Source organism: Malus sylvestris, chromosome 15 (assembly GCF_916048215.2).
Source record: "Malus sylvestris chromosome 15, drMalSylv7.2, whole genome shotgun sequence".
Classification (NCBI taxonomy): Eukaryota; Viridiplantae; Streptophyta; class Magnoliopsida; order Rosales; family Rosaceae; genus Malus; species Malus sylvestris.
In genome coordinates this window covers 21,874,472-21,946,560 of record NC_062274.1, presented here as the reverse complement: position 1 = coordinate 21,946,560, position 72,089 = coordinate 21,874,472, and the positions used below count along the sequence as shown (strand labels likewise).

The following is a 72,089-nucleotide window of genomic DNA, read 5'->3' as shown; positions in this document are numbered from 1 at the left end:
ACACCAGTTTCAATATGTATGATATATTTAGGTGGACATGGATTATCACCAGTAAAGAGATCCAGTAAATCATACCCACGCAAAACTGACTGAAACTGAAAATTCCACTTAACAAAATTATCATCTTGCAACTTCACAGTGAGCGTTCCCAAAAGATTTTCGATCTTCACAGATTCTATGGTATTTTCAGACATATTGACAATCAAGATTTCAAGAATTTATCAACCAAGATTTCATATATGATAAACAAACAAGATCAATTCAAGCGATCCTCTTTGGCAATTGGCCTTTAACAGAGGAAATATACTTGACTACTACAAAATGCACTTGCTCCGGCAATCGGCCTTTAAGGAGAGAGTATACAAATCAAGAAGAAAAATGGCAATCGGCCTTTGTGAACATTCATTACAACGGACAAACTTCAATGGGCTATCGGCCTTGTAAAGCAATGAAAGGAACAAAAAAGAAACTCACTGAGACAAAATAGCAAACACCTGGCATGCACTGCTCTTCCTGGCCCAAGAAAACTCCATTGACAAGCATGTAAACCTTTCCCAAGAACCAACGCTTCTCATAGATCAACAATCTTCCAGAGACACTACAGCGGAAACCAAACGATCACCCATGGCGATAATACCATATTAACACTACACTATGAATCGAAGAAGAAGAACAGAATAGTATCAAGTTGTAAGAAGCAGAGAGAGAGAGAGAGAGAGATAGAGAGAGAGAGAGAGAGAAATAGAGAATGAATAAGGATTTGTATATTTCAGAAATGGAATCAATACAAGTCTTAGAGAGAAGCTTTCTATTTATACATGCTCATATCTGTCTTAGTAAGTTTCTAACAAACTAATAACCACCTTATAGCTTCCTACAATCCCAACTAACTATCTAACTGACAGATTAGCTGATATGGATAACACCTTGCTGATGTGGATTGCTGATGTGGTATGTTGCTTATGTGTATATCATTCAACAATATTGGCATTCTGCTTTTGGCTTGAGGAGGCTTTGACAAATTTGCAGAAGGAAAACCTAAAGGAACATTGCTTGTTTTGCACCTTAATCCATCCACCTTCTTTGCAGGTATGCCACGTTTCTTCAATTTATGAATTTTATCTCTACAATTCAATCTAAAATATTGGCCAATATTTGAAGATGAACAGTTGGCTAATTATCCTCCTATTTGGAAAAAAAAGAGAGATAATTATCCTTCTAAACTGAGCGGTTATAATTTAAACACGTTGAAAAAAAAAGTGGCGTTCAAATTTGAAAATGCAATTAGAAGTTGCCAATTGGTTTTATTAATCGTCTTCACTCTCACGTCGTTAATTTTACTTTCCCTATTTCACCCACCTTTCACATATCTAATATGGAATTAAATTATCTCAATTTGTTCATTTATTTTGTATTGTTGCATTGGTCAGATTGTGAGTTTCAATTTTGATTATCTTAATGTGTTATAGGTGTGCTATGGTAATTTAAAAAAAATTATTTGTTTTCATTCTCAGGATATTTACAAGAATACCCACAAAAAATGAACAAGGAACTACCTGTTGATAAGATCCCAAACAGACGTATCTCTATTTTTACACCTAGTTGGGAGATATCTGTTGGAGTAAAAACTACTGATCTAAGCCAACTGATTCTCAAAGAGTGGAAAAAGAAGAAGCATGAGCAATATGTATTCTAAATTCTTTATTAAATTTGTTACAAGAAATCTAACATTATATATACTTTTAATATATAGGTGGTGCATGAAAAAAGCTATAGAAGAATTAAGACCTTCAACAACTCCTCACATCATACGTAACTCTTCTCCTATTTTCATACGGAAGTATACTATAAATTAAATTTTCATTCAATTTTCAAATAGAAATAAAATTGCATTTTTATTAGTTTTACAAGCATCACACCCGTCTCAAAGTACAAAGGTTGAAGTACAAGATTAAGGTAACATTTCTTACTATTTAATTTTGTAAACATGATTACAATTTGTTACCTCAAACTTGACAAATTATTTATCTTTCAGTATTCTAAAAGTAACTGGAGTAAAAGTATTGCTATGGGAAAATTGTCAAAGTTAAAGGTATTTAGGTTAAATTGCTTACAACCTTTATATTTTGGATTGTGCATTATTCCTATCTTAATCAGTTAGATTTCTTATTTTATTATCATTGCTTGCAGATTAATCATGAAAATCTAAAGCATCAAGTGCAAGCAAATGGGTGACAAGCATGGTTTTGATTTCACACGTAGATGCTATATATACATATGTATATATTGTCCATATTTTGCTTTGCTTCATATATTAGGAGTTCATCCATAGCTAGCCTATAACTTTGACTGAAAACTTATGAATTTGAAAGTTTTGATTTAAGGATATTAAATGTTATCAGCATGTATTTAGAAATGAAATTACATGTCATATTTTCAGATTTTTTGAATAGTTTATGTTTTCCCATTTTATCTTCGTTGTTGTTTTAAAGGAAAAATAGTCAAAAATTGTATGAGAGATTACTCACATCTGTGCAAATTGAATGCTAAATTCTTCAACTAACATGAAAATAAATCATAGTAAACGAAAATGAAATCCACCATTTTTAATCCCTTATTGACTAAGGTTGGGGATGAACATTAATCATCCCATTTTTAATCCACCATTTTTAATCCGTTACCGTAACTGCTCTCCATTTAGGAGAGAGATATTAAACAAAAAATTAAAAAAACATTTATTAGAAAAAAAGGAAAAAATAAAATAAAAACAAAAGAACAAGAACATATCTCCTCCATTTTAGGAGGAGGTCTTAATATCTAACAAAATGGTGATGGGATGGGATGATTGGGAGAGTACAATCCCAGGCTTACCATACAATGGAGAGTATAATAAGAAATTGTTGTGATGGACACACACCCATAATTTATAAAATAATCACATAAGAAATATAAGAATATCTAAAACAACATGCGCCCGTGATGCAAAAATACCTCTCGATCATTATGTACAGTTCACCTTTATGTACAAATTCTTTATTGTCAATGTAGTTGTATGTTGAAAGATATGCTCTATAACGCTAATCAAGATATATGAATATCTAAAGCAACACATCTTTGAGGCGCGTAGCGCCTGTGATGCAAAAAATGCATCTCGCATAGGCGTGAGTGCGTGTGGAGAGGCTAGTGACACTAATCATATCAATAAATAATACCTGTTTGCAGGTGGCACGTTAAGGGAAGCAAACTTCAGGTTTATTTGGAATTTTATGTAGAAGTGTTAAAAGTAAATTTTGACAATTAAAACTATAAGGATTTCAACTATGTTTGGTAGAATAACTTAGAACTGATATTAGATTGTAAAATTACTTTTAAATGAGTACATTCTCCAAATAATTTTTCAATAGGCACTTGATTTTTAATGAAACTACACATGCATGCATGCTTATTGTAAAGTGATAGTTCTGTTAGCATAAACATAAAACCATGAACAAGTAATATGAATTATTGTGATCAAAACACAAATCATTGTTCATAAACCAATGTATAGAGAAGTACAATACCTGTAGATGAACTCGAAGAAGCAACCATGTCCGATTTCCTGCAATGAGTTTGCAGTGCACCTTCTCATCTCTTCAGTAATCGATTTTTCTCTTAACTAATAATAGGTCTTAATCTAGAATAAAGCATATCAACTGTGAGAGCAAAGGCCAATATATATACACTACATAATCCTTGCCAAATTCTATAAGGATTCCCCTATGAGAATCCATATAGAAAACTAATTCCTTCCAAAATAGCAGTTCAGTATAATATGGATTACAAATCCATTCCTAATAAGACTTCCCATTCAATCTCTAATCCTATAACCAAGTTCACAGATTCATACTTATGCTCATATTCTTACATTCTCCCACTTGAGCAAGTATGAACCAAATAAACTAGTTCGATTAAGATTATAATAAGGTGATCACCAAGCCTCTTGAGTAACATCATAAACAATTTATCTGTACATCTCAAAACACAGTGTCTAAAAGCTTACTATCACAACCAACATGTAACTGATGCCTTCAGATTACTTATGTTCAATTTGTATGTATAACATTATGATCAAATTGACATTAGTGAACCTAAATATACACTCCCATAATTTCTCAACTTAATTTTGAAACAATTAAGTCTAACACTGACCGTAAAACCGTCAACTTGTAATTCGTTCCAACATAATGAATTATTAGCAAATGAATTCGAACAACTGTTCGAGTCAAATCACAAAGATTCTCAAAGCATCAAACTGAATTCAAAACCATATATATATGTCAGACCAATCAATTACAAAATTGAATCTCTAAATGCAATAAAACTTAGCTAACAATTTCACTAATTGATAATTATACTAGCTAAACATAAACTTAACTTTAGAGAAGAACATTACTGCTACACCAACTCTTCGAACTTCATAGTAGCAACACTTCTCAAACTTTATTATCGCAATTGTCTTCAATGCAACAATTGCACTTTCTAAAACAGAATAACAAACTACTCCCATTGATCAAAAGATTCGAGCATACCCATCCTAGAGATTTGTACCCTGAATATACCAACTAGCAAAGCTTTAGCTAAAGGGTCAGCAACCATTAGACTTGTACTGATATGCTGCACATCAATGTTTCATTGCTTGACTTTTTCTCTTACCTTCAGAAACTTAACATTCATCAACCTTGAAGCAGAAGTTCTCTTGTTGTTTTTTTGCAAAGAAAACTGCATAATTATTATCACAATACATCTTTAAAGGCTTCGGTATTGATCTCATAATCTTTAATTCTGCCACAAAATTCTTTAACCAAACTCCCTGCTTCATTCCTTCAAAACATGCCACAAATTCTGCCTCCATAGTAGAAGTTGCAATGATAGTTTTCTTAGCACTCTTCCAAGACACTGCACCTCAACCAAACAAAAAAATATATCCACTAGTTGATTTTCTATCATCTAAATCACTTGCCAAATCAGAATCGGTGTACCTTTTCATTTCAAGTTCTTATTCTCTAGCATACACAAGCGTATAACCTTTAGTTTGTTGCAGATACCTTAGAACTTTCTTGGTAGCACTATAGTGACCTTCTCCTGGTTTAGATTGAAATCTTCCCAAAATTGCTTCTATGTATGCAATGTTAGGCTTTTTTCAAACATTTGCATACATTAAGCTTCCAACTAGTGATGCATAAGCTTCCAACTAGTGATGCATATGGCTTTTCAAACATCTTTTTTCACTTCAAAATCAGTTTTAGGACATTGTTGTTTTGATAAATGATCCCCTTTGTTCACTACTACATGACAACCATTACAGTTTTCCATGTTGAACCTGGTCAGAATTCTTTCAATATATCCTTTATGTGAGAGTCCCAACAATTTTCTATTTCTATCTCTAGCAATCTCAATTCCCAAGACAAAATGTGCTTCACCAAGGTCTTTCATTTCAAAATTTGCACTAAGTAATGTCTTTGTCTCTTTTAACAACTGAATGCAAGAACTAGCCAGTAGTATATCATCAAAATACATGACTAAGATTATAAACTTTGTCTCATTAAACTTGAGATAGATTAAACTGTAAGTACCATTATCTGGAAGCTTGCTTGAGACCATATAATGACTTCTTTAATTTACAGACCATTTCTCCTTCCCCCTTTCAATAAATCCAGGGGGTTGAACCATGTAAATATCTTCTTGAAGTTCACTATTGAGGAAGGTTGTTTTTACATCCATTTAATGTAACTCGAGATCAAAGTGTGTAGTTATTGCCACAATAAGTCTCAATGAATCTTTGGAAGACACAGGTGAAAATGTATCATTATAGTCAATTCCTTATTTCTAAGTAAACCATTTAGCAACCAGTTGAGCTTTATACCTTTTAATTTGTCCATGTGCATCCCTCTTAGTTTTATACACCCATTTGCACCCTATAGGCTTTAAATCAGACCTTGGCACCACTAACAACTAAACCTGATTTTTGCACCCTATAGGCTTTAAATCAGACCTTGGCACCATTAACAACCAAACCTTATTCTTGTACATTGATTACAACTCATCATTCATAGCATTGTTCCAAAAAATTGATTGTGAACTATTCATGGCCTATGAATAAGTTGTCGAATGTCACGCCCCAATCCTAAGATACCCCTGAAATCGACACGTGATCGTAGATTGTAGAGGAATGCCAGGAAATACAAACTAAAATACTGAACTAAAAATAACAATAATCACACCTTTTGAAGGAAAGTATAGGGGTAAACTAACACTCCAAGCTCCCTGAACTCTGTCTGCTACCCCAAAACTCCTCGTATCTACTAAAACATGCACAATTGCCCCTACACCATGAATACATGTTTGGGAGGGCTTGCATAATCATGAAGACCAACTATTTTTCACCAATATTGATATCCGTTGAGTTCAATTTCTCTGCAGCATCAGTCATTTTCATGATGTGATCCCTGATTGAACCAAAATTATCAATTTTGTAAGTTGTCAACATTGACATGTATTGGCTGATCTCTGCTTTCTATGATTATTTGAACTTCATCTCAATGGCCTTTAAATAATCAACTGGTAGTTCATGTTTCTTAATGCCTCCACGAACTATATCAGTCATGCCACTTTCCAGGATTGAAAGTGCCACTTTATTGGCTCTTGTCCATCTTTCATGATCAATCTTCTCAGCTCCTGTACTTTGATCCAAAATTATTGGCTTTGGAGTATCAATGACAATATCATACTCATTTATTGTAAGTAGCAAGCCAATTTCTCTCCTCCATTTCTTGTAGTCAATCCCTCCAGCGAGAATTGGGATACTTGCTAAGTTTGAAGTCTTCAAGGATATTGTAGATACTGCAGATGAAATCACAAACATGAACCAGTTAGGTTTCTGATTTCTTTTTGCAGTTTGCACATCACAACTCACATCAATAATTCATACATATAGACTTAACAACATTTAGTTGATAAGCATCCATAAAAAAACTAACCTATCAAGAACTCAGCAAACTCACTATGGGATATGCAACAATAGACAACTAATAGACGTCTCATGCATAGTAACCATTATCCATTGTTCAACAGAAACATAAAACTGCATTAGAATTTCACAAGATAAATGTAGACTCAAACATGATTGAGCATTCATGGTCTAGGATTACTGATTAATAATTTCAGTTAGATTGAATCTACATTGATTTTGTTATCGGAATTTTAACTTTAAAAATCTAACAGAAAACTTCGACTCAATCTATGCATCAAAATATTAAGCAGATAAAGCAATGCAAATTATCAAACACACCTTATGCAGATCCAATTTGAAATAGCGCAGCGAAAATAATCATCCAAATCGATCATATTAGTTTAGAGGTTGAGGAAATCATAACCCAGGAGTATGATTTGATGAATGTTGTTTCTAATCGAAAAGCCCTAATTTGGAAAGAAAACCCTTACCAATGGGTTTGCAGAAAATCCAACAGTAAAATCCTTTTAAAAACCAACAGTAATATTTTAAACATGTTTTATCGTTATTTGTGAAACCTCATACCATAACCCGTGTTTGATTCCCTAATGCCGCAACAAAGGGTATATTTTCTTAAATATTATTTATGCTTTTGAACCTATTGATTTTAATTTCAGAACTCATAAACTTATAATCAAGGCTCTATTACCACATGTTAGTGTAAACATAAAACCAGGAACAAGTAATATGAATTACTGTGATCAAAACACAAACCATAGTTCATAAACCAAAGTTCATAAACCAATGTATAGAGAAATACAATACCTGTAGATGAACTCGAAGAAGTAGCCATGTCCGATTTCTGTAATGAGTTTACAATGCACCTTCTCCTCTTTTCAGTAATCAATTTTGCTCTTAACTAATAATAGGTCATAGTCCAGAATAGAGCATATCAACTATGAGAGAAGATTTTACTATATACATAACATAATCCTTGCCAAATTCTATAAGGATTCCCTTTATTAGAATCCATATAGAAAACTAATTCCTTAAAAAATAGCAGTTCAGTATAATATGGATTACAAATCCATTCCCAATAAGACTTCCCATTCAATCTCTAATCCTATAACCAAGTTCATAGATTCATACTTATGCTCATATTCTTACAAGTTCTAGTATTATTTATGTTTCTCAATCATCTAATTTTGATCTTTCTTGGCCTCTTCATACGCAATGGTCTATTTGTTTGGACCGCATTCTGAAAATGACTTTCTACGCTTCTCACATATATCACGAAGGAAATTTTGTTGTGGAAATTTTTTCTAACAAGGGCTTGTCTTCTCTAACTTTAACATGGTACGATTTTCCTTTGCCGGCGGCTTGTGCTGCTTTGTTTTCGGACTCTGTTGGCTTGCTTTAGTTGCCTGCTACTGCTTCTCAAATTAATGTGCATCCCGGTATCTAGGTTTGTCTCACTTTCTTCTTTTTTTCCTAACTTTGTTGTGTTGTTCGACTTGTTTTGCAAGTTTAGACCTTTAGGTTTGGTTCTAGAGGGGTTAGGTTTCATGTCTCCTCCCTCTTTTCTTTGTATCTTTCTTGTTTTCGTTTCTAGAAGGGTAAGGTTTATATCCCCTGTCTTTTTCGTGTATTCTTTTTTGTTGTCTCGTTTTATGATGGTAAGGTTTATGTCCCCCTTGACTAGGTGTAACTTTTTTTTGTTATTAATAAAAATTTCCTTGTACTGTCGAGGTTTACCAAAAAAAAAACTTATGGTAAAAACAGTATGTTAAAAATACTTGTGAGTATAATGTTTTCTACAAAAATAGAACAAATGCTAGTTACCTTCGCATTTACTTTTTCCTACATACCTTCCCCTTCAATTATTTGAGATGCGGACTCCACTAGGACAAAAACTCAGTAATTAATATTTAGAAAAACCAAACTTATCGTTCCACCAGTACCCTTAATTTAAAGAGTAATGCTAGGCATACTAAATTTATAGTCTAAATTTGCAAACTAAATGATGTATCACCGGTAAGAAATAAGCATGTTAATTAACACTTAAATAATAATCTAATCATCAACTTCCATTTAGTTTAAAAAATTTAGTCTACAAATTTAGTCGCCCTATCATTACCCTAATTTAAAATTAACAATCAATTTTTCTTTGAGCCATTTTGGTTTAAACATCATTCGTAAAAACAAATTCAAGGAAAAATACCATATTTGTAACTTAGGTACCAATCAATTCAAAATAATTATAAAATTGTCACTTTATCCTTCTATTTTATCCGACTGACAAACTTTTTCGGCGGCCTAAAAAATAATTTCAAAAATGTTTTCAATTATGTTTGAAACCTAAACCTCCATGTGCAAAACAACCACTTGTACCACAACACCAACAAACCATTCGTAACGTATATTGTGTTGTTAAATATTTATTTGGTTCACAGTCATGTTACTGTCCAATAATGTCACATCCCGGCCTAGGCCCCCACCACATTCCTGAGCACGATATTGTCTGCTTTGGGCCTCGACCACGCCCTCACGGTTTTGTTTCTAGGAACTCACACGAGAACTTCCTAGTGGGTCACCCATCATAGGATTGCTCTCGCGCGAACTCGCTTAACTTCGACGTTCTGATGGAACCCGAAGCTAGTGAGCTCCCAAAAGGCCTCGTGCTAGGTAAAGATGAGAATATACATATAAGGCTTACATGATCCACTCTCCTGGACGATGTGGGATGTTACAAATAATGACTTACAAAAAATCATGCACATGCCAAAATTTCTTAATTTTAAATGTATATACTAGGGGTGGGCAAACTAGCCTAAACTCGCGAGTCAGGGTGAGTACGGGGCTAGTCTAAATATTTTGAAGAAGCAACAAAGCGTGGTAGGTTAATGAAGTTGGCGGGCAGGGTGGGTCCAAATACATAAACAAACAGGCCCCGACCTGGTAATCTCATACGGGCCCTTCTTCTCTGTATATCTCTTGTGGATTCTTCTACTCCATATATCTCATGCCGATCCTTCGCATTCTTTCACAATGGATCATTCTTCTCCTTAAGATTAACCCAGTCAAAAATCTCGTTACTAAATTTACAAACAAAAGACATGACATTTCTAGATCTACCAAATCAGATCCAAATTCCACAACTTTTCACTTCATTTTCACATTTGACTGACCTGTTGATAGGATAACATAGGATAATAAAGGCATTTGACTGACCTATTGTAGGGCACACAAAGAGCTTGTTCAGTTTCACGTTTGGCAAAACCCATTAATTAAAACCAAAAGTCAATCTTAAGCATCTTGATTCGATTTCGACATCGAATTAGACTCATCAAATGCGAAATCGACTCAAGGAGAAAGAATTGTGTCTTTGGTCTTCTATGGAAGCAAAGTAGGCTACTCTATGTGAATGTGAATTTACGATGTCAGACTGGAAAAATTGTCTTAAAAGTAAAGCCCGATTAAAAAGGGGGAGATATTTGAGAGAGAGAAGAAGAATGTAGACTTAGGAACCATGGATGAAGATTGCAGACCCTGATTGAAATAGTTTCAGTATTAAGCTGAATAATTAAAAAAAAATAAACCTATAGGAACTAGCCCATTTCAAAAGGGCCAGGTTAGGTCTTGTTCCATTTTTAAAATAACACAATTAGCCACCCCACCCAGTTTTATTTGCAAACTGGTCCGGTTCAGTCCCTCCAATTTTGGACAGAGGCCGACCTTTGCCCACCCATGGTATATGCATGTGAAAAGCAATGATCAACGTTTAATAATGATAATTTAGATGCTCAATAAAAAAGAAAACATACTTGTGGCAAGCAATTGGAACCTGAAATTTACATGCATGAGTGAATTTTAAATTATGTTGAGTATGACTTCAATGACACTAGCTGGATCTGACCTTAATGACTCCGATGAGATCTGAAATCAACATTGTCGACAAGATCTAAGACCACTATTGCCCTCAACCTCAACTCCAAACCACGACATTCAAAGTGAGAACTCCACCAATACTTACCTAGAATCAGACCACACGGGGCAAGCATCGTTTCCCATCATATCACTCGTCGATAAGATAAAAGTGCCAAATTCCCACTGGACTCAGCAAAGTCTACAATCCCAACGATGCCTTTGTGAATCTACATTCCAACCCCAGTCCACCCATTTTTCCATGATCTAGATCCATAACTAAGGAAATACAATTTAAGGACGGGGTGGGGTGGGGAAGACCAGGAGAGTCACTAAAATTGAAGATTGGAGACTAAAAAAAATGTAGAATTGATTTCATTTAATAAGTGGCATTGTTGTAGTCCTTGGATGCATTTGAACGGCTCATGATAAATTCCTTATATATTATGCACTAAAAAGATGAAAATTTAGAAAACTAATTAAAATTTGGACCCTATATAGAATTATAGCTACCTTTTATAATTTGTAATAACTATAACCAAAAGTTAATATGAAAGTACTAATACACGAAGTCCCCACTTGCAATTATTAGCTATGGTTCCAATGAGGAAGAATTATGAGTTCAAAGTAAATCGATCGACTAAAAATTGTTTGGAAGTTAGATGTGTAGAGATAATTGCAAGTGGCGACTTCGTATCAACTATCAAATTTGAACTCATAATTTTAAAGGTATATTAATACTTTCGCATCAATTTTTTGTTATAATTATCATAAACTTGATGGTACAAACTACTTGACCTGGAATTTTCAAATGCAACTTCTTCTTGAAAGGCATGGTGTCATGGGATTTGTTGATGTTCATCTCCTTGCCCTCCTCGATTGCTCACACTTGCATCTAGCTTTTAGAAGTAAATTTAGGCAATTCTTCTTCCTTGGTTGAAGGTGATGAATTAAAGATTTTGAAGATGCATGATCGTGCGTTAATGCAATTAATACAGCTACTTTCTCATCTCTGGCTGTTTCCTATATGATTGGGAGTATCAGTGCTTGTCATATGTGGACAAGATTGAAGGAACAATTCTCTACAGTTACTCGTACAAGTATTTTTCAACTTAAATTCGATATTCATAATATCAAGAAGGGATCTGATTCGATTACAACATACCTGCAACAAATTAAAGAGGCTCGGGAATACTTGGCTGCTGCTGGTGTGATGTTTGAGGATGATGACATTGTTATCCTTACTCTCAATGGTCGTTTTTCTGATTTTTTCACTATCAGGTCTATAATTCGAGGTAGGGACAATGTGATTCCAATCTAGAATTTGAGGGCTCAATTACTTGCTGAAGAAGGAATGATTGACAATGTTCAAGCTCCAACATTCCAAACTGCAATGGTGGCTGGTGCAAATAGAGGTCAATCCAAAGGGTCTTCCAATTTTGGGTCTCAATCTCAAGGTTCATCTTCTTGGGGTTCTTATAATAATCAAGGGAGTTCATCTGCATATAAGCCTTTCTTTAACAAGAATAAAGGCAGGGGTAAATTTCAATATGAATTAAGATTTGGAAATAAGCCATTCTATAACAATACAGCTCCTGGAATTCTTGGCACTTCACTACCAAGACAACAATTTTACAACAATTCCTCTATGGCACCTTGTTAGATTTGTGGTAATATGGTCATCTTGCAGACACTTGCAAATTCATGAATGTTTATTAATCTGTGAATGATTGCTACCAGATATGTAGGAAGAAAAATCACAGTGCTCAAATCTATCACTTTAGTAATGTCAACATCCAAAATAACACTGCACCAATGACTGCAATGCATGTCTGTGCGTCTGCACCACCTATGGAGTCTTAATCACCACAAGTTTGGCTCATAGACTCTAGAGCAACAAGCCACATGACAGCTGATTTGAATAATTTGTCCCTAGTTACACCTTTTTCATCAAATAAGATGATTTAAACAGCAAGTGAAGAAGGTTTGTATGTATCTCACAAGGGTTCTTCCATATTGCAAACTCCATTTCATAATCTGAAATTAAATTCTATTCTAGATGTCCCTAAAATATCACAGAAGTTGCTCTGATAACAATTGTTGGCTGATATTTGATGCATTTTGCTTTTGAATTCAAGACAAAGCCACAATGAGAATTATGTTCAAAGGTCTCTGCAAGAATGGATTATATCCTATCCCAATTCCCTCCAGTCATTCAAAGAAAGCTTTACAACCTGCATCATATATAGGGAAACATGTAACCTCCAGTCTTTGACATCACAAATTAGGTCATCCTTCCAATCTTGTTGTTTCTCAAATGCTTAAAAAGCCAAATGTTTTCATAGCTTCTGATACATTACCTAGTTTGTGCTCAACCTATTTGGGGGGTAAACTCATCAAATTACCATTTCAGAATGTTGAAAGTAGGTATGTTACACCATTTGATGTAATGCATAATGATGTATGGGGCCCTTCTCCTTGTCTGTCTATTGAAGGGCTTAAATTCTATGTAACCTTTATAGATGAATGTACTAGATTATGTTGGATTTTTTTAATTGTTAATAAAGCTGATGTTTGTAATACATTCATTAAGTTCTATAAGTTTGTGTTAACTCAATTTTCATTTTTAATAAAGACATTGCAGAATGATGGTGGGGGTGAATATTAGGGAAACAGTTTCAAGCCTTTCTTATAGACAAGAGTATTAAGCACCAATTAGCATGCCCCAATACACCAAAACAAAATAGCCTGGCAGAGAGGAAACATAGCCACATTATTGAGACAACCATAACCCTATAGCAAACAGCTCATTTTATCAGCAAATTTTTGGCCTTTTGCAGTTCAAACCTCAATATACCTTATAAATAGAATGCCTCCTCAAACCTTGAATCAAAAATCACCATTTGAAGCATTATATGGATATGCACTTGATTTACACCACTTAAAGATCTTTGGATGCTCTTGTTACCCTCTATTAAAACCTTTAAACACATCAAAGCTACAACCTAGAACCACAAATGCATTTTTTTGGGGATATGCATCAAAATACAAAAGTTATATATGTTATGATTTGCTAAAAAGAGGGTTTATATATCTAGGCATGTAATATTTGATGAAGGAGAGTTTCCATATCATACATTAAGTTTGCAAATCATTAACCTAGAAATTCACCATCACTCATAATATCAAATACATCAGCTCCAGTAACAAATTTGGAAAATGTCTTGGTTATACCTCAGCTTAGTATCTCCATTACTTCAACCTTTAGTGAGTCTAGTTTATCAAACATTGAGGGTTCATCTCCTACTTCATATGTATCTGTGTCATCTATACCAGTATCATCACCTTGTCAATGCCATCCCAATCCATTATTGCAAATGATCAGAATGTCTCATATTCAAAACTGCGGTTCCTAAATTCCAACCTGAGAGCCTTCAAGTCATCTTACCAATTCCTCCACTGAATTTGCATCCAATGCAAACTAGATCAATGAATGGCATCATCAAGAGAATGGCATGGTTAACTACTGTTCATAAGAATGGAGGTATTGATTTGACTACTATGGAACCTGCAACTTACAAATCTGCACTGAAAAGTTCAGTTTAGGTTAAAGCAATGAAAAAAGAGTTTTATGCATTACACTCTCAGGGTACATGAAGCTTAGTGCCTCTGCCACATCACAAAAATCTTGTTGGATGTAAATGGTTGTTTAAAATCAAGAAAAATGCAGATGGGTCAGTTGGGAGATATAATGCTAGGCTTGTTGCAAAAGGGTTCAGTCAAAGAGGAAGGAATTGATTATGGAGAAACGTTTAGTCCAGTTGTTAAACCAATAACTGTTAGACTTGTATTAGCATTGGTAGCTCACTATTGATGGTCATTAAGGTAGCTAGATGTAAAGAATACATTCTTGCATGGCATATTGCAAGAAGAAGTCTACATGTCACAACCTCCTGTTTATTTTTTATTTTTTATTTTTTTTATTCTCATCACTCAGATTATGTGTGCAAGTTACACAAATCATTATCTGGCTCCCCAGGGGCTTGTAATGAGAAATTTACAAGCTTTCTCCCGTCTCCATTATTTTTTGGGAATATAGGTTATATCTAGAACTGGCATCCATGTCGTGTTTTCCATGTTCGTGTCATTTTCGTGTCATACCCGATATCTTAACGGGTCGTGTCGAGTAACACCCATTAAAATAAATGGGTAAAATGACCCAACCCGAAATCTACCCAATAATATTAACAGGTAATATGACCCGACCCGTTACCCGTTACCTGTTAAGGAAAATATATTTTAAACCAATAAATAATCAAATGAAAAACATAATACTAAATAAGTATATACATATCATATTGTCACATCCAAAACATAAAACACATTTTTCTTTTAAGTATACTTTCACTTACCTAAAGTCTTTAATAGTTTTTTAATTAATGTAGAAGTGTTAAAAAATATAGAAAATATATATAAACGCTTGTAATGACAAGCTTTACAACTTTCATGAAGAGCTTAACTTCGAAATTCGCCACTATAATCATATAATAGATCAAAATTTAACCATTGATTGTTGTTTATATTTACACTTCATTGTTCTCATCAAATTTTGTTTTTTTCAGATTTTCTTTTTTGAAAACTTGATCTATTAGAGGATGCAGAAAGATGAACGGTTTGGATCGTTGATATTATATTCAGAGTTTTACGGTTGGTGAAAATATTGCTTGATGTTTATAAAGTTTCTACAAACTATATGACATGGACTCATATTTCAGTTAACCGTAAATATCGAAACGTGATATAAAAAATCTGGTAAGAAGAATAAAGCGTAAATGGCAATCAACGGTTAAATATAAATTTAAGGTTTATGAATTATAGTGTTGGATTTCGAAGGTGACCCCTTCATGAAAGTTGTAAAGTTTGTCACTATGAGTGATTGTATATTTTTTTTACATTTTTTTACACTTCTACAATAATTATTATTAATTTTTCCCTCAAATAAAAAACATTATTCATGAAGGTTTGGAGGATTTTAAAAATTTAAACGATAATGTAAGTGTAACTATTATCTACTCGTGGATGAATAATGATGAATCACGAGTGTTTATATATTCTTTCACATTTTTCATACTTGTATGTATGTCTTCTTAATTCTTGCCTATACAAATACTATATTAGTTTATTTTAATTTTGGACAACAACATATTAAGTAAAATTTATCCTAGTAATGATAATAAGTAACTCTCATAATAAAAATAAATAATGACTAAAACTTTTTTTTAAACTTATATAGAATAATAATACAAAACTATATATTTAATATAGAATATATTGTATATATTAATATGGCTATTGTATTTTATAATAAATCTTTTAGTAATTAGACTTATTATCAAAATATTTTTTTTCTTAACGGGTCGAAACGGGTTACCCACGTGTTATCCGCGTGTATACCCGTTATTAACGGGTCACCCGATAATGACCCGTTAAGTTATCGTGTTGACCCGAAACCCGTTATTTTCGTTTCATTTTCGTATCGTGTCACCGTGTCGTGTCAGAAACTGCCGGGTCTAGTTATATCTCAACCTTATGGCTTATTTGTCTTAAGCAAGGTATGTAGGGGATCTTCTTGCCAAGACAGAAATGGAAGATTCAAAATCGTGTGCTACACCATGATTGCCTTATAATAGATTGGTTATTAATGATGAGAAACCCTATAATAATCCAGACTTATATAGAAGTATAGTTGGGGCATTGCAGTACCTAACATTTTGTAAGAACACATACTTTTAGAATATATATATTGATTATTTCAGGGGTAACGCATGTGTGTGTGTATATATATGTATATACTTTTATGGGTTGAACTACATGTTTATATATTTATTTATTACATACAATGTACAACTTATTTTCTAGCTTTTGTTTGCTGAGCACGAGTTTGGTGTTTATAGGTAAGCCGTATTGGTACACGTGGAAATCTACAAGCTTGAGCTGGAGGACAATGTTTTCATGTGCTTTGTAGATATATGACTAAGCTTTTTAAAGCTAACCATGAGTTGAGAACAATAAAGCTGGAGGTGGGATTGAAATTGCATACAATGGACAAGTGTACTCATGACGTTTTAGCATGAGCTGTTGATATAAGGACTTTGGTTACTCAATTGGAGCCAAAGCTATCATTTGCCGCCCATTTGATCCAATCAGAGGACTCTTTTAGCCGCCATATTTCTAGTATAAATAGGAGCCGCTCCTCTTGTTTTAGGGAGGACCGCAACATGCAATGTGGGCAGGGATAGATACAGAATGAAATGGAAAATATGAGGAGTATGTTGTGCATGCAATAAGAGTTCATGTAGAGATTATATATATATATTGAGAGAGAGAGAGAGAGAGAGAGAGAGAGAGAGAGAAATGGAAAATATGAGGAGTATGTTGTGCATGCAATAACAGTTCATGTAGAGATTATATGTATATATATAGAGAGAGAGAGAGAGAGGGAGAGGGAGAGGGAGAGGGAGAGAGAGGGAGAGAGGGAGAGAGGGAGAGAGAGAGAGAGAATAAAAGAGTGTAGAAGAAATATGTGGTGATTTAGGCGTGATCAAGGAGTTTGCTTAAGTACGTGGAGCTTAGCTGGGATAGTAGGGACGTGAATCTTCATTTTAGCTTTGGAATCTAGGTAGAGGAAATAAACAAGACCTTTACGGAAATTGATTTTATTAAATTTCGTGAAGTGTTATAATATTCTTGATCCTTTTTGTTTGATTAATGTGGTTGGATATTAATTGGTAATTGCCTCAGTTATGTGTTTACTTGTTATTGGTTATGGAATTATTGCTAGAATGTTATTTGTTGAGAATATACTGTAATACATGTCAAAGATGAAATGACATTATTTGTGCATCACTCGTGTTGTGATATGTGGTTGAACTTCAATGTTAAGATTGGAATTCGGGAAATGAGGGTAGTTGGAAAGGATCTTTTGTGTAGTTAAATCTATTCATTGTGAAACCAGTTCCAGGCGAGCTCGGTGTACACATTAGAATAGGATATCAACAAGATAAATTGTCGATGTGGGTGATTTGGGCTGGAGATCAATGAATTAGATAAGATGACTAGCAAAAGGGGCTTATGAACTTGGGATATTGTATGAGGGTTAGTTTCTATAATAGAATATTCGAACCACCACTACAGTGGTAAAATGCATGGTATGGGACGTGCAGGTCCACATGTTTTATTGTATAAATTAACGGGTGACACACCCCGACCGAGGTCAAGGCATGATGGCCGTCACGTGAGAGTGACGTAGCCATGTGCACAGTGTGAAAGCGATAAAGATAGCAATTATACGAATAATTAAAAACTACATTACTAGATTGCACTTCTAAGCAGAAGTGATAGGAGTTAAGTACAACAGTAACACTCCTAGTCAGAGCATAAGGTCTATGTGCAGTCAAGTAGGACAAGTACTAGTTATACAGTACCAGAAATGTCCTACTATAATATGGATAAGTCAGAACTGCCGACGTCCTCTAGCCACCAACAGCAAGCTTACTTAAAATTTGGAGGGGTGCAAAACAGAAAAATGTGAGTGGGCAAAAACAAATGTTTTACAAAATCATTTCATTTATCAACATAACTAACCCCTCGCTGTAAAACACGTAAAATTTTCCCAGAATCAAGATATAAGCATATACATATATATCTGAAATCAGAACTATTCAATTCATGCTTCACATAAATATATATTCATAAGTATGCCATGCCAAAATATAACAAGTAAACAATCTAAGTAAGAATGATTTCATAAAAGTATAATATGTTAGCCGGAACCCCTGTGGTAGTCTGTACGGCTGAATTCATAGCTCAAACACAATCTAGCTGGAGTCACTACTATGACCTATACGGCAATATACTGCACATAAGTCAGAACCACTAAAAGAAAAGGTCTGTACGACAAGATTGGGTGTAATATAATTATGCTTAATTTACTCTCTCAATGCTAGTTGTGCGATAATACGTTAGTCACCTATGAGTCGGAACCACCTATAGTGGTCTGTACGACAAGACTGTGCACCTAAATTGGATCCAATGTGAGCATATGGTGCGGGATGTGACATAATATACAGGCCTGTGTTAGCTCTCTCTCTGGCTAAATCGCAATCACCCTGGTGCAGGTTATGAGCTCAATGTTTATCAATGCATTTATAATCATTCTATTCACATCTCATATAGCCAACCAAACATGTTCATCACACTACTCGATTCTTCAAATAAACTTATATCTCATTTAACTCATGTCATATATTGTACGGCTACACCTAACATTTCGTTAGGCTACCTACGTACCCTAAACAGGGATCAAGCCGTTCGTAGTTCACATCTACCAAACATAACTTACCTGTACTTACCTATGCCTCCACAGCACCACAATTATATATATATATATATATATATATATATATATATATATATATATATGCAACCATGAAATGCATATTCAGAATATAAAGGCATTTGGCATATTATTTCAAAGCATACATTCATTTAAAACACATTTCTGGGAAATATATCAAGTATATAATTATATACTGAAAGCAAAAGCCCACTCACTGATAAGTCGAAGGGTCGTAGCCCCCGAGTCGCCCGTGGATACGCTTCTCCTCGGGATAAGTCTCACCTATATGCGAATTAACTATAAAAACGTTATTTTAAAGTACATAAGCAAAACTAGCTAATACCTTCTCATACATTGCTCAAAATGGGTATATGAATATACCATAATGATCTACATAACCTCAGGATCATCCCAAAATTTTTAGAAATTTTTTTCGAAGCCTCACGCGTCGCCACACGCCGGCCAAGGCATGGCCAGACGTGCGGTTACGCGCAGGCCATGCGCCACGCGTGTGGTCTCTTACCTTGGGTTCGCCGGGGTTCTTCGCCGACACCGCTGCAACTCGTCGAAAAAACTGGGCATTTTCAAATCGATATATCTTCGTCATTTCTTCACCAAATTTCATGAAATAAAAGCCAAAATGAACCAAACCTTACCACTTTCAAGCCTTAAAACTCACGGCATTTCACCGAAGAAAGCTCGATAATCCGACTAAAAAGTGAAACTCTATTCTACTGCTCCCCGATGTCCAAAATACCTCAACGTTGCACTCCGAGCATCGTGAGGACGTTCTAAAGCTCACTATGGTCCTGAAATTCAAAGAAAACCTTTCGTTTAAAAGTTGATGAATAGTGACCATCTTGGAGATTCGATTTTTCCAGGGTTTTCTCATGTTAAACTTCAACCAAAATCATACCAAATGACTACGGAAAGAGACTAGATACCTTTCTGAACCTTAAAATGGCGTGAAACCTCGACGATCGAATCGGTGCTACTGTGCTTCGACAGAGCCCTCGTGGTTTTTGGGTTTTTCGAAGATAATTCAACCAACTAAGGGTATGGTTGGGTTCGTACTCTTGCAAGGAATGTAATGGTGGTCCTGGGAGCTTGATCTGTGAAGGAATGAAGGTCAACGGACTGCGTCCATACGATTTGCAAAGAGAGAGGGAGAGTTCGAATGGAGGAGAGAGAGAGTGAGTCTGAGAGAACACAGGAGATAGAGAGAAGTGATGTGGATGGGTGTGTGTGGTCCAAATACAACTAATCTCAAACTAAGGGAAACTTAGTTCCAATTGGTTCCAATTATTTAGGACATAACATAATTGGCCCAATTTCTTAACCCAAAACACAAACACACCCACGCTCAAGGGCATTTTCATCTTTTCACAACCCTTTCCGGGACGGGTTATGACAACGGGGGTAGCCGAAGAGGTTGCATCGCATTCATGCATTGTTATCAATAATGATTTTATATTTTGCTATATGATTTCATGACACTTAATTTAGTATGGTCAATTTAATGTGGTAAGGTTATGTCTCTACTGAGCTGTTAAAGCTTATCCCTCTATTGTTATGCAGGTTTATGAACTAGACATTTAAGAGGATAGGCAGGATGAGATTGAATTAGATTGAAGTAGAGAAAGTTTATTCATCTATTTACTGTAGGTTGTAAAGAATTCTTGATTTGTTTAAGTATATGAGTTATATTTATAAGAGGAATTATTTTCCATCCCATTTCAATTTCCTTTTATTTTTTTAGTTTTTAACTCACGTTTCAGATTTGGTTCGAGTTTTTATTACCAACCCCGGGTTCGGGGCGTGACACATTTACTAGACCTAATATTGCATTTGCAATGCATCAGGTATGTCGATTCATGCAAAATCCAATGGAATCACATTTCACTGCAGTAAAAAGCATTCTTCGATATTTGAAAGGCACAATTAACTTAAAAGTCGATCATATCAAATGTGACTTAGATGTGAGAGCCTTTTCTGATGCAAATTGGGCTAGTGATCCCATTGTTAGAAGATCAACAATAAGATTTGTGGTGTTCTTAGGTTCTAATCCTATATCATGGTATAGAAGCTGAGTATCGAGCCTTGTCATCCACCACTGCTGAATTAGACTGGATAAAATAGTTGCTATCATTTTTGCAAGTTTCGATTCCCTATCAACCCGTTCTTTATTGTGATAACATGTCAGCCATTGCCTTGACTTGTAATCCTGTATTATACCATGAAACAAAGCATATCGAGGTGGACATTCATTTTGTTAGAGAAAGAGTAGCTAAAAAGCTGTTATAGGTTCAATTTGTTCATTCTGTAAAACAATATGCAGATATATTGACAAAAGGATTATCTGCACCTTTCTACCAAACTCACTGTCACAATCTCAGTCTTGGATTTCCCACCACTGAGCATGAGGGGGGATGTTGAGGATAGTAATCCAATGACTATAGAGTGTACCACTTGTCAAAGATCATCTGAGTTAGTTAGGGAATGTTGTTAGAGTTGGTCATTATGACTTGCTGTGTAAGAAATGAATATATTGCAGCTGTATAAAAGCATGCTTGTACTGTCATAACAGTTTAATGCAAATACATTCTTCTTAGCTAAATCTATCTCTCTATCTCTTCTTTCTTCTCTCTCTAGCACCTGATACACAATGGTTTACAGGTATAAGATTGTGGTGCTTAAAAAAAAAACAACTTATCAAATGTGTTTGGTAAAACAAAAAAACAAGTGATTTATAAAAAAATAAAAATAAAAAATAAAAAAAACAACTATCAATGATGGTAGAAAAGCATAGAAAAGCAAAAGCATGATCTACCATGCTTCTAAAAAAAAGTTTTTTTTTTTCCCATAGCATAGTAATCAATGCTCACTTAATGAAACTTTCAAATGACAAGTATACCCCCCATGTGTTTCACAAAATTACAATCTTTGCCCTTACATTATTGTCTTTGACAATTATTGGATTACATTAAAACATCGTTTGACAACTCGAACTATATTGACTATTTCAGTCGAATATGATAAATAATCATCAAATAGTATTAACTAAATTAGTCGGGAATTTGGTGTTTTATCAGATAAATCTATGCATCGGATAATACAGGACTACAATAAATTTCTAAAAAAAATCACCGAATAATTGATGTTAAAATGGAAAAAATGAAGAAAACCAAAGAAAAAAAAGAATTACTCCTCATTGCACCGACATAATTAAAAAACAAAACATAAAAATAGAAGGAAAGGAACCCCTCTCTCAGTCGTGTTATCCTTTCCTCATCATATTTCCCACGCATCAAATCTCACTCTCTCTGCTGCCACTTCCTCATTTCTTCGATTAATCTCCCAAACCCACATGGATTCACCAACCAAAATAATTAAATTGAAGATACAAATTGATGAAGAAATGAAAATTTCTAAGAAATAGATTGACCAACCAATTTCATAAGAGACGGAGCAAACAGAGAGATCAGAGAGAGGGAGCGGAGAAAAAGGACGAAGAAAACGAAGTATAGCAGATGGAATTCGAGAGGAAGAAGAAGAACAAAGAACAGCAGATGGAGTTCGTTATGGATATAGGAGAGAACAGAGAAGGCACAGATCCATTTGATAGCGAAGAGACAACGCGATTAAATTTTCCTCGGCTTTTGAGTTTTGAACCCGCTAAATTATCCTTAGCTTTTGGAGGGTATTATTTAGCATGTGTGAGCCGGACTAAAAAGTGCGCCCATGATATTTAATCAGCCGGCTATTTAATTCAAAACTACACCAAACACCTGTCTCACACTATTATTCCTATCCGAAGTCTAATACGGCGTACCAAACGAGACTTAAATGACATAATTTTTAATCATTTAACATATTAAAAAAAATTTACATAAAAATTTACTAAACACTCATGCATTACTTTTTTTTTATTGAAAGCACTTTTACAACAACAAAAAAAAGTTTACCAAACACTCAACAACTTTATTTTACAACTGTTTATTCTCACAGCACAACAAAAGCAGTTTTTTTTATTTTTTTTATTTTTATTTTTTTTAACACAGCAATACCAAACTAGTCCTAAAATACTTCACTCCAAACATAGGCCTCGTTTGGCAGCTCGGATTGTACTGACTATTTCTGTCGGATAGGATAAATAGCCACAGGATAATACTGACTAAATTAGTCGGGCGTTTGGTGTAGTATCAGATTAATGACCGTATTATTTATACTGTGTTTGGTATTATACCGGATAGGAGGAATCAAACTTAAAATAAAAATTAAAAAAAAACCGAAATCATCTCTTTTGTTCCCAGATCTCTCCGCCACACCCCCCCCCCAAACTCCCTCCCTCTCTATCCCTTCTTCTTCTTCCCCGTCTGCTCAACTAAACCCCACCACAAATGCAGCAACAAGAAATCCAGCAAAGCCCAATTCTCATCATTTTTTTCCCAATCCTTCTCTTTTTTTTGTTTAGCTACAAATCAACCCAGCAAAAGTAGAATGGTTATGAAGAATATGACCCAAAGGAGGTAGATGGGTTCTTTAGCAATTGAAAATTTATAAAATCAATTGCAATAATTTGAGAGAAAAACAACAATATGATTCAATTTGATTGAAAAATAAAAGTTGGAAGAGAAATAGGAGGGTAGAATAGAGAGAGAAGAAGAAAAATTGCAAGAAAAATAGGATGAGGGCGGAATAGGGAGGAGGAAGAAGAATCTCATATTCAAAAGTGGAGGAAGAACCTTGGTTCAGAGGAGAGAGCAAGCGATGTGAGAGGAGTAGAGCAAGCGGCAAGAGGAACTCTTTGTAATTTGAAGCACTTTGCTTCTCCCATTCGAGTTTCGTCAGTCCATCGCGATTGTCCTCTTAAACCATTCGCGGTGATCAGAGAAGGAGGAGGAGGATGAGAAGTTGTAGGAGGGCGGAACAAAGGAGGAGGAGGAGTTGCAGGAGGGTGGAACAGAGAATGAGAAAAACCTGGGATTCAAATTAGAGGGCAAGCGATGCGGGATGGAGAGAGCGAGAGAGGCGTGTTTCTACCCGACTAAATAATATCAAAGTTTTGGGCAGTATAACTAAGGGGGTATCAACCGGATAAAGGAGGTGGGGTCGGATTATTTAATCCAAACGAACACCAAACACCCTACTCCGTATTATTAGTACTATCTAGTGCCTTATCTAGTGTGCTAAACAGGGCCATATGCTATAGGTTTTAGCGTTTCATGATAAGACCACTCGTTTAAAAAAATAAAATAAAATAAAATAAACCTTAAAAAACTAGTAGTTATGGACTTGAAAGTAATATCATCGAGGAAAATTACTTATTTGCAACTATATAATATTTATCTTTGTATGTATTTCTAATCACTTGTGTGGATAATTTGTTATGTTTTACAAAATGGCCATAGATGCAATTAATGTCAGTAACATTTCTTTCTATTTTTATTATCTTTTTCGCAAACTTATAGATGTTAAAGCATAAGATACTTCACTCATATATATATGCCAAAAATTAGGGTTTCTTGATCAAAGTATTGTCTAAATAAACGAGTTTATTTTTAAAGGAATCATCTTTGAGAAGAAGAGAACTTCGAAAACCATGTTTTTTGGAAGACTTCAAAGGATTAAACTAGGGTTGATACGTCATTCCATATGAGAAGAATGTAATTTACTTATAACCGTTATAATATCTTTTGTTGTGTACATCCATGTCTCACGTATTACAAAATCACGTTATGTAGTATATTACATGATGAAATATTCACGAAGAGAAGTATATATACTGAACTCACTGAAGTTGAAATGTTAGCCAAGATATTTTAATCTACGTATTTATTTACTAGAAAACTTCATTTTAATCCCTAAAAAAGATTGCTTTTTCAATAATACCGTATGTAAGATTAAAAACTAAAAATAGTCCTCCATGTCAGATTATAGTATTCCATGTCACATTTAATCATTTTTTAATAAATTTATTGCATTTTTAGTTTCCCTATTTACCCTTATTACTCTTTAAAACCAATTAGAGAAACAAATATATAATTAATTTTTCAAGAATGCTTAATTAACTAGATCCATAATTAACATGTTTGTTATAACATAAATCTCCATGTGTTATTCCAATCAAAGAACCCAGAAAACTCAAAAACCATGATCAAACAAAAAAAGCCATAAAACTTACAAACCAAAAATCTTGTTGTATTCGGAAGAAAGGAGAAAAATGGGCTTTTAGATGCCAAATTGAAGGTGAATCCAGAGATAAATGAAAAAAAAATACAAATTGAGAAAATAGAATGTGAAATCACAACTTAATTGACCGTACCAAATTAATCAGACATACACTATATAGTACCTAACCGACCATACCGAATGGATAAGACCTAATTGATAGTACCTAAATGATTAAGGTACATTCATATAGGTACTATGATTTAGGTGCATTCATATAGGTACCATGATTTAGGTGCATTCATATAGGTACCATGATTTAGGTGCATTCATATAGGTACCATGGTTTAGGTGCATTCATATAAGTACCATGGTTTAGGTGCATTTGACTTGGTACTATGATTTATGTGCATTCGACTAGGTTATATGATTTAAGCACATTAGGACATGGTTTAAGTGCATTCGATTATGTAAAATATATGATTTGGCTATTTATATTTCCTCTATGCTTTGAATGGTGATAATGAATAATTTGAATTAGGTATTTGTTAATTCTTGTAACGTATCACTAATATTTTTTTGAATTATGTTTATCATTTTAGAAAGTCAAACAATAATCAATGCCAAAAAATATGGAGCAAATTACAATCAAATATTTAATAGGGGTATTATAGGAACCCAAAAAACGCATTAAATATTTCAAAACAAGAAAATATAAATTTTAATATTTATGCTGACATGGAAATTTAGTCAAAGGACTATAATGAATATATAATCTAACATAAGGTTTTAATTGAATTTCAATCTTTATCAAGGATTAAAATGGAGAAACCCCTTTATTTACTCCCGAAATATTGCAATGACAAAGATTGACGAGCTAACACAAACAAGCACATATATAGCGTGGAATAATAATACCAGACATTATGTAAATTTATGCAATGTGGTAAAAGCTTAAGTCCTTGATAAAATGCGATCGTCATTTCGAAGTGACAAGGGAAAGTCATGTTTAACATTCTTAATGTCAATACCCAACCATTAAGAAGGTTAAGGTCCCCCGTATAACACGCTGACCACAGTGGTAGGCGGGGCAGTTGATCCAAAAGCCAAACAACCTTGTACCTGAGCCCCAAAAACATGAATACATAAGAAAAAAGTCCTCCAACCATACTTTATGATATCCTTTTTCGGCTTCACACTACAAACAATAGGAGGAGAGAGGAATAGGCTATAGTAACTAGCAAATTGATTCATAATATATTTTTCAAGCACACTTTGAGTTTATGAAGAGAGAAGAAATATAAATTGAAGGAATTTTAACAACTTAATACAAGAAGCATGATGAAAGAATATAGGGCTCCTTTGTAGAAAAGTAATTTTTTAATGTACTTGGAATATCGTTACAACGAAACGTGATATGTTATTACTATTTTATTCAAATTATAACACTTGAATTTATAAATTAGGTTCACATCCATCTTTATGTTACTCCATTGATTAAAATCCTATTCATTTTCAATTTTTGATCAAGGTCCTTGGGTATTAATAACATCATTAATTATTTGAATAATATTTTTTTTAAATATATTCCTTTAGTGTTAAATGTTAGAATTAGTATATTTATATTTATGGCTAAATTTTGTATCATATATTTTTATTTTTAGTTTGTACCTATTTTTAATTTGTACCAATTTTTTTTTTCATTTTTAATTTGTACCCATATATTAGTTTCTTTTTGTGCCCATATTTTTTAAAGTTTTATTTGTGTTTGTACCCATGTGTAAACCGTCATGTGACATTGTATATTTAATCAATGATAGAGAAATTACATATGGTATATTTATGTTTTATGCCAAAACTTTGTATCATATATTTATATTTTTAGTTTGTACCCATTTTTAATTTGCAACAATTTTTTTAAATTTTTAGTATTTTATTTTTAGTTTTTTTTTGTACCCATGTATTAATTTCTTTTAGCGCCTATATTTTTAAAAAATTCATTTGTACTCATAATTTTTTAATCTTTTATCTGTACCCTAATTTATTTATAATGTGCCCATTCTTCTTTATTAATGTACCAATTTGTTATATGTGCAATATACCCATTTTTTCGTAAAATGTACCAATTTTTTTAACACTATGGATACATTCTTTTGCCATTTATTATTTCTTATTTTTACATAGTTTTTGTCCATTTATTCAATCAAAATGTTTGAATTTTTTTATTGTAACCGTTTCTAATAGTATTATAATAAGGGGTTTTAAATTTATAGGATTATAAATCTCATAAAATATCAAACAATTAATGTCAAAACTATAAAAATATAACTATTAATTGTAATATAATGAGGTGTACAAAGTCAAGGGACTTTGATCAAACTTTGAATACCATTAAGGTTTTATTCAAAGAATGTTAAGGATTAGGAACCGCATCCAAAATATCCCAAATATAAATCCATATCCCACACAAACCATTGACCAAAAAGAATCCCACACAAATGAACAAAGCCAAAGTAAAGACGGTGTAATATTAATAAACTCATACATGAAGTGTTAATTATCACACTCTTCAAATAATAATTTTTACAAGTATTATAATCGAAATCGTTGTTTTCCTACGTAGAACCAATGTAAATTTATAAGTACAGAACAATTCAATTATTTTAGTATCAATCAACTTTTTAATGACGAACAGTTTATTTGTTAATACATAAATGATTGCATTTGAAATAACTTAATTACATCTTAATGGACAAAAAAGCACACTCATGAATTAAGTCGATGCAAGTATATTGTGCCTAAAATATTTACTTGTGAGATTAAATTGTATAACACATAACCCAAGTTTTGATTAAACATTCGACCAAAGAAAAAGAAAAAGTTTTTATTAAACAAGTTTAATTTGTACTCGAGAAGGAAAATGAGATTTCGTGTAAGAAACCTGGACCGGTATATCTGGTTTTAAGATTCATCCAATGTCAGTGGGGCAGCTTAACCTTTGAGCCGTCCTCATTCATTCACCTACAAAATCTATGAATTTTTAACTGTTTCTAAAGAGAGAAATTTCCAAAGTTTCCAAAACTTGGAGAAGTTTTACGTTCCATAACAAGTTATAACAACCCAACACCAACCCTCGTTTCCTAGCGAGTTTTTAAACCCCTCCATGCGACCCAATTTTCAAACTCATATGCTTTTGGGAGTTTAAGATCACTCAGACAAGTCATTTTTTTCATTCAGGACTAAAACAAACAGATGGTGAACCTAGTGGCACTTCAGCAACCCTTGCTGCATGGCCTTATGAAAATGGCCGGGGTCCGACCTTACGCGGTCCAGATCGAACCGTGCACGGTTATGAATTTCTGGGTCCCGAACGAGACCCTCAACAAACCCAAGAAGGGGGAAAAACCCGCTATGGTGTCGGGTCCAACAAAGCCCGTGGTGGTCCTCATCCATGGGTTCGCGGCCGAGGGGATAGTGACGTGGCAGTTCCAGGTTGGTGCTTTGACCAAAAAATACTCCGTCTATGTCCCCGACCTCCTCTTCTTCGGCGGCTCCTCCACCGACAACCCCGACCGGTCGCCGACGTTCCAGGCGGAGTGTGTGGCCGCGGGGTTGAGGAAGCTAGGGGTGGAGAGGTGCGCGGTGGTTGGGTTTAGTTACGGCGGGATGGTGGCGTTTAAGTTGGCCGAGCTGTACCCGGACCTGGTGGAGTCCATGGTAGTATCCGGATCGATCTTGGCCATGACTTGCTCAGTCAGCGATGCAACGATGGAGAGGCTCGGGTTTTCGTCGTCGTCGGAGCTTCTACTGCCAAGCTCGGTGAAGGGGCTCAAGGCTCTGCTGTCTGTTGCTGCTCATAAGAAGCTGTATTTTCCTGATCGGCTTCACAAGGACTTCCTTGAGGTATTGAATTTTTACTTATCGTTTTAAAAAATAAAAAATAAAAAAAAAATAAAAAAAACTAAAAAATGAATAGGAACCCATACTCAAATATTTTTTTTTAAATTGTTCATTGTCAATTTATAGAATTTCGTGTTTATAATCAGAATCGTTCATATTATAAATCACCCTATAAAGATCGTCTCTACAAAATATTAATTAAAACTAAGATCGTTTAGTCATCAAATTATTTAAAAAAAATGAATGATATTGGTAAAAGCATTATGAACCATTTATGTATTTTATATAATAGATTGACTAAACGACTTTAGTTTTAATTTATTTTTTGCAAAGATGATCTTACAGTGTGATTCATAATATGAATAGTTCTGATCATAAGCACAAATTTTTGTAATTAAAACATTAAAAAATTTGAGTAAGAATTCCTACGTATTTTTGAATAACCAAGTATTGTTCTTTAAAAAAATAGTTATCATCCAGATGCGATCTTTAGATTTAACGTTTTATCGAGGGACAAGGATTGTATGCCCTCCCACTTCCGGTGCCCTCCCGTGCCCTCCTGTTTCTGTGGTTACGGTTAAACCACGTCAACATTTTATATTACTATTCATTTTTGTCTTATTATCTCTATAAAAAATAATATAAAATGTTGACGTGGTTTAACCGTGATTACATAAAATAGGAAAACACGGAAGGCATCGAAAATAAGAGAGCAGACAATCTTGTCCTTTATCGAGAGTAGTTGAAATATTTAAAACTTCATAAATAAATAGGAGGTGGGACAAATTAAAGATTATAATTGACACTGGAATGGATAACCATGCAACTAGTAGAATGCAAACTTTTTCTTCCATGCAACCATGCACCAATAAAGATTTTTTTTTTCTTCGAATTTAATATGTGTTTGGACCCACTTTTTCGTCATCTGCTTATGTGTTGTAGGCCATTGGATAGAGTAGCTGTTAAAATAATTTTTAGTTATTATTAAATAGATAAGTTGTGATTTTTAATGATAATTATCTATTAAAAGTTTATAGGAATTATTTTGACATTTGTCTGGGCAAAATATATGGGATAAAAACAATTTAAAGGTATGGAATAGTATAATTATTTTGTTGGTAGATGGGAAGTTGTGATATCATAAGTCAAGGAGCGGTACAAAAAACACTCAACTCACTGGCTTGAACGATGACTAATCTGATAAGTTGTATTCTATGTTGAAAGTTAGGCTTTATCCTATGGACTTGGATTGTCTGCCCTCTTAGTTATGGTGCCCTTCCATGCCCTCCTATTTTGTGCGGTCACGGTTAAGCCACATCAATATTTTATATTAATTTTTTAATAAGATAATAAGACAAAAAATAATAAAAATATAAAATATTGACGTGGCTTAACCGTGACCGCACAAAATAGGAGGGCATGGAAGGGCACCACAACTAGGAGGGCAGACAATCCAAGTCCTTATCCTATGATGGAAGAATCCCTGGTAGTCAGACCAAAAGATAAGGTAGTGGTCATGCCACTTAGAACATCTCCGACCTTTAGAGATAAAACTTAAAAATTTAAGTCAAAAATTTTTAAATCATAAGTCAGAAACCGTTTTTCTCTTCCAATCCTGTGTCTTAAATTTTTAGCAAGTAATGATTAAATAATGATTTTAGCCTAATTTTTTGTTTTTGGTAACTTTTTTTTTTTAAATAAAGTTTATGTAGATTATCTTAATTTATTTTTATGAACATTGTAGTCTAAAAATATTTAAATTCCGATAAATAATTAAAAATCATACAAATACATAGGTATTTATAAAGTTTTAAGTTAAATTTGATTTAAATTATTTTAGACGTTAGATTTAATTTTGGGCTGTCAAATCTTTTTTTTTACTATTAGATTTAAGGAGTAATTAGGTTTTCATCCTTATTTTTACTACTCTATTGATTAAAACCTTATTACTTTTCAATTTTTGATCAAGGTCCTTTGTATTAATAATATCATTAATTATTTCAATAATAAAATATTTTTTATTTCTAAATATATTCATTTAATATTAAAAATGTTACAATTAGTATATTTATATTTATGGCTAAATTTTTTATCATATATTTTTATTTTTAGTTTGTACCCATTTTTAATTTGCAACCCTTTTTTAATTTGTACCAATTTTCCTTTAAATTTTAATTTGTACCCATATATTAATTTCTTTTTGTGCCCATATTTTTTAAAGTTTTATTTGTATTGTACCCATATTTTTTTATTTATTTGTACCCATTTTTATTTTTGCTAAATGTACCCATTTTGAAGAATGTACCCATGTTTTGATACAATAATTTTTTGGTTATTTTTTATGAATGTACCCATGTTTACACACACACACACAATAGTATATTTATATTTTAATATTTTTAATCCCACAAATTATGTTTTTTATTTAAAATATCATTACTATAAACAACTATAAATTTTAATTTTTAATTTTAAAAATATAGTAACGTACATAGAAATAAATTATCAATTAATTTTAGGGACTTGGATCAAAAATTGAAAACCAACAAAGTTTTAGTCAAAGATTATTCATAACTAGGGACCGCATCCAAAGTCTCCCTAGATTTAATCTCATTTGATCATAGCCGATAGATTATAAGTAAAAAACAAAAAAATGTTTGAACTATGACAATTTGGTGAGTCAAGAATAATTTAAGCCAGACTTAAATCATAGGGGAAATCTAGCCCAGAGATATATTTTCTTCCTATGACTTATTTTAGCATATGGTTGGAGATGGTTTGGGGGAGGTTTTAAAGTTTATATTGTAAGCTTTATCCCATGGGTTGGAGATAGTCTTAGTACTACGATCTAGTGATATTCCTCTTCACTTGTAAGTGAGAAGTCTTAGGTTCAGTTCTCGCCAAAGATGAATTTGAATCACATTATTGCTAGCCTATTGTGAGGCTAAGCCCACACTCTTTCTCCTTACTGTAGATAATGTCAATTGGTTGAACTTACGAGATCATGATCATGATCTCTAAGTAGGGTTACAAAATGATTGGTTAACATTCAAGTCACCTTAGTAGAGAATTAGAGATTTAGTCAACATATCAAAATAATATTTCACGAGTTAGTATTGCAACTAGACTCTATACAATGATCAAGCCTTCAAGTAACATGGTACTCTTTAAATACAAGCTCGTTTGTAATGTAGAAGGACCTTCAACTCAACACATAAATCAACCATTTGCGCGAACTTTCTCATTCTTTTTTGAGAAAACCACTAATTGTTTACTAATTGTCAGCACAAATATTGTTAGCTAGGCAAATCTGGGTTGAAGGACAACATACGAGTATTGCCTGGTTAGACAAAGTTTTCCACAAGCAACTATCAAAGGCGACAGTTTGGCTAGACAGCGCCGGAGTTGTAGAATCAATTCAGTAAAGGAGTCTCAATTTCTTGGTTAAACGACGAGTTTCTCAAGTTCGACCAGTTAACGGTCTTAAGTCTCCACCGACGAAGAGTATTTCATTCTCTCGGTGAACAAAGATCACTTCATTAGCTTTCTCGACGAAATGAAGTGTTTTATGATTGGATATTCTCAAGTCATAGGCAGAGACACTCATTTCCTTTGAGTATCTTTGACTTTATAGTTTGGTACCAATTTTGCGGACCTATATTCTTGCCAATATTGTCAAGGCCGTTGAACCGGTGCAAAAGTCTAGAACTTCATAGCAATTTGCATAACCTTGCCTCCAGATTATAAAACTCAAGGCCGAGAGTGTTTCTTCTTCGAAATAAGTCTCTCAATTTAGAAGTCAGAAGCATTTCACCTCCTCCATTGCATTCAAGACATTCGCCTGACCGAGCTCGGTGGTGAGTTGGCACGTCCACATCAGCAATCAACCACCAAATGACGTAGTTACCTCCTTAGTTACTTCGGCATGCACGCCACGTAGGATGTGTAATTTTCAGGGTCAACATTTTGGTATTCCCGATTAGATCAAGTGCTAAAAATTGCGAAGTTCAGATGATGTTTCAGTATCCCAATTCAACTTCAACCGACTGGACGAGATTCAACCTCAACTAGAGAAACATATTCAAAAGAATGAGGAACATTAAAAGGAAAAAGAGGTGAAAAAGATTATTGATGCACATGAAGGGATGAGAAAATCCTTCTCCCACATGTTAAAAGTAAATGCCCATATCACCTTCCAAGAGTAATGGGTAAAAAAAGATAGAGCCTAGTTTAATAATGGCTAGATGAGGACCACTTTCCTTTCGTTCTTGGATACAATTACAAGCATTGTTCTAAAAATTCCCACTTAAGCACTAGGTGGTAAGTGGTAGGTGGCTGGCCACTGCCCCGATTAATCCCTAGGCATTTGAAAATTAGGAAAGGGCACTTAGAACTGCTTAAGTGCCCGTCTAGCCCGTCCAGACCCGCCTAATCACACGCTTAGGTCGCGATTCTTACTTAGACGATGTTGATGTACAAAATCAGTGAGGACTTTGGTACAACAGAAAGTGTTAAGTTTGTAATCTTCGCTAGATTGCTTCGGTCACTAGTGTGGATAAGTATGCAAATTGATAGAGATAGGGAAGCAAACACAAAATGTACATCATTCACCCAGATTGGCTACGTCCGCGAAGTAGAGGAGTTCTCATTAATTGTGAAGGGTTTACACAAGTACATATGTTCAAGCTCTCATTTAGTGAGTACTAGTGAATGATTTAGTACAAATGACATTAGGAAATATTGTGGGAGAATGATCTCCTTTTATAGAAGAGTTTCTAGCTTTGTTCTGACATTGACACGTGTCGTGTTGTGATTGGCTTCTGATGTTGACACGTGTCGTGTTGTGATTGGTTTATGTTGACACGTGTCGTGTTGTGATTGGCTTCTGATGTTGACACGTGTCGTGTTGTGATTGTCTTCTGATGTAGACACGTGTCGCACTGTGATTGGCCTCCTGGTTGGAGGGAAACTTTTCTGGGTCTTTGACGGTATAACGTTGACCAATGCTCAGTAGTTTTGGGATTGGTCAAGTATGGTACAAACAGATGAAAAATAGAAACTTTCATTTTGTATTTTTTTATCAATAAATTGTAAGAGACTTGTTGAATACTTAGATGAACACACATTATATGTTTGTTCCTCATGTTTTTATTAGTTCTAATACTTTATAATCTATATGTCATTCTAGTTTGAGTTTATGTACCTAATGAAATTATGTATTTTAAAGTATAAGTAGATACTTATTTATTCGATATACAAAAAAATTACTTAAATCTATCTAGGCCCCCACCTAGCTGCATAGGCGCTAAGCCCCAACCTACCACCCGACTAGCACCCAATGTCTTATAGAACCTTGGATACAAGTCAATTTCATTTAAAGTACGGTTAGTCTGAAAGGCCGAGGGTGCGGGAATTCTCACTCTGGCCCCAATCAAGCATCGCCCTATGAGGATTATCAATTTAGCCGAAGAAGAAGTTAGGGCACCTAATCATTTGGTTAAGTGTAAGAAGTTGGTTGGCCTAGAAGAAAAAGTTCAAGTTTCGGAGCCAAACATAAAAATTAATTAAGAAGATGATTTGTCAGAACAATGTTTCACTGACAAACAAGACCGAATGGCAAAGTGATTATGCTCAGGGCATAATAACTTGATTATTTGCTCGCCGAAAAACAAAAATGTTTGAGAAAATTTCTTTACGCAAGGAAAAGATCCGTCTCGGAATCAAACATCGCTAACCTCCTTCCCTTATGGTTATGCATTTCTTTTAATTTTTGCACAAAAAATTAAAAATAATGGCATGCATGGTCAACGCAAAGGATTGTTCATATTTGTTTAGAAGCATCAGCAATTAAAGTAGGTGGAGAATTTGAAAAGTGGTGTGGCTGCATACGTGTTGTAGTAGAAGGATGATACCTCGTGGAGATGGTATTTGCTGAGCATATATAATATTTTCTTAACAGTTGAATCAGTTTCGAAGTTCAGATATGCTACGGTGCCGAATTAAAATTAGCGTGCCTCACTTTTTCATCAGAGGTGCTACATATATGATATATAATACATTATATAATATATATATATATATATATATGTGTGTGTGTGTGTGTATGAATGTTGATTATCCAAGTGGTTTGTAACACATTAGGAAGAAAATATCATCAATAACACTATGCGGTTTAGGAAGCAAATTCTTTGAACCATTTGCTGAAATATTTTGGTACATCCAAATTTATAGGTGATGTTCACCCACAGGAAGGAAAGGGCAGAACTCCTTGAAGCTTTAGTCATTGATACCAAGGACCCAACCATCCCCAAATTCCCACAGGTTATTTTGGCCAATTTTAGTTTGTTTATGTATTAATTCTTAATTAAATCTTTCTCTTTGATTAATTTTATTCCAATTATTCTATTAATTTTTATGTCTCTTTCATATGTTTGCAGAGAATACATCTGTTATGGGGTGAAAATGATCAGATATTCAACCAGGAGCTTGCCCACAACATGAAAGAGTAGGTTTAATTACATTGACAATAATATTTATCTGCTAATTAATTAAAATTAACTTATTGGAGAAAAATTATTTTTATTGACGGATGTTAAACTTATGCCAAAATATGAATTATTTATTGACGTAAACTGTATTTCCTATTGATTTGGTAAGGTGTTTATTTATATGCAGGCAATTAGGAGAAAATGCAACATTTGAAGGCATAAAGAAGGCAGGCCACTTGGTTCATTTGGAACGGCCCTGTGTTTACAACAGGTGTCTCAAGCGATTTCTTGCTTCCCTGCAGCACGAAGAATATGGAGCCCCAAAAAAGGGACAATGATTTCTCACTCCTACTTGCTTCCCTGCAGCATGAAGAAGATGGAGCCCAGAAAAAAGAGAGTGATTTCTCACTCCTACTATATATTTTTATTAGTTTATCTACTATTTTCTGCATGAATCAATTCACTGCTTAGTGTACAAGTAATGTGGAAGGCTATCTTAGAGTTGAGTTCTGCCATCTGGTTAAACTTATGATACAATTTGAATATATTTTCTTATGGGCCACTTCATACTTACCACTAGAATTAGTCGATCAGGTGAAATATATATATATATATATATATATATCCATTTAAGGGAACTTTCACTTGAGAAGTTTGTCCGCCATTTTTTTGTTTGGTAATCATTTCGTTATTAGTTAAATTTTAACATGTAAGAAAAATACATGGAAAAAACAAAAAAACCTTTCAAGAGGATTTACCGATAGGGCATTTTCTGTCACTACAATATCGGGATTTTGCCCTCCATTTATAAATGAACAGTATAATGTTCGACTCACATTGATGATTAAGTTAATTATCAATTAGGCCTTAGTAGTCCATTATTGTTTTAGAGGTGAACACCCAGTTCCCAAGATAGGTCCAAGCTCAATACTTTTTTTTAGTACAACGATATATTTCACACTAAGAGAATGGGAAATTCAGCTAAGCCACACAATGGACAAATTCGCCATCCACGAGATTTGAATCTCAAACCTCTCACTTACAATTGAAGAGGAATACCATCAGACCGTAGTACTGAATGACATCCAAACTCAATATTATATCAACAATATCTGTGAAAGATCAGTAACATATCAACAACAACCACTTGATTTAGAATTTGACACACATTGTAGTCTCCTCAGCTAGATTAATCCAACGGTTAAACACTTTTCCTCCGTTCAAACCCCACTCATTGTATTAGGGATGGGCAAACGGGTAAAGGAATTGCGGGTCGGGGTGGGTAATATAGGTTCGGGGTAGGTATGGGCCGATTCCAAATGTTTTAGAAAGTAAATGGGGCGGGGCTGGGCGAGCCGAGTCCTAAACCCTAGAAAAACGGGGCCCCGGACCGACCCGTTTCTAATTATGATTAACGGTCGAGATTGAATGATAACCTATCATCCAATATGAACCATTAGTTTCTACCCTAGTCATCTCGAGTCTAGGTTTTTAGAATTAGTCTCACTCCTACCTCTCCACCATCCGTCACTCCCTCGACTCCATCGACTCCGACAACATCCCAGAAAACCCAGCCTATCACCGCCGCGATGACCAACACAATGACACCACCCATCCAGCCATCCTCCTTGACAACATCCCAGGACCCAGATAACCCAGGTTCCAGAACCTTAATTCTCTCTTCTTCGACAGCACCACTACCATTACGACCACTATCACCCCATCACTGCCATCGAGGACACTGTTACCAGCCTAGATTATTTTACTTGGCCAGCTACTGTAAGTCTTATTCTCCAAAAATTGAACTATTATCAGTTTATTTAGGTTGTATGTCGAGTGAAGAGGGCTACCCAGTTGAGGAATATGCTCTAATTAGGGTTTTTTGTGCTTTTCTGCAAGCTTAATTAGTTTGTTATTGTATCGGTTTGGTTTTTTGGATCTGAAATTTTGAATTTCTTTCTTTGGTTAATTTCATTGAGTAAATATTTCAGCTTTGCAATTTCTGTTGTTTAGGATTTTGTTATTTTACTTTAATCTTGGTATTTGGAAGTGTTTATACCATATTTAGGGCCTCCGTATTTAGACATCGTATAAATACTCGGGGGACTCAAATGTAATTATGCAATAAGGGAAGGGGCAAATATGTAATAAGTGAGGAGTCCTTATTCTATAAAAGGACTCCTCATCCTCACAATTAGGAAGAGGCCAATTCCTAGGCCTGAGATCCCCTCTCTCACCCTCAGAAGTTCTCACCCTCTCCCTCTCTATTCCCTCAAATAAATACATAATCACTGTGGACGTAGCCCAAACCTTGGGGTGAATCACGATATATCTTGTGTCATTTACATTTCATGCAAATTCACGGTCGGATTTACGTTGCTCCAAGACCTCCGGTTTTGTGCATCAACAGGAAGTGTTAAATGAAAGTGGAAATGCATAGGTGCCTCAGATTTCTGTATTATCCTTTTGAAATTAGGATTCTCTTATTCTTTTTTGATGCATGTGGAAATGTGAGTTTGATGTGATGCTTCATTTTTTCTGCAAATAGATTGGGAAAACTGTAAAATTTGCACACTGCACTAGTAGTGAATTTGTGCAAATTTTAGGTGTTTTTTTTTCACACAAAAAAAAAACCCCAAAGGACTAGTGGACCCGGCCCGAACCAACCCATTTTAACCAGGCCGGGTTAGGTCCGGTTCCAATATTAAAAAATGTTGTCCCCAGCCCTACATTGTACAACTTTAAAAATTCCTAACCCACTCTATAATAGCAGGCCTAGACCGGGTCAAAGCTTATTGGACAGAAAAGCCCAATATATCAAAATGGACCAGGGGCCCTACACTTACCCGCCAACGCGCGGTTACGAAACCCAGGTTTTTGCTAAAGTCGTTTCTTAGAACAGCTGCGCAGAGCATCACCGATTCACCGGCACCGCTATCATCGCCGCCGTAATAGCTAAGCGATCGAAACCTCAAATACAAACGCAAGTTTCCCAAAACCCCTCCATCTCCTCCAAAATCTCATTCCGGCCCCGCAAAATCATAAAAATCTCCAAGCCCTCTCTCTCCTCCTCCTCCTCCTCCTCCTCCTCCTCATTCCCCGCGCTCCCCAAATCCTAATCCCACTAACCTCCCAAACCGAAATCAACCTCGCCCTTCAACACTTACGGAGCTCCGACCCGCTTCTAACGGCCCTGATCGACTCTATACCCTGCCGTCCTTCGATCCCAACCGTCCACCATTCATATCCCTCGCAAGAAGCATTATTTACCAGCAGCTCGCCACCAAAGCCGCTCAATCGATCTAAACGCGGTTCGTTTCGCTCTGCGGCGGCGGCCTCGGTGGTCGCCGACGTCGTTTTGTCGCTCTCTGCCCAGAAGCTCCGGACAATCGGCGTCTCGGGCCGAAAAGCTTCGTATCTTCACGACCTGGCCGAGAAGTACAGCGATGGGACTTTGGCCGATTCGTCAATTCACGAAATGGACGACGAGGCTCTGCTCACAATGCTGACTCTGGTGAAGGGAATTTGGGTTTGGTCGGTCCACATGTTCATGATTTTCTAGCTTCGCCGGCCGGACGTGCTGCCGGTCGACGATCTCGGCGATCTCGGCGTGAGGAAAGGAATGAAGTTGTTGTATGGGTTGAAGGAGTTGCCGAAACCGTTGGAGATGGAGGACCTGTGTGAGAAATGGAAACCTTATAGGTCTGTTGGGTCTTGGTACATGTGGAGGTACATGGAGGCCAAGGGGGTCTTGTAGCAGCAATTGAGGAGGCTTTGCTCATATGGTTTTCGAATTCCGGGTAATCGCCCTTTTCCTCTGAATTTCGTAATCTATTGCATTGTTATTGAATCACTTTGTAGTTTGTGTATATTTGTTGTAGGATTGAATTTCTGTTATAGTTCACTGGTTTCTTGGACTGAAAGTCTGAAACTTGAAATCATGTTGCTCTGTAATCTATTGGTTGTGTAATGAAAAGGTGATGTTTCAGTATTTGCTTGTGAAAGATTGAGATGGAAGATTTAGTTCTCTTTGGAAGTTGTCCAAATGTAGCATCACTTGGAGGTGTGATGTCATGTTTGATAATTGAATGACGAGTGACGACTAATGATTTGTTGGGATTTATTAGCATCATAAATGAAACACCACTTGTGGATTATGTCTATGTTTATGCTGCCGTGCCGATCTTAAGTTCTCATGCTACCATCTCAATCATATGGCCAATAAGGGGATCTTCAGTTCCTTGATTTGTTATGTTGATATAAACGTTTCTTTCTTTCTTTCTGGACTGGAGCTCGAGTCTTGAGATAGACCCCAATTATTTAGATTCCGTGTTGTGTGTAGCGCGCTTAATAGTTTTGAGTTGATTACATTATTCATTGTATAACTAAACTTTCTTTGGGTTTGAGCTATATACCTGCTGGTATCTTAGCTTCTAACCAAGAGTTTAGTATAAGAGTTACTAGTTAGCTAGCACGTTTAGGTCTCAAGAGTAAATGGGTGTGGGAGGTGAAATGACCTTTAGTTATGCTCAGAGATGGTGTTCTCCAATAAAAAGGTATTCCGTACCATGTATATGTTTTATGTGTTCTCATGTACTTGCAATTTTGAATGATACCGCACAAACTAGATATTCAGTTTAGATTACTTATGAAAATTTGCTAGTACTTGAAGCGTTGGTGACCTAGTCTATACAGTATAAACTTTTTCAGTTAAGATACGTAGTCACTGTATGTTAACATCATCCTTTTGCTGCAGTAGCATGCTTGGTTAAGGTGAATAAAGGACTCTGTCGATCTTTTGTATTCAATTGGTACATTAAGCTTTGTTTGAAGTTGTTTCTTGCACTGTCCATTTCCCATAAAGGACTCCGTAGCTTGCCCTTGATGGTTGATAGTGCTCTTAATCTTTTTGTATTGAGTATTGAATTGACTAGGATCAAGTGTATTTGAGTGCCACTACATAGAAAGCTAACCAAATCAAACGAATTACTGTCTGGTTGTTTCAGCCCAAGATTTGTAGTGTCAAAGCCGAATCAAATCTCTCCAACTGGTTCGGTTTGCCCTGTTTCTTGAGTACCTACAGGTACTCAGTGTCATTACATATTTGGACTAGTGGATTCAATCCAACAGTCTGCGGTTGCTCAATTTTAGCCGTTGGATCAAATCTAAACGGTCCAATATGTGTGAGCACTGAGTGCCTCTAGGTCCTCTACCAAAGTCCAAACTAACTACTAAGATATTATCATCGAACGTATATGTATAATATGTTTGTGTTTAAGTACTTCTTGAGCACGTACACAGTCATGTTGCTTGTTTTTCTTCACAAACTTGTATTCAGAAACCATGCATGCATATGAATAAAATTGTGCAAGAATTGTAATTCTTTTTTGGGTTAAACTCTGTTACTACCCTTATGTTTCATGGTTTTCAACATTTAATACATTAAATTTTTTTTCATCTCAGAATCATACCTAAAGTGTTAATTTTGGGACAGTCTCATACATCTGTTGGTCAAATTGTTAGTTCTCCCGTTAAGTGATGATGTGGTGCCCAAGTGGACAATGACTGGGCGCCATGTGTCATTAAAAAATATTAAAATAATTAATTAAATAAAAGTTAAAAAACAAAAACAAAAAAAAAAAAAAAACCATCCCTCCCCCCCCCCCCCACCCAGAAGAAGAAGGAGGAAGAAGAAGAAGAGAAAAAAAAAAGAAAAAAAAAAGAAAAACCGAATCTGCAACCCAGAAGAAGAAGAAGAAGAAAGAAGAAGAAGAAGAAGAAGAAGAAGAAGAAGAAAGAAGAAGAAAAGAAAAGAAAAATCGAACCTGCAACCCAGAAGAAGAACCTTCTGGGTACGCGTTCGCGGTCGCGGGGGGACGAACTAGGTTTGGGCTGCTTTTTTTTTTCTTTTTTTTTTCCTTCTTCTTCCTTCTCCTTCTTCTTCTTCTGGGTTGCAGATTCGGTTTGTTTTTTTTTTCTTTCTTCTTCTTCTTCTGGGTTGCATATTCGTTTTTTTTTTCTTCTTCTGGGTTGCAGATTCGGTTTTTTTTTACTTCCTCTTCTTGTCCTTCTTCCTTCTTCTTCTTCTTCTTCTTCTTCCTCCTTCTTCTGGGTTGCAGATTCGTTTTTTTTTTTCTTCTTCTTATCCTTCTTCCTTCTTCTTTTTCTTCTTCTTCTTCTGGGTTGTAGATTCGTTTTTTTTTCTTTTTCTTCTTCTTCTGGTTTGGGGGGAGGGATGTTTTTTTTTTGTTTTGTTTTGTTTTTTTTAACTTTTATTTAATTAATTATTTTAATATTTTTTAATGACATGTGGCGCCCAGTCATTGTCCATCTGGGCGTCACGTCATCACTTAACGGGAGAACTAATAGTTTGACTAACGGATGTATGAGACTGTCCCAAAATTAACACTTTAGGTATGACTCTGGGATGAAAAAAACTTGATGTACTAAATGTTGAAAATCACGAAACATGATAGTAGTAAACATAGTTTAACCCTTCTTTTTTTGTCAGTAAGGGAAAAAGGAAAATTGAAAGTGTACGAAGCCAAAGATAAGCATATTTATATGTTCCTAATAATAGAGAGAGAAGAAACATCATATGTTGACAAAATTTATATGCCCAAATTATCCATCCAAAAAACGAAAATATTATTCTTACTATATATTTGTACCATCTTTCTCTAATAAAGATACGACTCACATGTATGGGTGAGTTCTACATGTATTAGAGAGATGATACAAATAGATAATAAGTGTAATAAGTGTAGTGTTACTCTTCAGAAAATTGTTCAAAGCATATATATATAGTTATAATTATAATTGTGATTGCTCCATATAAGTTGTGTATGGTGGTTTCAAAACATGTTTAAGCACACAAGTCAATATTCAACTATAGGTTACTATACTAATCCCACATAGGGACACATGACAATTGACATGACAAGTGAATAGCTATTGCAGTAGTTGTTGAATTTAATTCCTCTTAATTGATCTTGTTTATCGATAGTCTCTGGTGTTATGCAAACTCATATGATGATGCTATGCTAATATATGAACAATAAAGTAAACACGCCACACACAAACATAAAGAATTTAGTGAGGTTGCACTATAAAGAATAACAACTTGGATACAAGAACTTGTTGAAAACCCTTATGCGAATACCTAAAACCTTGCTATAGATCTCTCTATCACTCTTGGCTCTCTACCCTTGTATTTTCTTTGTTGTTCAAGTTAATAATCAGCACCAAACAAGCCTATTTATAGTAAATAGATGAAGGTTACATGTGTCAACAATAGCTACTAGACATTATTGGTATAGACAATAGACTTGTAATTATTCCTCTAGCTAACCATCATTACTTTACTTTATAGCTAGCCATCATTATTTTGTTTTATAGCTAGTCATCATTACTTTGCTTTGCTTTCCTTTTCTCCTTATTTTCCTCTTCGGTGTTTTCCTCATGTAATCATCATTTGGCTTGTACACTTGTTAGGACTAGTTTTTGGCCATCTATAAGAGAGGACTTTCCTCTTGTAAACAAATAATAATGGAGTATATTTCAATTTCTGAGATGGTATCAGAGCAGTCGATCATGACTAACTCTTGAACCTCAAAAACAGAAAAAAGCTTTCGCTATATCATATCTCAATCATCATATCAGTTTTATTTTTATTTCAACTTCACTGATCTTAAGCCTATACAATGGCTAGTGATGATGAAGTATCAGACCCACCAATTCAGTCCTTCACACCAGGTGAATCAAACTCCACCACACAAGTGGTCATCATTCAAAATGATAATTCCAATTTCTCTGCAGGAATTAAACTTGATGAGAAAAACTATTCTCTATGGCATCAAGTCATAGAGATGAAAATTGTTGGTCGAGAAAAACATAGGCATCTTTCCGGTGATACCAAGTAGCCTACAATTACAGACCCACTGTATAACAAGTGGCGAGCTGAAAATTGCCAAGTCAAAAGTTGGTTATTTGATGTTATGACACCTAATCAGATGAAGCGGTTCATCCGTTATGACACAGCCATACAGGTATGGGATGCCATAAAAAAGACTTACTCAGATGGCTCTGATGAAGCCAAAATTTATGATCTTCATAAAATGTCATTTACCATGAAGCAAAATGGAGCTCCTATTGCTAACTATTATAGCAATCTCACCGAAATTTTTCAAGAACTTGATCAACTTAGTCCTACTAACATGAAGGACCCAGATGATATCTCATCAATGCAGCAAGAAATTGAGCGACTTCGAGTCTATATTTTTCTTGCAGGACTAGACAACAAGTTTGATCAAATTTGTGGTGAGATTTTGAGAATGGAGCCCAAACTTGGTCTTGAATGAGCATACTCTCATGTTAAACGTGAAAGCAATCGACAAGGAACCATGTCAAAAAGTGCCACCATGCCTGAAGCTACTGTGCTCTTTACCACAAATTCTCGATCTTCACAAGGACCTCGACTTCAAAATATAAACTCCTCAACAGCTGATTGATTTCGTAATTGACCACCTATGCAGTGCACCAAATGCAGATTGAAAAATCATACTATTCAAGGCTGTTATGAGATTATTGGCTATCTAGAAGGATGGGTTCACAAAGGACGAAAGAAGGAATCCAGCAGAGCATTATTCACCACCTCTGAGTCTTCTCAAGATGTTAGCTCATTTGACCATGTCCCAAAAACCTTGAACACCTCAGGCATATCTAATTCTATATCCGCTAATACTTGTAATAGATCGTGGATTATTGATACAGGTGCCACATATCACATGACATCTGATGCTAACATTCTTCACTCACTAAAAACAACCAACCAGACATTCATTACCAATGCCAATGGTTCAATCTCTCCGGTTACTGTAGAAGGCTCTCTTTCACTAACTTTTTCACTCAATCTTGATCATGTCCTAGTTGTACCATCCTTAGATTATGATCTTTTATCTGTTTCTCAAATTATTGATTCCCTTAATTGTTCTGTTTCCTTTTGGCCACTATATTGTTTTTTCCAGGATCTGCTCACCAAGGCCGTGATTGGTTGTGGTACTAGAAGGGGCAAACTATATTATTTGGACTTAATGGAAGAATGCAGCAATAGATTGAGTCAAGTGCATCATGTAAGCAGAGACGAATTAACCCGAATGAAGAAGATTTGGTTATGGCACAAGCAATTAGGACATCCCTCATTTGGTTATCTTAAACTTTTATTCCCTGAACTTTTTCCCCAATTCAAAGAATCTAATTTCCATTGTGAAATTTGTATTTTGGCCAAAAGTCATCGTGTTTCCTATCCATTAAGATTAAATAAAAGTTCTGTGCCATTCATGGTCGTTCATTCTGACGTTTGGGGTCCTGCCAGAATTCTTACCACTTATAGATTTAGATGGTTTGTGACATTTATAAATGACTGTACTAGAATGACATAGGTGTTTCCAATGAAGCACAAGAGTGAAGTTCCTACCAAGTTCAATATTTTTCATCAATATGTTGCAACTCAGTTTGACAAGAAAATTCAGACACTCAGGTCTGATAATGGAGGAGAATATGTCAATCATGCTTTGCATAACTATTTGCAAGAGCATGGTATTGTTCATCAAACCACATGTGCCTATACACCTCAACAAAACGGTGTAGCAGAGAGGAAGAATCGACATCTCTTAGAAGTGGTTCGTGCATTTTTATATGGTGCCAACATGCATCATAAGTTTTGGGGGGAGGCACTGTGTTCTGCAACATATCTCATAAATCGAACACCATCCAATACTCTCCAATATCAAACACCATTCCAAACACTTAACCACATTCTCACCATTCCATCTATCCCAAACTTAGAACCACGTGTCTTTGGTTGTGTGGCTTATGTACAAGTTTATCCATATCAACGGGGGAAGTTTGATCCATGTGCCCTCTGGTGTGTATTCTTGGGTTATTCTGATACAAAAAAGGGATACAAATGTTTTCATCCTCCTACCCAAACTCTATACATCACTGCAAATGTCCAGTTTCAAGAAGGAGAAGCATATTTTTCAAAGGGAGACATTGAGTATCCCCTTCAGGAGGAGAATAATATGTTTGAAGAGGATACCCAAGACATTAGCAACATTAAAATTGTTGCAGAAATTTCGGAAACTGAGATAAATGTTGATAAGTCGGCAGACGACTGTAATCAAACAATACATGCAGAAACAGAATAATCGACTCCAACATCAAACACAGAAGTACATCCAGCAACGTTAAGTCCAGATGGCTTAGGATTGCCTTCTTCGACAGTACCACATGATCAATCAGCCCCTGAACACAATCAATAGGTAACTGATCAATCTAATTCTATTGAGATCGTACTTGAGTCAAGTTAAATTGAGTCCACTAATTATCAACTTCCCCTTCGAAAATCTCGAGGGATTCCTAAACAGTTATATGATCCTGATCCTAGAGCCAAGGTTAAATACCCAATTGCTAACCATGTGTCCCTCCATAGGCTATCTACATCATGTGAGGCATTTGTAAATCAATTATCCACTGTAACTATTCCTTGTAGTGTAGAGGATGCTATGAAAGATCCTAGGTGGACTCGTGCAATGAATGAAGAAATGGAGGCACTCCAGAAAAATTCCACTTGGGAGTTAACTAACCTACCCAAGGGGAAGAATTCAGTTGGTTGCAGGTGGATATACACAGTAAAATTCAATGCAGATGGCACTATTGAGTGATACAAAGCAAGATTAGTGGCAAAAGGCTACACGCAGACATATGACATTGACTACGGAGAGACTTTTGCCCCTATAGCTAAGATAAGCACTATTCATGTACTCTTATCCCTAGCAGCAAACCTTGACTGGCCTTTGCAACAATTCGATGTCAAAAATGCTTTCCTGCATGGAGATTTAGAAGAAGAAGTTTATATGGAGCTTCCCTTATGATGCAAGTTGGATCCCAATCAGACCAACAACGTTTGTAAACTAAAAAAGTCGTTGTATGGTTTAAAGCAATCGCCGAGAGCTTGGTTTGGGAGATTTACCAAATCGATGAAATTTTTCAGATACAAGCAAAACAACTCAGATCATACTCTTTTCTTAAAGCATAAGAAAGGTAAAATCACTGCTCCTATTGTATATGTGGATGACATGGTGGTTACAGGAAATGATCCAGAAGAGAAGGCAGCACTACAAAAGTATCTAGCAAGTGAATTTGAGATGAAAGATCTCGATGCTTTAAAGTATTTCTTGGGCATTGAGGTGGCCCGCTAACAACAAGGAATATTTCTATCACAACGGAAATATGTTCTTGATATTTTGACGGAAACTGGGATGTTAGTGTGCAAACCAGCAGATACCCTAATTGAGCTTAATCACAAACTTGGTGAATATCCTGATCAGATACATACCAACAAAGAGAGATCAACGAATTGTTGGTAAGCTAATATATCTTGCACATACTAGACTAGATATAACATATGCAGTTAGATCATACTCTTTTCTTAAAGCATAAGAAAGGTAAAATCACTGCTCTTATTGTATATGTGGATGATATGGTGGTTACAGGAAATGATCCAGAAGAGAAGGTAGCACTACAAAAGTATCTAGCAAGTGAATTTGAGATGAAAGATCTCAGTGCTTTAAAGTATTTCTTGGGCATTGAGGTGGCCCGCTCACAACAAGGAATATTTCTATCACAATGGAAATATGTTCTTGATATTTTGACGGAAACTGGGATGCTAGCATGCAAACCAGCAGATACCTCAATTGAGCTGAATCACAAACTTAGTGAATATCCTGATCAGATACCTACCAACAAAGAGAGATATCAATGAATTGTTGGTAAGCTAATATATCTTGCACATACTAGACCAGATATAGCATATGCAATCAGCATGGTAAGCCAGTTTATGCATGCACCAAGTGAAACACACATGGATGCTGTAAACCGTATCTTGAGGTATTTAAAGTTAGCTCCTGGGAAAGGATTAATGCTTTCAAAACATGATCATCTAGACGTTAAAGGCTACACTGATGTTGATTGGGCTGGTGATGTAACTAACAGACGATCAACATCAGGATACTTTGTTATTGTTGGAGGAAATCTTGTCTCTTAGCATAGTAAGAAACAAAAGGTTGTTGCTACATCAAGTGCTGAAGCAGAATATCGGAGCATGGCACATGGAGTATGTGAACTGCTTTGGGTGAAGAATTTACTGAGAGATTTGGGATTTAGGCCCAAGCATGCTATGCGTCTACATTGTGACAACAAGGCTGCAATTGACATTGCTCACAATCCGGTTCAACATGATCAAACCAAACATGTGGAGGTGGATAGACATTTTATTAAAGAAAAAATTGAGGCAAGACTTATTGAAGTTCCATTCATTAAATCTGAAGATCAATTAGCAGACATGCTCACCAAAGCAGTCACAAGTTCAGTATTTCACAACTCACTAAGCAAATTGGGCATTCATGACATATACGCACCAACTTGAGGGGAGTGTTAACAATAGCTGCTAGACATTATTGGTATAGACAATAAACTTGTAATTATTCCTCTAGCTAGCCATCATTACTTTACTTTATAGCTAGCCATCATTACTTTGTTTTATAGCTAGCCATCATTACTTTGCTTCGCTTTCTTTTTCTCCTTATTTTCCTCTTCGGTGTTTTCCTCATGTAATCATCATTTGGTTTGTCCACTTGTTAGGACTAGTTTTTGGCCCTCTATAAGAGAGGACTTCCCTCTTGTAAACAAATAATAATGGAGTATATTTCAATTTCTGAGAACATGTCATACAAGTATAGGGTTCTTAAATCCTTTTAGAGTAGGGAAAACTCACTTATTTCCTAATCCTAAACTGATTGGGATTACAAAGAGAGACCTATTTCCTAATTCTTATGGGAAATAACATGTGCACATTTCTTTTGTCATTTCCCAACACCATTTGAAAATCTAAACCTATTTTGCCTTGATATTTTGACGAGACAAAATCACAGTATTAGTAAATAATCATACTTTGGTAAGTTCCATTCAAATAAACTGTTAACTAAGAGTATATTTGATGAATTTCTTTACCTCTTTTTCTTTTCTTGTTTCCATTGAAAATAATAGAGCCTTCAACATATCCTAATTTTTACAAGAAGATGCCTCTTTTGTTTGCTTGTTTTATTATCTGAGTTAAGTGATGAGAGAGCAAAAATATAATAGATATGAAATCCGCCACAGGCCAGTTATTATGTATATGAGTTAGCTGTTCATACATGGAAATATTACAACGACAATCTTGTTAAAAATTAAATTAAATTAAAGAAATGTGGGTTATTGGTTTAGGTGGGAATTAGGGTATTGACTATTGAGAAAGTGCAGAAGTACTGGAATAGCACCACTGCAAATTAGGGAAGGCTAATAAGCATATAGTTGACCAATATAGTGCCTTGTTAAAATGAATGAAATAAGAAAAAAACAAGTAGGTTAGTGAACGTGATTGGTGGGCTTCGTATACACCAGTCAACACCTTTCGTTAGATAAGTAGATTTCCAGCCGCGTAAACACCAAGAACAAAACAATTATAAAGTAATATCACCGTGACAGTGTGATCATCAAATTTATAAAAAATAAAAAGGAATTTTAACGAAAAGCACCCGGTATTGTTCACTTTAACGAAAAATCACATTTTTACACTAAAAAGTCAATCCTGGTACTATTCACTTTACCCTTTATTTTGTCCTTATCATTAAAACTCAAAGTTTTCAAGCTCTTTTCATTAGTTTTCCTAAAATAAAAAGAGTCTTGAAAACTATAAAATAGGCATCAGGATTTACCATCACCATTCTGAGCCACAATTACAGACACAATACAAGATCATTGATACTAGTAACTCTGAATTTCACAGTGAAGCTAAGGTCGTGTTCCACCTAAGTTCTTGTTCGGAACTACACTCACACGATAAAATGTGCATGCGCGAAGATGACATGACTAATTAAAATCCGTATATTCAATATTGTTAGGGTTGTGCTTTCCACACACATATTTTTACTTCTCACACATTCATTTCAATTTTTTATTGTTGGATCAAATGAATTGAAGAAGATTATGGTAAAAAATTAACAATGATGTGAGATTTAAAAATAAGTGTGTGAATAACACTATGTATTATTACAAATTTGCTTGTGTCGACCACTTTACCTAGATCCTACAAATTTCTTAAGCTTGCAAAAAAGCCCCATCCGTACAATTTGCTATCTTTATTCTTGGCACCTTTGGTGTCCCATGTCCGTCCAAATTGCATAGGACCCTCCTTGGCCTCACCTTCCAAAACCATAAAGCAAAAATTACAAAAATCAAAATAGACCAATAACCACAAAGCACTGCCATCATTTGAATTTCATAGGGTTATAGGAGGATATACAGTCGGTCGCTGATGCGAAAGTCGTTATGGATTGTTAATGCATATATATCATGGACTACCCAAGCATCAACGATAGGAATCAACAGAGGCACGCGTACATGACCGACATTGATATGTAGAATTACACTCGGAGCCTTCAAATTAGTAAAAAACCATGAACTCCAGTGGTAATGGTAAATATTTTCTACAAATTTTGACTCTTACTCTCATAGCATTGTTTCTCTTTGAGTCCAAAAGTTATGTAAAATATATACACGTTATTGGGCTCAGAATATTGACTTTTACTACTATTTTCTTCCCCTCAATGAGAGGAAAATCCGAAAATGCAAACTGCTCAGGCTTCAATATGTGGTCCTGAATCTGATCATATATATGGAAGCAGAAGAAGCATCTTTCTTTTTACTGGTCTATTATTTCCCATCAATGTCACTTCAGAATCTACTTTTGGCTAATAGCATTGGAAGTATCACATATTTTAAACAAACCCAACTGAGAAACTGGTTGATTAGGGATGAAAATTAATAAAAAAAGAATAGACGGCAACTTAACAGACTGTACCCTAGAAAAATGTTTGACATCACAAACAACCACCTCAAAACGAAACCATTGAAATCTCTTTGGCTAATTAGAACAGAGGAATGCTAACGATCATTTTGTACGCAAACATGAATAGCTTTTTATAGTTGATGCACGCAAAGTTCATATCAAATTTATACTCAGGCGCGCATAAGCAATTGAGTTGAGTTTATGAATTTCAAAACCTCACTCAACCTTGACCTCTCACCTATGAAATACCAGATTGAATAAACAAAAAGAAAGTGTGAGAGATAGACAGGAAAGGAACAAATAAAATATTGACACCTGGCCTAGCTTCTGCCCCGTCTCCTAAGCCCTATCAGTTTACTCGTGCATGCACTGATTAGGAAAGAAAAGCTGGTTTGATTAGTTTAATCATAGATCTTACTCCCTTTTGTTAATTTACGAGGCTTAAGTACTTGGAAATCGATCCCTCAAGCAGACCAAAGATGGTTGCTTAAAATAATGATTTAGACAGATCAAAGAGATATTCTTCCAATATAAAACTAAACCCTAAACCCCAATATAAAACTAGATAGATCAAAGATAGTTGTCCAAAGATAGCAATGCAGATGGCAGAGAGGGCTCTTGTTTCCTAAATTGTATACTTATCAAATAAAAAACAAACACTTGATTAGATTAGATGCTTGATAATTCATTCATACGATATACTTATCCAGAATTTTTTTTTAATTTATTTTTAGGAAAAATTAGTATCCGGTCCCTAGTTCTTATTGTTCATTGACTAAGACCTTATTAGTTCTCAAATTTTGATTCAAGTCCCTAGCATTAATGTGATAATGAATTTACATGTTTATTATGTAATTTTTTAATATAAAAATTAGTAATTAATTTAGGGTTTAATACTCACACCTCTATTAAACTTCTAATTAATTTTCAATTCAAACATTTCCAAAATAATAAAAAATTAAATTAAATTAAGTTTGTACCTATTAGTTTTTTTTATGTATAAAAAGATTCTCAATTTTTTAATCTTAAATGTACCTATTCATATAATTTTTCAATTTTTTTAATCTTAAATGTACCCATTCTCAAATATATCAATTTGTTATATGTAAAATGTACCCTTTTTTTAATATAAAATCCATTCAAATTTTTTAATCCATGTTTAAACTTATATGGGTACATTTTTTTTCGTTGATTTGATAATATATCCATGTTTTGGTACAATAACTTTTTTTTGTTAATTTTGGTTAATGTACCCATACATATATGTACACACACACACAATATAATAGAGAGTGTAATTTATATTTTATTATTTTTAATCCCATAAATTATGGGTTTTATTTAAAATCTCATCAATATAAACAATTACAAATTTCAATTTTTAATTTTTAATTTAAAAAATATAGTAACTTACATTATTACATTAATGTCAGGGACGTCAATCAACAACTAAAAACTAACAAGGTTTCAATCAAAGAATATTGATAGCTAGGGAACGCATCCAAAGTGTCCCTTATTTTAAAGTCACAGATGTTGAATAGCAAACAACTGGGACAACTGTTAGCTAGAGACTTTGAATACTGTTCTCAAAGGGATATTTAAAATTGGATGAGTAGCTTTAGTAATATATTATCATTTTTAATGAAGTGTATGTGCTAAGTGCCACATAAATTTAACAAAAAAATAATCCCAAATTGAAGTCCGATAAGATTATTTATTTATTTTATTAGTTGATTTTAAGTTTGAATACATCTCAAGCCTTCTTGGAGGTGTTTGTTTTCCCTCACTAAAGTTCATTGGACTGAACTAGACTAAAGATTAGTCCAGTCTTGTGTTTGTTTCCTAGCTGGACTAGTTTTAATGGGATTAACCAGGACTCACTTTCACTAACAACCTCACTAGCCGTTCTTAGCGTGTCCCCTAGAAAACCATTGGACTAGCTAATAACTTCTTCGTCTTGCTCAAACGACGAACTCGTCGACTTCTTCATCTCCGACGATGACCTCGTCGACTGGGTCATCTCCGCCATCTTCTTCTCCTTCGCTGCTTCGCTATTGCCATGGTTGTGGCTTTGAAGCTATTGATTTTGGCTTTGCCTTCGGCTTGCCTCCTCATCGACTAGTTCATCTCTGCTATGACTGCTTCGCAATCTCAGTAAATCGATTTTTGTTCTGGGTTTTTGGGTTTTTTTTTCTTCTTGTTTTTGGGTTTTTTTTTTCCTGGGATTTGCTGGTTTAATTGGTTACTGGAAGGCTTGGCGAATGGTTAACCAACAAATTCTCTTAATTAAACAAGAAAAGTAAGAGATTGATGCATAATTTGATAGAGAGAAAATGATGGAGAAGAGAAACAAGGAAGGGTAGAGGAAGGAAGGGAAAAGAAAATTTGCTTGGGTCCATTCATTTCCAGACTTCATTGCCATTATTAATTTTTGTTTAATTTTTAAGCCAAAAGTGAAATAAAAATGGCAAAAAAAATATAGTCTGTGACTTAGTCTAACACTGCACCAAACGTTTCATTAAGCCAGTTCAGCTTAGTCTAATCTAAGTCAGTCCAACTTAGTCCCTGAAGCTAGTTTAGTCTGAGACAGTCTGGTGCAACAAACGCACCCCTTAAGTGTGGAAACCTAACAAGTTTGTAAGATAGATACAGATAACTACGGAAATAATCAATTGATTAATTAACTAACATGGTAGTTGTACAATTTAAGAAACTATTGGATTAGTTGTAGTGATAGTTTCCGAATTAAGGCAGACTCTTCAGGCGTTAAATATTTTGTCATATCTTTTAACAACATTATGTAGTAGCTAGATTATAAACGGTGAGCAGGGTTGTGGATTGTTATGGTGGAATATAATGTGTGACTTAATAGTTAGACAACAATCAGGAAGCTGTTTTAACAACTTTGGACTGAGCTTCCTCCTAATATTCTTTCAGTTTTACGGGATAATTGTTGCTTAATTAGTTCTTTGGCTTTTTCTTCCATGTGACTGAAAATGAAAGTATGGTAATACCGTGTTAGACAATTATTAGCTTAAAATTTACGTCGTGGCCGACATATGGACCAATCAATATATATCAAACATTTATAGGATAATATACGTACAGATTACAATGCCATGTAATAGCTAATGTATTTAGAAACTGTTACGATTTTTTACCTTGTTTTAGCGTCGATAACTTGTAAATTATCGCATAGACGAGTAAGCGAAGAGATTCGATAGGACTAACTCTCTCACTTAGAAATCTCGACTATCAAAATACAAGAGGGTATCAATCTTTTGTTAGAACGACATGGTCGATTGAGACAACCTCTGACACACACTCACTAACAAAACAAAATAAATGCTGTTATGTGGACCAGCATACCATTGCTCTCACTTTAGTTCCCTTCACACCACCCACAAAAGAAAATTAACAAAAAAGAAGACCAAAAGAAAATCTCCCCTCTAATTTTCTCTTTAGAAAATTTGTTAAGTATTTTCTATATTTACATTAACAGTTGAGAAATGACTTCAGTTAAAACTAGCAACACACATATAAGTGATTATTACAAAACTTAGACAGTAAAAAGAAATACTTTTGACATAATACAAAAAACAGAGAGTCTTAATCACTCGACATACAAACTCTTTTTATCTTTGCTTTTTTCAATAATCTCTAGCAAAACCCTTTTAAATTTTCATTACCATTTTAGCTAAAACCCTTGTTTAGAGCCTGTCTAATGGGGTTTTACGTCTGCCAATTAAATCTCAAATAGTTTTTGAGGATTTAAGTTGAGCACTTCAGGTTGAAGGAAGATTCCAGGAAAACAGTGTAACGTCGAGTCTGACATTTCTTTTCTCCCTCCTTTTATCTCTCTCTCTTACACATAAAACACATTAATTTGGTGGTGGTTTAGGGTTTCAGAGAGCAATAATTAGGAACTGGACCAGGGTTCAGGCTGTGGGAGAGGACTAACGTGAGCCTGTCGGCTCTTCTGCAAAAGAAGTACTCTCTCTCTCTCTCACTGAGTGTATTCAATACCCCTTTTGAGTACAAACCAAACCACCTGTTCTTGTTTCTCAAATAGATTTTATGGGGTTGGATGGGTGGTAGGAAACACAAACCACTTTCTCGCTTCCAAAGAGAAAGAGTCCTCTCTCTCTCTCTCTCTCTCTCTCTCTCTCTCTCTCTCTCTCTCTGAGATATTAATGAATCTTACATTAATTAGCTTGAGCTTAGCGAGGTTTATACTCTCCTTAATCAAAGTCCAGAACCAGGTAATAATACCTGCTTTCAATAATGGTGGTGCAACTTCAACAATCTTTCTCCAATTTTACAGTGTAATTTATAAGAGGTCAGGTTAATTTTAGCTCTAATCCAGTAGGCCCCCCTCTAGTTTCTTTTCCTGTTTAAGTTCCAAGATTTATCTTTTATTTTGTTTTTTTGAGCTCTTCTGTATGTGAGTTTTTCAATCTTTTAATTCATCTAATCCATCAATATATCTCTCTCACCCACCTTCTTACCTCTTTGGAAACAGGGTTGAAATTTAGTGAGATGGGTTGGTGGATTTAGCACCCAAAAATGTCAAAATCAGAAATACAAATAAAAAAATAAAGAAGAATAATAATATTAAGTTAGTGATTATATCTTCGATTAAGTTTTGCTCTTACATTAGCTGGGTACTATAGTATGAATTAGAGTTGAGAAAATTACAAAAAATCCATAAATTATGAGAAAATCATAAATGAGATCACGAAGATCGGTAATGTAAACGCACTACTCATTTATTTTTAGGAAAATTCTACGGATGCTGAGATCACGGCAAGTATAATAATAGTTACATAAGATATCAGATTTTAATGGAACTGAGAGGGCAAGATAAGGTAATAGGGAGGATGCCAAGCACTCTTACCTATACTCCTCCTCCCCGTAGGGATTCTTCTTCCTCCAAGCTTTCTTCTTCTCCGGATTTTCCCTCAGCAGGGCATCATGGTAACAACACCACACTCTTCACCCACCCACCTCATCAAACCCTAGACAGATCAAGAAGAGATCCTGACCCTACTCCAGTTCTTGTCACCCCAAGTGCTGCAACAACAATTGCTAGCGGATCAAATTTCAAAGCACCACCAGCTCCACCGCAACCGCAGCCAAGTACAGCGGCATCAAGAGTTAGGTATAGGGAGTGTTTGAAAAACCACGCCGTCAGCAGCGGCGGCCACGTGCTCGATGGATGCGGAGAGTTCATGCCGGGCGGAGATGAGGACACTCCGGGATCCCTAAAATGCGCAGCTTGCGAGTGTCATAGAAATTTTCACAGAAAAGAGATCGATGGCGACCATGTATCAAATAATTACTATGTCATAAACCAACAACACAACAGCCGTAGAGACTCGGCGATTACAAGATTGCCAGTGCTAATCTCCACACCACCGTCGCTTCCTGTTCATCATTCAGCGGCTAGGGGGCCTAGTCCGGCGATGATGATGACTTTTGGCAGCAGTGGTGGGGTGGCTGCTGAGTCCTCGAGCGAGGATCTGAACATGAATAATAATCTGTTTGGCGGTGCAAATTATGCGGCGGATGCACAAGGTTCGAAGAAGCGATTTAGGACGAAGTTCAGTCAAGAGCAGAAAGAAAAGATGACGGAGGTGGCGGAGAAGTTGGGGTGGAGGATCCAGAAACATGATGAGCAAGAGGTGGAGAAGTTGTGTTCTGAAGTGGGTATAAAGAGGCAGGTGTTCAAGGTATGGATGCACAATAACAAACAAGCCATGAAGAAGAAGCAAATGTAAGCCAATTAAAACTTCACAATTAATTGATGTTTAATTAGAAAGAAGTCCTTGAGATACAATTCATTGATTTGTAACTAGGAAATTAATAGATAAATTTAGCGAGTAATTAGATCAGAAATATTATTATTTATGTGCATATATACTAGAGATATTGAGGAGGTAGATATTAATTAATTCTCACTTAATCTAGTTATTTTATTTTTTTCTTAATTTATCTTGTTGGATTTTCTGTTTGGTTGCTTTCAGAAACATTGTAAATAATACCAACGAATTTACTTGTGCTTAGAAATGCTCTCGCATGCAACTTTTCTTTTTTATTATCATCAATAGCTTAAGCTTTTCACTAGGGTAAGCTGTAAAAGGTAGAAAAAAGGAAAGGAAAAGAGGAACGAGAAACCAGTTTTTTGTCGTGGTGCTAATATCCTCACACCTCACTTACATGCTAAATCAAGTCTTGTTTGATAACTACTGTGTTTCTTTATTTTAGTTTTCACTTTTGCGTTTGAGATACGAGAAAAGAAGGGTGATAGTAGAGAGGAGAATAAATAAAGAATAAATGATAACAAAATCTTGAAAGTGGAAACAATTTCAAATAGTTTTTTTGCTTTTAGCTTTCATATTGTTTGTCTTCCTGTAAATTTCTTTTACATCTCTATTCAGCCATCTTTCATCTACTTAGGTGTATCATTCAATTTTTTTTTTTCATGTACTTCTATGTGTATCACTCATTTTTCATGTACTTCTTCATCTATAGCTCAAAAATAAAAACTAAAAATTATAAATGAATTGATTATCAAACATAAGCCCTTAAATCTCTTAAATTATTATCAAACATGGTGAAAGATCAAATGACATGGAGAGAAGGAAGGGGTTTCTTGGAACGATTACATCTAGTGCTAGGCAAAGATTAATATCCAGCATAAATTGTATTTATATTACAAACTTAATTTTGGATAAATTCATATTATTTTTTCAGAAGCTTAATTGGAATTGCGGTACAAAAATTCTGATCCCCTTGGTATTTTTTGTATCATAGTCACACATCTCCACAGCTAGTATCTTTCTTATCACATGGCCACACATCTCCCTAATATCTTTCCTATTTATCGACCGCAAGTTTGCAACCAAAGATATACTAATTAGCCAGTTGTCCATTTCGTATTATATATAATACATCACTTAGTTACACTAGGAATTTATATACTTAAAAACCTTCCTAGAAAGACCTGGTCAAAACTTCTTTGAGTGTTCTGAGTGTAAAAGCCTTGTAGCTCATCATTAAGAGTATTTATTTTAACACATGAAGTCATGAGCTCGAAACTCCCCTCTCTACCTTATCCAGAATATGCTGACTATAATAATATGGAAGACAAACAAGAAAAGCTAGCACATGCATGAATCAGAGAGATGAAGACTTACTAGGGAGTATAGGGAGGCCATAAATATTGGGGAAAAAAATATACATACTATGCCCCATGTTATTTAATGTTGCTGTACGCAAATATACATATGCTTGTCTACTATAAAATACATTCATTCCAAGTCACTAACTACGTATATAAAATATATTAATTCCTATTTTATATACATTCCAAGTCACTAACTACGCGTAAAGAAATTCAAACTTAAACCGGAGACAGATGGGAAGACACTGATCTAGCCACTTAGACTCGGGACTTCGAAGAACCTATCTTGTTATGAATCCTACATCGAGGAGAAAATTGAGGAGACAAATGACCTTGCATGTTAATAAGAGAATCTACATGATATATAAAGACACAAAACTCAAGTTCCTCGGATGCATACAGGATCAAAATTGATTTTAGAATAATACACGTACTCTAAAAGGCAGAGTATGAGAAAACAAGAAACATATATAACTCACCACAAAACTCCCAACATTTTCCTAGCTCCTAAGAAAAAACATATATATTGATCACAGATGGCTTCATGGAATCAGCCAGCGGAAAATTAATCAATTCCTTACTGCCCCGAACCTGCATTCCTCATCGTAGCCCCAAGATCACCAGCAGCTTGCGAGGCGGTCACCTTTGCAGCCTCATAGTTCTGCCTTGCACTTGAAGTCATACTATCCTTAGCAGACGCGTACGACTCCCCAACCTTTTGTTGGGCTTCATCATATGCATCCGCTGCTCTTTCCCTTCCATAATCGATTCCTCCCTTGGCAGCCTCATAGTTATCCTTGGCATGTGAAGTCATACTATCCTTAGCAGACACGTATGACTCCCCAACCTTTTGTTTTGCTTCATCATAAGAGTTCACTGCTCTTTCCCTTCCATAATCAACTCCTCCCGCCACCTTTTCTTTGGCATCATAGGCCTTATCTGAGGCCATGTTCATCGTCTCTTTGGCTCCATCATATGTATTGGCAGTTCTTTCTTTACCATATTCCATTGCATCATTAGTCTTGTCAGACGCCATATCCATTGCCCGATTCACTGTATTCTTTGCTTCACCGTAGGCATTTGCTGCTCTGTCCGTCTTGGAACCCATTGCCCCTTTCGCCGTCTCTTTGGCATTATCGAGTCTATCGCTACTATATGCATTGGAAGCTGTTTCTTTTCCATACTCCACTGCACCATTAGCCTTATCAGAAGCTGTGTCCATAGCCCTATTCATTGTATTCTTTGCTTCTCCATAGGCATTTGTGGGTTTATCCATTCCCGAACCTAATGCCCCTTTCACTGTCTCTTTAGCATTCTCAACTCTATTGGTATTATATGCATCGGCGGCTCTTTCTTTTCCATACTCCATTGCATCATTGGTCTTATCAGAAACCAAACCCATAGCACTATTCATTGTATTTTTTGCATCACCATAGGCATTTGCTGCTCTGTCCACTCCACATCCTACTGCCCCTCTTACTGTCTCTTTGGCATTGTCAACTTTATCAGTATTATATGCATTGACAGCTGTTTCTTTTCCATACTCCACTGCTTCACGAGCCTTATCAGAAGCGGCACCCACACCCTTATTCATTGTATCTTTTGCCTCACCATAGGCATTTGCTACTCCCTCCATTCCTGAATCCATTGCTCCTCTCACCGTATCTTTGGCATTGTCAACCTTATCGTTAGGCATTCTTATAGATGAGTCAAAGCTGTCAACAAAACTTTCCTGCATCCGCTGCCATTTGCAAAATCAGGGAACAGTATGATGATCCATTTAGGGAGAACAGAAGGTAAAACCCAGAAGCATAAAATCAATTATACTTGTTTGAAGAACTATTTATTGACTAATTAAGTACTTCATCTGAGAAAACAATATGGTAAATTGATAATTACGTGTTCCAAATGTGCTTGTTCTAAATCTATCTGTGGCCGTAGATGCTGCATCCCCAGCTTTTTCCATCACATTGTTAGCTGCATCTTTTGCATTACCTTGGCTAAATCCAAGCCCCCTGAACAGCACCATATCACACAACTTATCAATAATCAACAACTATTCACACATGTACGCAGGCTCAGAGCTTGAGCTGTTAGCAAAGAGGCCCAATAGATCAATATACCTGGTATATTATGCACTTGGCCTAAATCGAAGACATTTCGCCTTATATAAATACTTAAAACTCAGCCTAATAGTTGACCCAAAAAAACACTTCCTAATAACCATCAAAACGGACTCATTGACCAACCTCATGCAATTGAGGTTAAGTAAATTCTCGGATCTACATAAGTCACCATATGCGAACAGCGCTATTAAAACAAGGGCTTTTGATACATTACACTTTAAAAACCCTTCAAACTGATCAGTCCTACAGAAAAAAGAAGAAGATAAAAACTGAATTTGTATAGGGGAACGGCACCAAAAGAATTTCACAAATCAATTGAGCTCTTACGGTAGTTTCGTATAAAACCTCAAATTCCGCGAGTGTTTTCCTAATCTACTGTGAAAAATAAACCATAAGATATTTATTATACTGACATTTGGTGACCAACTAATTTGATGCATAACATTGAATTTGAATTTTCTTGTTGTAAATAGACGAGGTCCCAAATGAGTCAGCATATATAAAAACTATATGAACAAATGAAATATTGTTGCACCCAATGTTTGAAATATGGTGCATATGCTCGATATTTCCACGGAAATATCAAAAAATTAAGGGAACGATATGGAAAGAGAGGGGGGGGGGTGAAGTCTAAACTTCATCTCATATCCACTATATTTCCGGAAATCAGTTGATTTCCTCGATCTTTTTTATATTTTCAGAAAATATCCAGTGTTTGCAGACAATTTTCAGAAAGTTTGCAGGAAATATCCATGAGCCTATGTATTATTTATTTTTAAATTTTTTTTTATGGTATTAGTTTACTTCAATAAAACTTGTACTACTTTCATGACGAAAATTTCAATTAAGTTATGTATATTTTATTCTTTCTAGTGAAATGCTTTATCTTATTACTTGTCATTAGAATGAAGTTTTTCTTCTCACATATCACATATTTATTGTTTACACAGTATTCAATCATTAATTCTTGATTCATACGTGTGTTGTGGTTTCATATGACATTCCCTAAAAAATAATTTTAAATTTCCATGTTTTTGAACAAATTTCTATCATTTCCATCGAAGGCAATCGATATCGATATCGATATACGATATATCCATCAATATTTTCACAAATTTTTCTATCGATATTTCCACCAATACCAATATTTTAAACACTAGTTGCACCAGATATCTATAAATTTGGGAAAATAACCACACAAAAATGCATGCAGTGGCGCGCAAAAGTAGCTCAAGTAGTATAAAATATAAGGAAAACTAATGAAAATGGTTTGAAAACTTTGAGTTTTAATGATAAGGACAAAATAAAGGGTAAAGTGAATAGTACCAGAATTGACTTTTTAGTGTAAAAATGTGGTTTTTCGTTAAAGTGAACAGTACCAGGTGCTTTTCGTTAAAGTTCCCTAAAATATATCAAACATTGTTTACATGTTTTGCCAAAGTAATAATATGAGCATCGATCTATCACCAACCAAAAAAAAGTGAGTAATAGTTTGTAAGACTATATTAGCATAGAAAACTGAGCAGAACTAGAACACTACTAAACATACATCACTTTAATTAGTATTTCCTTCAAGGATAATACTTGTGAGTGAGCCATTCATCCTTCAATAATAACGACATTATTATTGTATAAATGTTATTAGAGAAACTGTTCATTCATCATCTAAGAATCATCTCATGAAAAAATGGATTCGATTGTTTATTCATTTGTAGTAAGTGTGAGTCAAATCAACATTACGGTACTAATTAACATCTTCATGATAAATTGTCAACTTGTTGAATTCATAAGAATGAGAATGATTAAATGAAATGATTTTTTTCCAGAGATAATCTTTAGATGATTATGAAGGAAATGAATAAAATGATACTGCATCGTCACGAAAGGAGCAATGACTTATATGTAAAGAGTAAAACAGTGTCTTCTCAAAGTGTTCATTTCCCTCTTCAATTGGGAGGAGAGACGGCTGAGTGGAAAAGCGTCGGATTGCTAATCCGTTGTACGAGTTTTTCGTACTGAGGGTTCAAATCCCTCTATTTCCGTTTTAGTTAATGACTTTGTATTTTCTTTCGAATTTTTCGCGAGCTCTTTTTATTTTTAATAGTTAAAAATAAGTAAAAGATAAAATCTTAGTGAGTTTCATTTTTCTTCTTAAAATTTTGTGACAATTTTCATTTATGTATATCTGGCTAAATAAAATGCATTAGGAAGGAAATTAAAAGTTGAAAACAAAATAAGAAAAAGATTACTCTGTGATTTTGCCAAAGGCCTAACCAACCCACAATTCGGTGGTTTCCTTGGCATCTCGGGCGGTCTCGTGAACTTGGTGTTTGGCATTCCCAGCTGCAAAGTTCAAATTGTCCCCGGCTTTGTCCACAGCAGAATCCTCACTCCAACTTGTGGAATTTTTTCAGGTCAACAAGCTGAGGGCCCACTCCAACAACACCGATACTGTCCCCACTTAACCACCTGCACAATCCTCAAGTATGGGGTTTTATCACAAAAGGCCTCGATGATAGTTAGAGTGGGGTAATTCTATTTAAAGGGCTTGTTCTCAGGCCTTCTAATCGATATGGGGTAGAGGAATTCTAACACTCCCCCGCACATGAGACCCCATTTTATGGGTCACACGTGAAGTTCCACACATTGGCAACCATGTGGAGCCAAGATGGGGCTCATCTGTTCATCTCTTGGCCTACGTGGAGCCAAGTCGAGGCTCACCCGTTCACGTGGGATCGAAGGGGACCTACCCATTCACGTGGCAGTACAGGCTCGTCCCCTAGCTCTGATACCATACTTCTTCATCGCCTAGGTGAATCGCCTAAACCACGCTCTGGGTGACTGTTTAAGGCCATATAGTGCCTTCCGAAGTCTACACACTTTCCCACTGGAGTTCGCAGCGCCATAACCTTGTGGAATATCCATGCACACCTCTTCTTCCAAATCACCATGTAGAAAAACATTTTTGACATCAAACTGTCTTATAGGCCAATCATGGTTCGCATCACGAGATAATAAAACTCTAATGGTATTCAACTTTGCAACAGGAGCAAAAGTCTCCTGATAATCAACCTCAAAGGTTTGGGTAAAACCTTTGGCCACTAGCCTCGCCTTGTGTCTATCAATTGTTCCATCTACCTTATGTTTAATAGTGAACACCCACTTGCACCCCACTGATTTCTTTCCTTTGGGAAGTGGTACCACACTCCATGTATTATTCTTTTGTAGTGTTTCCATTTCAACTTGCATTGCTTCTGTCCATTTCTAATCATTCAAAGCTTCCTCCACTCTAGTGGGTATTTTGATGGTTTCCATTTGCTGAACAAATACACAGTATTTTGGTGAAAGTCGATGAGTAAAGACATAGTTTGAAATGGACAGAAGCAATGCAAGTTGAAATGGAAGCACTACAAAAGAATAATACATGGAGTGTGGTCCCACTTCCCAAAGGAAAGAAATCAGTGGGGTGCAAGTGGGTGTTCACTATTAAACATAAGGCAGATGGAACAATTGATAGATACAAGGCGAGGCTAGTGGCCAAAGGTCTCAAGCCTTCTAGCCGATGTGGGCCAAAGGTCTCAAGCCTTCTAGCCAACGTGAAGTTCCATACATCGGCAACCATGTGGAGCCAAGCTGGGGCTCACCCGTTCATCTCTTGGCCTACGTGGAGCTAAGTCGAGGCTCACCCATTAACGCGGGGTCAAAGGGGACCCACCTGTTCAAGTGGCAGTACATGCCCGTCCCCTGGCTCTGATACCATGTGAAATTTTTTCAGGTCGATGGGCCGAGAGCCCACTCCAACAACACCGATACTATCCCCACTTAACCACCTGCACAATCTTCAGGTGTAGGGTTTTATCACAAAATGCCTCGATGATAGTTAGAGTGGGGTAATTTTATTCAAAGGGCTTGTTCTCAAGTCTTCTAGCCGATGTGGGGCAGAGGAATTCTAACACAACTTCCAGCTGCCATACTCATCTACAGCATCGCCGCCATTAAAAACATTGTCTTTTTCCCCATGATCACCAATCTTTTTCCTTTCTTTTTTGATCGGATTTTCACTCTTGAGCACTGAATATTTGTGGGTTAGTAAGAATATTTTGAAATGTTACTGGAAGTGTGAGATTATTGAAGAGCTTATTGTATTCAGACGAGGTGTATGTAAATATGCGTTTGACGATGATCGCCGCCGCCGCTACTGCTTCTTCTGATGGGGAAATTAAGTCGGAGAGAGAAGTTTAGGCGTCCATCGATCAAACAGTTTCTCAACGTGGCGCGTTTCGGATCAACGTGGCAATTATTCAGACCGTTACGGAATGAGGTAATGCCACTTCCTTCCCTCCATGTGTTTCTTTGTCTAGCCTGTGTGGCCGCATTTCGCGTTCAACTTTCCATTTAGGAAAATACCATGACCAGTTACCACGTTTTAATAGTTTAGCCACAAAAATTCTACTTTTAAAGGGAATGGGGAATTTTATTTAGAAAGTTAGATTTTAATCTTTAAATAAGATGAAGTTTTAAAAAATGTCTTATACAAAATTAAAAATGTTGTAGGCATAATTTATTGAACAATTATGGATGCCTAAGAGAGAGAGGAGTATGGCATAGATAGAGAGAAAGAGAGAGATGTGTAATTGTGGGTGTGTGTTATTCCACCCCATTGTGCCTTTATTTATAGTAGTAGGATAGTTAAAAACCTTTCCCTTTAGGATTACAACATTTAATAAGTAATCTACTCCTAATAGGAATATAAGATACATTCCTATATCTATTAGGATTTACACAATCACATTTCTATTCCAATAGAACTGCAACACTCCCCATTGAGGTGTAAATACTCAAGTAAATGGCGCATCAGGTCTTCAGTGATGAAGCAAGTATAGTTGATGAAGTCGTCGGCACAATGAGTGAATGCGAGTCTCAAATCAACGGAAGAATGCATAAAAAGTAAAACTCACAAAACCTCGCTATGGTAAAACCCAAGGTAGGGAAAAACCCATAGTCTAAGGAGAAACATGAGAAGTTGCATTAAGTCAAAACTATACGTCTTTTGGACACAAGTAGAATAGCTCACAAGGGTATGATCAGCCCAGGATAGGTGCCTCGTTAAAATCTAGTTAGGTAGCAAAAACCCAGTGGAAAAAATGCTCCTAATCGTAGGGAAAAAGAGTACATTAAGATCAAGTGAGAATACTTTTGGATACTCCCCCTGAGTTTGACATAACTTCCAAATGAGAACTATAAGCATTGAGTATGATAATTAGGCATACCAATTTCTCGGACAAGCTTCTTAAAGGTTGACTTTGGCAGTGACGTCGTGTAGAGGTCGGCAAGGTTGTCTGGGATCGGCTTGCATGTCTTCAATCTCCCGATGCTTTGCTGATGTAGATGTGGATGCAATATGTCTTGGCGTTGACTTTGTTGATGTATCATGGCTTGGTCGGGTGGATACATGCGGCATAATCTTCATGGATCGTCGTTGGGACTCAACGATGGATGAAAACACATCAAGTACTTCAAATATGCTCAACAAGAACTCCTAACCATGTCTCACTTATGGCATAGTAAAGTAAGGTGAGTCTTGGAATGATTCGAAGATTTCACAACTAAGGTCATATCGTGGACCTTCAAGATATTGCGACATCCTTAACGGTAAAAACATAACCATTTGGGGATTTTGCCTTGTGCGGGTTTGATAAGTAACCTGCGTCAGCATAACAAACAAGGCAAGCATCATTTCGAGGATCAGAAGGGTTGGATCCGTTTGGATGCATTGGGATTTGCCCATGTAGTACCTTCAGGGTACATTTTTAATACCAATTCAGTGGTTGCGTGTAGGCGCGGTAATGCATCTTTACCAAGATCAACAGCGAATGAGATGTCCTGTCTAAATACAATAAGCTAAGCACAACGAAGCGTAAAGTTGAACTTTAGATATGGAATTTCAGATTCCATAATCTCTTCAAGGATCTCATTTGCATATAACGTATGGACGATCAAAGGTATACTCAAGGGTGACATGTTCGAGGTGCAGTTCGACTGGTAGACCAAAATACCGTCGGAACAATGCTTCAACTTCAGGTCAAGGCATAAACGAGTTTTCCCAAGATCTTTCATCTCAAATTTCATGTTCAGGTGCGAGGCAGTTTTCTCAAGCTCTTCCGGAGTCTTAGTGAGGTTCATGTTAACGACATAAACTGTAACTCTAGTAATTTGGAATAAGACTTCATAGTTTAACACACAAGGGCATAATTCATATCCTTGACTGATCAAATAATCACTTAGACGGGTATACCATTTCCGTCAGATTGTAGTGAATGCCTCAAAACAAGTTAAAAAAGTGTTCCGTGGTTTTGGAACTATTTAAACTAGTCCATGTAATTCTTCAAGAACTTACATGTAAATCTTTGTATCTATATCCCCATAGAGAAAACACTAATCCACATTTCATAATGTTGCTATCAATCACAGGATGTTTTGAGAGAAACCTTGCGCCGTAAGACGTGCATCATATCGCAATATTTCATTCATCTCATAACGTTTCCTTTCCCACTTGTAACACAACAGGGTTACCTTGGGCAGTGTAGGAAAGACAGTTCCAATACACACTTTGGTAAGGAATTTGACCTGGATTGTAACTTTAGTTGTCCAATCAGTTCCACATTGTCACTTAATCAACGGAACATAGTTCGATATCGTCGCTTTTCATTTATGTCGATAGCTACCATATAAGTGAAAACATCATCAATGATAATCTCAGTTCAATTCCATTTAGCTCATCCAAAATAGTATACTGGACCAAGAACTTTAAGTTTCAGGAGAAATCTGGATTAATCTCATGAGATGGAAATTGAGACAGCGATCAAGTTTAGATTCATTGTTGTGCCGTGTCTTCCTCTTCCAGGGAAGTGAATCCTACGAACCGAATGATCTGTCGTGCTCCAAGCCAAGACAGATTGATTGGTTATCCGCTGGTATACCGAACTGTCCAACAGGGGCATCCAAACCATTCAACAAGGGTGGCATACCCTCCAAGGATGTTGACTCGACGTCCGTTAAGTACGTCTATCCTTGCAGGCATGTTTGTAGCTGATATATGATCTCGTCACTTTAGCTAGATCAGAGGAATGTGTCTGGAGTAACATTTTGAAAACTAGAATTCATCGCACTTACTTATCACAATTGTGTAGTATAGAGATCGAGATGAGACATAATGGGCAACGTCCACGCAAATTCACGCCGTTCTCCAAGAACGTTAACGTTCTTATCTCCCCCTAACGGCAGGAAGACTGTCTCATTAAAGTGACAACTTGCAAATGAACGGTAAAGAGATCGCGTGCAAGGGCTCTAAGAGAGCTAGTGTGAAGGAGAATCATGATTGACAAAAGATACACATCCTTCTTTGAGGACCCATGGTGGTATGTTGCGGCGGCACAACTTGGCATATGGAATGCACACCCAAATGCGTAAATACGAAAATCGTCAGGTTCGTACCCAGTAACCAACTATAACGTCATATATGTTGGGTGGCAATGGGCCTCAAGGCAGACCAACATAACTGCGTACAAGGATTGCATAGCTCTATATAGAAATCGAAAACTTGGTACGTTTACCAAAATTCGGACGATCATTTTAAATTGAGCTTTATGATCACTAGGCGAGGCTATTTGGGGTGAATTATGGGAATTCGATGTTCAATTATAAACCCAAAACGACATGCAATACTTTATCGAAAACTATCGATATAAACTCTCCGGCATTATCCAGTTTCCCAGACCTTATGGGATAAGTAGGGTGGTGAACCCTTAATCGGCCAAGAGGTTTAACAGTAATGTGTATGGATAAACATGTGACTAGTTTGTCAATTCATCAACCAAAACCATAAGTATTTATATGGTCCGCATTTTGCTTGGATTAGTCTACATATATTCCCTTGAATCCACTGTGAAAAGAGAGTCGTGTCGTATCTTTGTGAGGAATGATGTAGAAAATCAATTTCCCTAATAAGCATGCTTGGCAAAGTGTGCGTGTAAGCACAAGGTCCTTACTTCGGGTAAGGAGATGCGTTGTAACATTATTGTTCGACCTAAGTGTCCCAAAAGGTCATGCCAAAGCAAGTAAACTGCTCAATCACCCAGCTCCAAGCCGGCCACATATGGTGTGTGCCCTAGTTAGGGGACAACCTATTAGCCCTAAATTAAAGCTTCAAGCTCATTTTTGGAGGTGGTGCAAAGATATTTCACTCTATTTTCTTCAATGGTTCATTTATGATCATTGTCATCTCGAATATCCTTAAAAACTCAACGTCAGGGAGAATTTAAGGTCCCTTAAATGGTGTTCAGTACCATTCATACAACAAGGAGAATGCCAATGCTCTTAATCAGGTTGGATAGACCTGAAGTCGTTGTTAGAGATGTGATTTAGGTGTAAAGTTAGTGTGCGTAGTACGCATTCATCCAAACAACTAACTTTCCCACATTCCTACCTAATCACGTGTTTAATTGAATCGATCACATGTATGGAGAAACATGATTCAATTAACTCATATTCGATGACAATATCAATAAGATTATCCATAAGTAAAACATACACCAAATGTGAATCCAAAAAATGTTCACAAAGTAAATGGTTTACTAAGGGGATTCGGCCAACAAGGCCATCCATGTCAAAATTTTGTTCTTCCAACGGTGTTTGGTGGAGCAAAATTAGTCTCACGTATTGACTACGAGAATGGTACTCTTTAACAACATTGGTAGGAGCACGAATAGGTGCATAACCAATGGTCTATTCCATTGAGACAGAAATAGATTCTGCAGGGTTAAGGTTCGGGAATATTTTCCCTTATTCTTGAAGTTTTAGGTCTTAGGGGCCAAGGAGCATGCTTTGGGCATGATGCCACACCTTGGCAGGCCTTGATTCTACCATATGTTTGTGGCAGTAATCAGATTCGCAAATTTGGTAAGCTTTCGCTTTCTATACTGCTGCTTCAGGGGCGAGTTAGAAACATGGAAGGACGAGAAAAGTATTCTCTAGTCAATATTCAATCAGATTTATAAACTTCAGAATTGTACTCATTCATGGACGTAATCATGATGTGCTTCAGGCAATGTTTTTCATGATTAGACAATCCGTAGGAGCGAGCCAAATAGCCATGGAATCCTCGATCGGGAGGTATTTCCATTTGTAATGCTTTGAGCATAAGTACTTGAATGCAGATCATGGCGGAGGCTTATTCAGCTCTTCCATGCCATTGTTGGCTTCAATGGTTTCTCAGCTTCTTGATAGTCAAGTGGAGATTCACGTCTTGTACCCCACATAAGGCGGTTTTTATTAGAAATGTTCAAATCAGGAAATCGAAGTTGTGACGGTTTGACAATCCACTGAATTGGAAGGAACAAGATTGTGATTGGTGCTATGGGAATTAATCATCCATAAGCATCAAAGTTAGAACATTTGAGTTCTAAGACATGGTTTTCATGAAAAACGTCGGGTTTTCATGGGTGTATTGTTTTATGAAAACTTCAGGTTTCAAAGGCACTAAATTTGAAACTACAGGTTCAATTTAGTTTATGAACATTTAGTTCATAAAAAAAAGGTTCCTGCAAGAAACATAGAATGCAATATACTAACTTAGTGTAGTGGATTTGAGTTTCTTCAGGAACTCAAGTGTGAAAGCTTCGTTACTACGAAAGTATGTGACGGTTCAAAGTATAAAAATAAATTATTGAATTGTTAATGTCCAAAAGTGATCTTCAGGTCAATAATTTTGGATTCATTATCAAATTAATGGACTGCAGGTCACTTTTAATTAATTCAATAAATCGGGACCAAACGGGGTCGATTGTAGAAGCAAAAATAATATTAACATGCATGTTAAAATTATTTAGAATGCTAAATAATAGCATTAGGTCAAAAATACCATAGTCCAAAAATTGGGGCAAGTGCCTTGAGTAAAAGGCAGGGCCTTAAAAGGCCATGAGAGTGAGTTGCAGGCCATGGGGTGGTCTTTTAGGCCACGAGCCAAGTCTAGGAGCCTAGTAGCAATGGCTACTGGCGTGTGGACTAGGGATTGGGCATGAGAGTAGGCCCATTAACATGCTAGCTTGTAGGTTTACGCGGGAAGCCTAACTGAGGCTCCGGGTTGGGGCAGGCTTCAACCCTACGAGGAGCGGCCGTGGTGCGTGACACAACCCAATAGGCTAAAGGTTGCTACAAGCAGGTACAAACCATGGGACAATGGGCCAAGAAAAAGGTTGCAGGTTATCTTGGATGAGTTTGAGGGTCTTCGGGCCCTAGAAATCTAAGCAGGCCTAAGGCCTGGGTTGTTTAGGTCAATGCAGCAAACCCAATGGGTGTTGTCGTGTGGTCCATTAGTCTGGGCTTCATGCCAGCTTTGGTCCATGGTGTCACGATGGGTGCTATAGCGGTGGTGCCACACGGTGCCCAAACCTTTGGTTTTTTTTTTTTCCGACATATGTAGGGTTTTACAAACCCTAGATTTGCTTCTAAATTATTTTCGATTCTTTGACTCACAATTCCACATAGCATATATGCATGAAACAAATATATATATTGACAAATATACGAACATATACAATATATATAAATATCGGAAGGAAGATATAAACATAGGGGGTTCATGCATCATGAGGAATGTTTTCATGCTTCGAGGTTGTTTCAAATATCTTACTTTATTTTAAGCGTACCTGATTGGCAGAAAACAACAAAAGCCTTTGAATTTGTAGAAGATCTTCTCAGAAAGCCGGAATTGCATCTTCAATGCGTCGTATCACATTCAACATAGAAAAAAATTAAATTGAATCAATAACATGTAGATCAATTCAAAATAATAAATTAATCATAAAAAGAATGATTAAAACGTAATACTCCCCATATTAAAGATCAAATTTTCTTTAGCGCAGCGTCAAGAGCGTGCTAATAACGTGTTGTAGGCATAATTTACTGAACAATTATGGAGGCCCAAGAGAGAGAGGGGTACGACGTAGATAGAGAGAAAGAGAGAGATGTATAATTGTGGGTGTGTGTTATTCCACCTCATTGTGCCTCCATTTATAGTAGTAGGATAGGTAAAAACCTTTCCCTTTAGGATTACAATATTTAATAGGTAATATACTCCTAATAGGAATATAAGATACATTCTCATATCTACTAGGATTTACACAATCAAATTCCTATTCCAACAGGATTGCAACAAAAAATTGATTTTAGTTCTTAGATTCTATTGAATGCTACCATATGTATTAAATGTCTCTTTTTTTTTTCTCTTTTTTTTTTAACAATTTTATGGTGTTCATAAATTAAATTTTGTTGTAAACTTTTCTAGTTTAAGTGTGATTGTGTAAATCCTAGATTAGATTTGATTCTAGTTATCATTTCCTATTACAACTTGTATTCCTTGGGGATGAAGGAATTTCTTCTCTCATTTACTAGTATAAATAAATGCACTATGTAGGAGGGATAACACACACATTCCCCTACAATTCTACAAATATATCTCTCTCAAATATCTCTTCTCCTTGCCGCTGGCCCCTTTCCTCTTGTCAGATAAAATAGGCTACAATACGTTATCAGCACGCTCCTACCACTGTGCTTAGGAATTTGACAAGGAGATTTTCTGTATCAAACCAGTTTATCCATATCATCATACAATTAGGTTTTTTCAAAACAACGGTTTTTATCTCGATATTTTTGCAGCCCTGATAGCATGAACATTCACCATAATGCATGACCCAACTTTACGTTTTTCGAATTTTAAATTTTACATAAATTGTGTATGCATTATATTCATAATTGTTGAATTATGTGAATTTGATATTTGCCATGAAATATATGTACATGCATTAAAATTATTGAATTGCATATGCATCAAATTGAATTATATATGAATTGAATAAAAAAAAAGGGAAACAAAAGAAATCAGAAACCACGGCCTGGGTT

At 35.7% G+C, this 72,089-nt stretch overlaps 2 protein-coding genes and 3 pseudogenes across 2 annotated transcripts; 4 read left to right on the top strand and 1 right to left on the bottom strand.

Annotated features, from left to right (window-relative positions):
- The first annotated feature begins 1,513 nt into the window (after window positions 1–1,513).
- On the top strand, window positions 1,514–2,250 carry LOC126602804 (uncharacterized; annotated as a pseudogene).
- A 26,324-nt stretch (window positions 2,251–28,574) lies between these two features.
- On the top strand, window positions 28,575–36,431 carry LOC126604812 (uncharacterized). Its single transcript, XM_050272123.1, has 4 exons — window positions 28,575–29,384; window positions 35,613–35,702; window positions 35,819–35,886; window positions 36,057–36,431. Exons 1-4 carry the CDS (start codon window positions 28,734–28,736, stop codon window positions 36,205–36,207), a joined length of 960 nt encoding a protein of 319 aa, XP_050128080.1. The 5' UTR covers window positions 28,575–28,733; the 3' UTR covers window positions 36,208–36,431.
- A 2,260-nt stretch (window positions 36,432–38,691) lies between these two features.
- Window positions 38,692–39,860, top strand: LOC126602803 (DNA-3-methyladenine glycosylase 1-like; annotated as a pseudogene).
- Window positions 39,861–54,740: 14,880 nt separating this feature from the next.
- On the top strand, window positions 54,741–56,809 carry LOC126604810 (zinc-finger homeodomain protein 6-like). The gene has a single exon (XM_050272122.1). It carries the CDS (start codon window positions 55,664–55,666, stop codon window positions 56,597–56,599), a length of 936 nt encoding a protein of 311 aa, XP_050128079.1. The 5' UTR covers window positions 54,741–55,663; the 3' UTR covers window positions 56,600–56,809.
- A 1,726-nt stretch (window positions 56,810–58,535) lies between these two features.
- LOC126604809 (late embryogenesis abundant protein At3g53040-like) lies at window positions 58,536–64,381 on the bottom strand (annotated as a pseudogene).
- Between the last annotated feature and the right edge of the window lie 7,708 nt (window positions 64,382–72,089).

Bases quoted from the DNA above. Each gene is read 5' to 3' on its own strand.
- LOC126604812 (XM_050272123.1), top strand. From the start codon at position 28,734: ATGGTGAACCTAGTGGCACTTCAGCAACCCTTGCTGCATGGCCTTATG. The intron at 35,703-35,818 runs GTTATTTTGGCC...ATATGTTTGCAG, and splicing joins CCATCCCCAAATTCCCACAG to AGAATACATCTGTTATGGGG. The intron at 35,887-36,056 runs GTAGGTTTAATT...ATTTATATGCAG, and splicing joins CTTGCCCACAACATGAAAGA to GCAATTAGGAGAAAATGCAA.
- LOC126604810 (XM_050272122.1), top strand. From the start codon at position 55,664: ATGGAACTGAGAGGGCAAGATAAGGTAATAGGGAGGATGCCAAGCACT.